The sequence below is a fragment of the Gigantopelta aegis genome, chromosome 10 (genome assembly GCF_016097555.1).
Source record: "Gigantopelta aegis isolate Gae_Host chromosome 10, Gae_host_genome, whole genome shotgun sequence".
NCBI classification, from domain to species: domain Eukaryota; kingdom Metazoa; phylum Mollusca; class Gastropoda; order Neomphalida; family Peltospiridae; genus Gigantopelta; species Gigantopelta aegis.
The window spans coordinates 49,591,635-49,663,723 of NC_054708.1; the positions used below are offsets into that span (position 1 = coordinate 49,591,635).

The 72,089-nt window shown below is 35.6% G+C and overlaps 3 protein-coding genes across 3 annotated transcripts; 1 reads left to right on the forward strand and 2 right to left on the reverse strand.

The window, feature by feature from the left end:
• Positions 1 to 2,725: 2,725 nt before the first annotated feature.
• Positions 2,726 to 5,484, reverse strand: LOC121383037 (NF-kappa-B-repressing factor-like). Its single transcript, XM_041512795.1, is given in 2 exon segments — positions 2,726 to 5,042; positions 5,044 to 5,484. Coding segments are annotated over 2 exon segments (2,073 nt in total). The 5' UTR covers positions 5,280 to 5,484; the 3' UTR covers positions 2,726 to 3,205.
• A 4,115-nt stretch (positions 5,485 to 9,599) lies between these two features.
• On the reverse strand, positions 9,600 to 36,103 carry LOC121384316 (ubiquitin carboxyl-terminal hydrolase 20-like). The gene is given in 23 exon segments (XM_041514650.1): positions 9,600 to 12,544; positions 13,058 to 13,160; positions 14,655 to 14,763; positions 15,559 to 15,640; positions 16,133 to 16,238; positions 16,576 to 16,639; positions 17,521 to 17,647; positions 18,655 to 18,720; positions 20,684 to 20,795; positions 21,288 to 21,333; positions 21,820 to 21,924; positions 22,431 to 22,600; positions 23,890 to 23,981; positions 24,261 to 24,783; positions 24,786 to 24,905; positions 25,281 to 25,359; positions 25,710 to 25,823; positions 26,952 to 27,021; positions 27,637 to 27,764; positions 29,260 to 29,360; positions 30,468 to 30,587; positions 32,272 to 32,391; positions 36,009 to 36,103. Coding segments are annotated over 22 exon segments (2,964 nt in total). The 5' UTR covers positions 32,353 to 32,391; positions 36,009 to 36,103; the 3' UTR covers positions 9,600 to 12,098.
• Positions 36,104 to 42,319: 6,216 nt separating this feature from the next.
• LOC121383280 (glutamate--cysteine ligase regulatory subunit-like) lies at positions 42,320 to 62,822 on the forward strand. The gene is made up of 7 exons (XM_041513199.1): positions 42,320 to 42,502; positions 48,417 to 48,482; positions 49,445 to 49,526; positions 50,848 to 50,907; positions 54,448 to 54,644; positions 60,525 to 60,639; positions 62,174 to 62,822. The coding sequence occupies exons 1-7, from the start codon at positions 42,389 to 42,391 to the stop codon at positions 62,350 to 62,352; spliced, it is 813 nt and encodes a 270-aa protein (XP_041369133.1). The 5' UTR covers positions 42,320 to 42,388; the 3' UTR covers positions 62,353 to 62,822.
• The last annotated feature ends 9,267 nt before the right edge of the window (positions 62,823 to 72,089 follow it).

The window sequence follows — 72,089 nt, forward strand, 5'->3', positions numbered from 1 at the left end:
CGTGGACGATTTCGAACAGAATTTGTTGCTTGGTACCGTTGCCACAGTCGGCCAACGACACTCTGACACCAAGTCTCAGAGCAACATTTTTTTGCGTATTGCCATCCTGAAGCCAAGCAATAGCCCTTCCTCGATCTTCGATAGTCAGTTGACGTTGTACCATTGTCGAATTTGGAGTGTGCACCGTACACGAACGCAAGCTCCAATTATACGGAAATTCAGCATTGGGAACATGGAATACACATGCAAAGCGTGCAAATGAAGCGCTTTGTGAAAAAGCAAGTTATGGGCACTTAGCAGACCTTTCGCGTTCGCCCTAATTTACGTGCAAATGTAAGCATGTTTTCGCCATTAGAACTAGTCGACAGTGTCAATGACAGTGGATTTTAATTCATTTATGGGTTGCTTAGACCCACTTTCGTCAAAATGGAACAATACCATGCGTGACATTATGGTCTAGCTAATATAATTGACATTCAGAAAATAATGTCGAAAATATCGTCTGACCCTTAAATTCTTTTGAGTAGTATATATAAATAAACAAATCAATGAGTTGAAGTCGGCCTACTTACACATCAAAGAAAAGATTTGAAGATATTTCAGTTTTATATCTATCTATCTATATTTATAAGACCCACTTTCGTAAATGAGACTACCCAAAGAAACGACTGGAAATGATGTGAATCATGACGACTCAGTCTGATGATAACTTATGCACTAGAACAGCAGGTCCGGGTGCATGAATTTTACAGGTTGGGGGCCTAGACTGGCGAGAGGTTTATGTGTGCGTGTGTGTGGGGGGGGGGGGGGGGGGGGGGGGGGGTCAAGTCATGCTCCCTGGATAAGATATTGAAATGAATTTACATGGGGGAAACCCACCCCTTGCACAAGCCCCTGGACAGGAATGAATAATGGATTGTGATATCGAGTCCCACATATTTAAAAGAAAGAAAATATTTATTTAACAACTCCACACATTTAAACTCCGCTTATCTGGTGTTTAACATATGATTACTGAGAGAGAGAGAGAGAGAGAGAGAGAGAGAGAGAGAGAGAGAGAGAGAGAGATGATGATGACAGACACTACTGCCACAAAAAATTGTGTACTAGTTGGAATGGGAAAAACGAATTCGCCGAGAATGATCAATCCAGTGACCCAATGCACATCAGCCAAGTGGTCTACATTGACTGAAAAGCCTTCACAACTACTCCAGTAAGGTTAGCACAACAAAATGACTAAGCATTTTATTAAACTTTATTTCCACATTGACATCATTGCTACACTGGACTTCAAAATACTGCAATGTATTTTTAATTGAAACACATTTTATTACAAATGGATTAGCAGGTTTTCTGCCAGAAAATAATTTCAAGGTACGTAATAAAAACAAAACAGACCATAAGTGCCACTACTACTACTAGGCGGTTATGGATTTGAACTTTGACTTTACATTTCACTTGTTTTGACAAAATATAAACAACTTCTCTTACTATCATCAATCTAAAAATTATAAAAATATATCCATTAAGTTCTAAGAGTTAATGGGACGTAATTTTACCCTCTGGCAGAAATCCTGATTGAGCACAAGTTATTCAACTTATGACACCACCTTCTGAAATGTACATATGACAATAACATAAAAATATATCTAACTGACATCAATAATTTTAAAGGGACAATGGGACATTTATTTCAAAATCTTAGTACCGGTAATCAGAAGTCAGTTCATATGATTTTTGACTAGGTAGTAATTGTTCAGTCATGCAAATTACATTTACATAACCAGCCAGTTGCAACTGGACTATTAGGTGTTGCCCATAAACTCCAAAAATCATTCTAGAACTTTACAGAATAGATGTATTTTTTTGGAATATTCGAGTGAAGTTCTGGTGATCTGCAAATTTTTATTTTTTTAAATAATGGTTCACCATGTAGGCATGTAACTGAATCATTAAATGGCAGTTTGCTCAAATTTGAATTTGCATAACCAACAGAATGGTTTGTGTGAAATATTGGGCCCTGAACAACTCAACTTTCTTGTAGATACTTAAAAGTATTAAATTTCAATACATTGCTGTTCATTTAAGTTCAATTAATAACTTTTATTTTTATTTGCACCATATGCAAAAAAAACTTTTTTTAAAAATCACACATATAAGAAACATCTCACCTACTATAAACATATTGGTGGTTGCCAACACAACATCCACAGATATTTATCCCAATACATGTTTTTTTGTTTTTTTAAATACAATTCAATTAATTAACTTTTATTCAGAAATTAGTTTTCGCATGCATTGTGATAAACATTCATGGGTGTAACTATAAAGCAAGTTTCACTTGTGAGACTGAAGGCAAAACTTTTAAAGTTTACTTAAGAAGGAAATGTTTTATTTAACGACGCACTAAACACATTTTATTTACAGTTATATGGCGTCGACCATATGGTTACGGGCCACATACAGATATTGATAGAGGAAACCCGCTGTCGCCACTTCATAAGCTACTCTTTCCGATTAGCAGCAAGGGATCTTTTATATGCACCATCCCAGACAGAATAGCACATACCACAGCCTTTGATATACCAATTGTGGTGCACTGGCTGGAGCGAGAAATAGCCCAATGGGCTAAAGTTGACAAAAAACAAGGAATCTATCAAATTACAGAGCTATTCTAGTGATTAGGACAAAAAAGGGACTGCACAGTACATACAAAATGATCATAGTCAAGTCAAAGCTTTATTCTGTATCAAAGTCAAGGAAATAAATGCCCAAATTAGGTACAAAACATGCTGACCTCAAAACCACTAAAATACTAAGCTTTAATTGTACTAAAATAACTTGAAATAGATTTCTGAATATCCACATCTCTTCAGCAAATTAGTAACATTACTAATCTAAAAGAGACGGTGTTCAGAACAGACCAAAAAACCTGTTGTTCCCAAATTAGGGGAAGTATTTTATATAATAATAATTACTTCATTTCACTGTAACAGTTCTAAAGTTTTTAAAATAAATCATTCAGATGTATTGTCATACAAACATTAGTGTATGAAGGTTTTTTAAATGTAAATACAATTTTCTACACTACACAAATATGTAACATACTCAAATTACACGGTGAAAATTGCTAATTGTGATTTGTTAAAAACAGAAAAATTAAAACCATGGTAAATGTACATGTTCAAATCTACACTAGTTAGTTTCAGCAATCAAATGGAAAAGTTCCTGGAGCAAACAAGTCGTATTTTGAGGTGGACCCTCCATGATTCATGATGTGATTGAACAGCTGGTCAGCTGACCTCTTCCGTCTTACTGTCAAATACCGGCTGTCACCTTTGCCATGGCTACGAGATATCAGCCCAAGTTTCTGACTGTACAGGTGAAGAATAGCACGTTCTTCCTTTGTAAAATCAGATGTAAACACCAAATCATCTTCCCTGTTGGATCGAGCATAGTTCAAGATCAGGCCCTCCAGCTTGGCTTTGACATCGACCGAGATGCCTTTCTGTGCCTGTAGTCCCAAGCCTTCACGGTTTATCACCTGCTCAACAGCTACTGGGTCAGCAATACCTGTTCCATCCTTCCCCACTCCACCTCCAGCCCAACCCATTTTCCTCAGTAATTTGTTACCTACGTTACTCTCAGGAATCTGCTCCGACTGTTTCTCGATATCACCAAGAACTTCCTCTTTGGACAAACTTGCCTGGTCAGTGTCAACACACTGCTTCAAGCAAATTGTCCAACATTCATCTCTCAAAAGCTCCAGTGCCATATCAGACGCTTTGTATTTGGCTGCTTGCTTGGTACAAGCCAGACATTCAATCACGGGCACCTCGTTAATAGCCACACAACATTTCATCCCACCAATATCAGGATAAAAATAGTATGACAACAAAGCTTTGTTGAAGTCTGCACTCTGTCGAAGAATCTGCATGGAAGATGTTATACCTGCATTAACAGGCTGCATGATAAGAAACTGATTCAGAGGTTTCAAAGAATTTTCATGCCGCATCTTAAAATTGCTTTTTGGCAACTGATTCAGATTACTTTCGTAAGACACTTCGTTATCTGGTATTTCTTCTTTAGTAAATGGGACATCAGAGCTCTCCAGCTTTGAAGAAATTACACTAAGGTATTTCATCAACAGTTTTTTGCTGGCTGCCTTGAAAGCATTGTGTTTAGCTGCTTTCTTGTTTGGACCTTTCTCTCTTGCTACTTCCACAGAGTCAACTTGCAGCACACATTCAAAACAGCTTCCATTTTCAACAAAATCAATGTTAAATTGTATACCCATGTGAATCTTTGACACTGCCTCATACAGAATTTCAATGTCATTTTTTATTGGATTTTGCAACAGTTTCACAGTTTTGCCAAGACTAGCAAAATGTTCATCTAGTTCTTCCCCCTGTCTACTTTGATCTAACACCTGCAAATCTTGTAAAGCTGTTTTAAAATTCTCAGATGCATATTTCATTTTTTTGGGTCGTTTCCGGTTTGGCTCAATCTCTATACTTTCGTGACTGGTGTCAGAAATATCAGTACTTTTATATTCTACATCCGATTTAACAAAACCGTAAGATGCATTATTATTTTGGAAAGAATTATACGCTGAACTAGTACTGGTCATAGTACTAGACATTGGCAATTCACCATCAACAGGTAATGAACCAATATCCTGGGTATCCGAGGCCTTGACAAAGTTCATTGTATAGGCTTTTCTCTTCCTGTTATCTTTTTGTTCCTCAACAATTTCAGGCAACTCCTTGCGTAGTTCAGCAAGTTGCCTCATAACGCGTTCTGGATATGTACATCCATCCTGTTCTACATTCACAAAACACTTGGACAAACAAATTAGTCGATCTTCTTGAAATTTGCTCCAATGAGCTTGTAAAAAAAGTTTTCTCAATTTCCAACTGGATGGATTCTCATCCACCTCATGGAACTTCTCAACATTAAAACTGCACATTTTGTTTTCATCCATATTTGTAACACAGTTAATTATTACTGTTTTTACTAACAATTTTGGATGTTCTGTTTTTAGTTATTTACATAGTTTCGCCCAGTTCTTTGCTCAGTTCATGCAACTGGGTCATAACTGGGTCTGGGTAACGGCACCCATCAATCTTAACATTAATGTAACATTTAGATAAACAAACAAGTCTATTCTCGGGAAATTTGTCATAATGCATGATCAAAAAGTTTTTTCTTAATTTCCAGCTGGTTGGATTTTCATCGCCCTCTTTGTACTGTTCAACGACTTTGGTTTTGTCTTCCATGCTTTGTAGCTTTCAACTTCAAGACAAAAAGAAAAGGACAATTCAAAAAGTCCGAAAACGTCAACAATCCCGTGAATGAATTTTAAACTAAATTACGGATCTTATATATAGGTTAAATTTTTCTCTAATCTGTAACTCTTGCAAGCGTTAAATTTGGTGTAATCTATAGTAGGGATTCAATAACGTTTTCCCAACGACTCTTCCGAAAACCACCATTAATTTTGTGCAATATTTTCCTACCATGATTCAAGCGCACCAACCTTCCGTGGTTGGTCTGCCGCTAAAACCCGAATGTTCTACGTGTGCGGTTTGTTGAATATCCAACTTAAAAATAACATGTATGCTCTGTATATAAAATGGAATATGCAAGTTTCAAATATTTGTAGAGAACATACCCTGCCACGAAACATTAACTTACTAGTTATGTTCTTTCAATAAACAGATAATATTGTACAATAAAAGTACAATCTTACTTGCTGAGAAATTATTAAGTTAATGACTGAACCATCCAAATAAAAGTCAAAGTATGTTCAAGAAGTTTGTTTTGTGTAACGACACCACTAGAGCACATTGAAGTTTGTTTAACGACACCACTAGAGCATATTGATGTATTAATTATTGATTACTGGATGTCAAACATTTGGTAATTCTGTCATTTAGATTCACAGAAAACCCGTTACATTTTTCCATTAGAAGTAAGGGATCTTTTATAAGCATCATCCCACAGTCTTTGATATACCAGTCATGGTGCACCGGCTGGAAGGAGAAATAGCCCAATGGGCCACCGACGGGAATCAATCCTAGACCGACCATGCATCGGGCAAGCGTTTTATCACTGTGCTACGTTCCGCCCCACACCATCTATAAATGCAGGCAGTGTCAAATGAACTAAGTTTGAACATCTTTTTACATTTTACAGACCTCGCCGTGAAAACAAAACGAAACGTATATCATTGGAAGCCACTTACAATATTACCACATTGAGCAATGTTATTGTAGAACTTTTATTTTAATACACATGCTGAGGGGAACTAAACATTACTCTCATTGGAACTAATTTTAGGGTGTAATGAGGAGCCTGCGCAATAGACCCCTTTAAATGGCGAGGTCTGTTGTTACCAAGTATTAAACGTTTGCCATCACTGTAGATGTATACAAGTATTTTACAAGATTAGACCAGCCTCAGTGGTGTAGTGGTTAATCCATGACACATGCTGGTACATGTATATACCGAGTTCGCATCCCAGTACTGGCTGCCATCCAGAATGAGTTTTAATGGTTCATTGAGGATTAATACCATTACACAGACATCTCTCACTCATACAACCATCATCATGGGTAAACAGGACAGACAGCAGAGGTGTTCGAATCGTAATTGGATATAACCATGAAAAACAATTCCCCTCCCCAACCCCGAAAAAAAATAAAAATAAAAATAATAATAACCTAAACAAAAAACCCCACAAAACAACACACACACACATCTTAAATGTGTAGCAAGTTTTGTCATAAGAATTTTAATGAAAAAATATTTCACCATTGGTTTTGCCAGTTTTTTTATCGTTAAAATAATTTACTCAACACCATCTTCAGGATAGGGTGTGTGAAAACATCTCTGTACATTTTTAAACTATGGCTATTTGGTGTCTTACAGTTGCATGTATTTCGACGCTTGGTCAACAGATAGTAAATCCACTATCACCGCTCAATGCTACTCTTACTGATAAAACAGAAAGACATCTCTTATATGCACTTTCCCATAGACGTGACATTACATACACAACCCTTAATGTACGTGTACTGTGGTGGGACACCAGCTGGGACAGAAAAAACCCCATTATTCCACAGAGGACAATCGATTCTAGGACCCATTACACCTCTGTTGTGTACTCTAAGATTGAGGGGGTGGGGTAGGTGAAGGCAGAACCAATTCCCTCCCACCTTATACACCAGTTAGTATTACTTCAGATATAACATCACCTCTGAAAGAAACAAATATCATGTTCTCAACTTGTTAACTACTTTACACTTGTTAAAGTTCTAACAGCAGAAATACTTTAAAAGACAAACAACAACTTATTTTTAATAAGAGATGTCAGTAGCATTTATTGAAGCAAAGCTCTAAGAAATACCAAAAACACAAAAATGATCATACTTGTACATTGTACTGTCATAACAAATGTCACATATTGTTTATAATATAACAATAACAAAAACAGAATAGCTCCACAAATAAATAAGACGTTAAACATGTTTATAATGAAAATACATGTACATGTACATACATTTTTCATATAATTTTATCCGTCACAATATAACTTTCATATATTCCGTAAAATTTACATGACCTTTCACAAAATCACTCATTGTTTGGGTAGAACATATTTAAGTTAAAATCAATCCCTTAAATTGTTATTGTTGTGCTGATACACAATTCAGTAATATTTTTATTCAAATTAAAGTTTCACCAGGAAAACACTAATCTAAAAATAAAGAACATGAGGAAAAAAAGAATATTCATTAGTATCGAGTCATATTAAAAGTGCATTACTTAAGTTGTTTTTACTACATTATTTGAGGAAAACATGATGTTTCATATTATATGTAATATCATACCGGTTTTCTATGGGTGGCTTTAGTTGATACATGACTGTCAACAAACTGAATGAAAGAAGTGTTTTATTTAACGACGCACTCAACACATTTTATTTACGGTTATATGACGTCAGACATATGGTTAAGGACCACACAGATTTTGAGAGGAAACATGCTGTCGCCACTACATGGGCTACTCTTCCGATTGGCAGCAAGGGATCTTTTATTTGCGCTTCCCACAGGCAGGATAGCACAAACCATGGCCTTTGTTGAACCAGTTATGGATCACTGGTCGGTGCTAGTGGTTTACACATACCCATTGAGCCTTGCGGAGCACTCACTCAGGGTTTGGAGTCGGTATCTGGATTAAAAATCCCATGCCTCGACTGGGATCCGAACCCAGTACCTACCAGCCTGTAGACTGATGGCATGCCACGAAGCCACCGAGGCCGGTCAAACTGAATGAAGTCCCCAAGTAAAACTGAGCTTATTCCTCCATTACTGAAGTAATTTAGCTTATTCAATATGAAAATGAATGAAACTAGAATTTACAAAGGACCCCAAAATTTGATGTGTCTCTTGCAATTATGATGATAACTAGATGCCTTTCATAACAGATAATGTGTAATACAATATGCATATACACTATGAAGTGTTTTATACTGATCAATCGGCATACCATTATTATTTAGCACCATTTTCAAAGCTGAAAATGCAGACTTCAACAACGGACAACACTGGTGCTAGAGACATACCAGAGGCTCAACCACCCTACAACTATCCACAGTGCTAATGAAAACATTGTTTTTGAGGTTGTCGGAATTTAATAATAAAAAAAACTGCGACACATTTGCTCTCATCTCACACACATTTTAGCTACGAACATGCACTATAAATCAAATACTAGCAGAATGACAAATGAAATACAATTGAATATATATATAATTATTCATTATTATAATCATCATCAATAAATTAACAATTATACCATTTAAATTATTTACTTTAAAAATTACAAATATTTGCAAATATTAATTTTTGACTTTCAATACATTTGGACTATACAGTAATGTTTTAAATACAATATGAAACTACACAACAAAAGAAGTGTGAGACAGCAGAATTAACAAGTCTGGAAACCTGTGAATGTACAATACAAAGGGATTTCATTTTTTAACAATATATTTACAAATACTTTTAAGAAACCATACATTTAAATGAAATACATATATCGATAAATTCTTAAAAGTATTTCATTACAATTTGTACACCATTATATATTTTCCAAATGACGGATCTTGCATTTCACCTAACATTAATTGAATGAATGAATTAATTAAAACGACATAAGATACTAATCTCTTTCGCAGTATTTTAGAAATAAGAAATAGTAAAAGTATTTTTTTAAATCTCATTTGCAGAAAACCCAACAAAAAGATGACATCATACATGTTGAAAAGCATGATGATAATCAAAGTTTGTCATTTAAAATTAATACTTGGAATTTGGTTTGAATCTAATTTATCTACGATAGTGAGTTTTATACATCTTTATAACATTAGTTTTAAAATTATTGGTTTCAAAAAAAGAAAAGAAGAAGTGTTTTATTTAACGACGCACTCAACACATTTTATTTACGGTTATATGGCGTCAGACATATGGTTAAGAACCACACAGATTTTGAGAGGAAACCCGCTGTCGCCACTACATGGGCTACTCTTCCGATTAGCAGCAAGGCAGGATAGCACAAACCATGGCCTTTGTTGAATTGTTTAACCAGTTATGGATCACTGGTCGGTGCAAGTGGTTTACACCTACCCATTGAGCCTTGCGGTTTTAATTTAAAAGATTGCGAGAGGCGTTACATAGTTACTGGTGTAATAAATCAGTATCCGTACAGACACAGGAGTTTTTTGAAGTTTTGCAATTACATACTACATGCACCGCCACTTTATGATCTCCAGTAGTACTCAGAACACATCCATTGATTGGTTATGATGAAAGAATTACAATACATACAAACGTCAGCAAATTGCTCAAAAAAAAAAAAAGTAATAATAATAATTAAAAAAAAATTCAAATAAGGAAAAAACTAAATGTTCAGGAGCCAATGTCCCTACAAAATGACAAAACACAATGGTTTGCTAAAGGTTATGCATTAACAATATGAAAAACATGATTTGTTAAACTTACTGAGCAATTTGCAATTTACATAGTAAAACAAAAAATATGTTTTAAATAAAATTTTAAAAGATAATTAACAAAAAGAATAGTAATATAAATAAAGGATAAAAGAATATAAAAACAATCAAAAGGATTAGAATTATAACCGAGAAAATAATCACATAAATCATACTGGGCCTAATGAAACAACGGTGAAAAAGCATGAATAAAAGTAACAGTCATTAGCATCAACATTAGTAACCAAGTATTAATTTGTCACAAAGACCCTATCCTGAGTTTGCAGCTATTCAAATTAACTTGCTTCAATGCTCAATAATTCAAAGATAATTTTTCAGTTTTGTATGTATAGTGAAACCTGTCTAAACTGGATCAAACGAGGGACCGAATATTTATTCAATTTAGACAGAATCCAGTGTTTATAGGGTCCGCATTTTAGAATTAGAAAATTTGGGACAATGAAACTTGGCTGGTTTTGACAGAATTCTGGTTTGTTCAGGGTTTGGTTTATACAGGTTTCACTGTACTTGTGTTTATATTATGTTATACAAAGAAAAATCCCCCCATTAACTGTGATCCACAATTGTTCTAGTCTTCTCATTTACTGTTACTGAACCACATGAACATGTGCATATTTCGCACTCATATTGATGAATGGATTTGAATTAAATTAATTAATTACAAACAAATGGCTAGAACCGTCTTACATAACATTAACGAGTCAAATGTTCAGATATGTCTTGGGTAAAATTCATGAGTCAAATGTCAACATATAATTACAATAATTTAAATAAGATTTTTGTCTTCTATTTTTTTCATCTAATAGCAAAACAAACAATGGAATGCTGAATTTTTTATATTATTTAAATTGATTCTAAATACAGAAAAATGATGTAAAGACATTATGTTACAATTTTTGTAGTAACAACTTTAAAGGGTAATATGTGAACACTGAAATCGCAACGACTTTTGGAGAAACTACCAGCTGTATCCCTGATGCACAGTAAACAAATATTACAGAAATAACAGATGTTTAAATTATGTTTATAATTATTTGTTGATGACAGATGTTAAAATTTGTAATACATCTCAACCCCTCTCTAAAGCAGTGTTCTCATTATGCGATTTGTCGCACTGATTTGTCATAGCCACTTGAATTGTGTGTGTGGGAAGACATTACGTCATAACATTTGATGACGTCAAACAAAGCTCGTCAGTTTAAAAATATTTTACAGGAAATGTAAGTGCCTACAAATTTCCACTGAGATAAAGAAAAACATGATTACATTATGTACCAAAACAATTATTGACCATATCTGGACAATAAATGGAGCCATGAAATCCGGACATTTTTACATATTTATAAGCAAATGAAAAAACACGGAAGTGATAAAACTAAATGGCTTGTACTTTAATGAGATTTGATTGACCGAGAGCTTACTATTTGTCGTGAGAAACATGTTCTAATCAGTACGATTCCGACACGACTTGTTGTATACAACTAATGTCGTTCCGATTTGGGTGTTCTCTCAGTACGATTCCAACACAACTTGTTGTATACAACTAATGTCGTTCCGATTTGGGTGTTCTCTCAGTACAATTCCGTCGCATGCGACAAGTCGGTACAACTAATCCCACAATGAGAACGCCCCGAAAACAACTTTCTCATCAGACTTAAAGATGATTCCTGAGACTGACCCCAAGGGATACAAAATCCATGGAATTCCACATAAAATTCTCATCACTGGATATAATCTGAAATTTGAAAGAGCTGTAATTTTCAATACCTGAAATCATTGGTTTAAAAAAAAAATCATGCCAGAATTTTAGAAAGATAATTTATATAAGTTTTTATGTAGTTCACAGTGCAAAGAGTAACACCATCTTTTAACAAATGTTGAAATTTGCTGTTATCCATCCAACAGCTTGTGAAAAAGTTGCCCAACAAACGATAACTGAAATGAATAGTCAGATTACAGCAAATCAACGCATATTTAAAAAAGAAGAAGAATCTTGACACTTTACAAAACACTTCTTAACAGCCTACTGCTGTTTTTCTTTTTCCACGACAGAACTTGAGCTACCAGCAACACTTTGACAGGCAGATGTGTCACAGGTTGAACTGCTATCCATAGCTTTTTCATTGGTCATTTTTTCAGAAACATCGGAAGCACTACTTCCAATTCCTGACTCCGACAAAGATGCTTTTTCAGCAGCACTGTCCGGTTTCTCAGTGCTGGGACTGCTGTTTGGTCGTTCGGCTGATGTTGTCGTGGAGACGGCTCCAGCCATTACGGCAGCACTCGGAGTCTTGCCTGCCACATGAGCGAGACTCTGACGGAGAATAAGCTCGGGGCCACCTCCGTAGATGTTGTGCAGAAACTGCCACATCTCTTTTGACAGCTGGCCATAGTCTGACGACTGTTTCACTTGCGGCTGTCCGCCCTTGATAACGGCAATGTTGCTGTTATCTATCTCACCAGGTGGATCTGCAAGTGACAAATGTAAAGTATTAAATACAGTGATTAACTGAAAATAATTCTATAAATTCTATATCATGGATGTTAAAATAAGAGAATGTTTTAATTCTTCACCCTTACCAATCAACATAAAGTAAAAAGTCATATATAACCTGCTTATTTAATCTACAGCCCCCCATTAAAAAAAAAAAAACACAGACTAGATGTTGTTTTACAAAGTTCTAGTTATTTACTAACCAAGTGGATTTTTTTTTTAACCAAATAGTATATCAAAATCTTATGTAGGATGAGAAAAAAGCTAATTATGTATGACTGTATATTATTTTAGTATACCATTTCAAAATGATTAAATTTACATAAGAATGACACTTATAAATATGCTCCTTTTGGTTAACTACACCATGAATAAAGGAAGATGATTTTTTTACACTAAATGCCAATGTCATATGATGACATATAATAAGTGGACATTATAAAAGCAAAACATTCTTCAGTATATTGCGACTGAATGGCAAGTCTTACTGTCGTATTTAAGGCGCACAAAACCTTCCCACTGTTTGAACCAGGACATGCTGATAGCGTAGATTACAGGAGCATGTTCTTCAGCTTGGAACTCATCGTTTAGCTGTCAACAGAAACAGTGAAAATCATTAGTCCCTCATGAATAAAATAAATGTCTTGTTTAATGACACCTCAGTGCATGAAAAACTCTGGCAAATTCAACTCATATATGCTTGTTTTAACACTTTGTCAAGAGACACAGAAAAGAGGCAAAACCTCCCGTCACCACCGACTATCCAAAGGACCAATCGGACCTCAGACAAGTTTTCTACCATGGGGCTGTATCCACCTCTAGCCATAAATGAATGAATCCGAGTAGATAATCATCATAAGGGAACCAAATATGGCATCTAATAAACATTCAAATGTCACAGTTAATTTTGTGTTGCAATGGATAGAGAACCAGTCAACAACCAGTTATTAAAATGGTGAAACAGAACTCTGCAAACAAGCAAGGTATACTAATCAATGTTTGTTGGGAAGATTATGATTCAAAATTTATCATTTGCTACAGCTGAGGCATTAAATGTCTTGCCTGCAATAATCTTTTTTCGGTGCACAGTGAACATTCATGCAACTATAAACCAAGTTTCATTGACCAAGGACGTACAGTTTGTGAACAACTGATCTAAATGCAAAACTTTAATGCTGTTGTAAAGGCGAGACAATAATTAGGGCTAGCTCTGGCACTTGCCAAATTCACCAATTGTAAATTTAAAAAACAACTGGCAAATTTCATTTTAATTTGGCGAAATAATTTTATGTAATAACTGATATTTTGACACAAAATAGCTGGGGTTTTGCAAGTTTTGAATTTTAACAGATCATTTGGGGAAATTTTCTGCTGACCCAGAGCTAGCCCTGATAATGCAGGGTCTCCTTAAAGACACGGACTTGCCTGAAGTATGTTATTATCTAATAATCAATAAATAAAGTGGAACTCAATGCATTAAAATGGACATTATTAAGTCAGGATATGTCATCAACATTCCCCATTCTTACAAACTGTGTCAGATATGAATAAGATATTGGTCAAAAACATAGTCAATGTTTTGAAAAATAGTGGTTCCTATGAGCTTTTTATCAAAGGACAGAAATCAGTTTTGGGAAGTGCTAAAATCTGAAATTTTGAAAAAACATTTGAGAGGATTTTGTTCCCAGGCATTTGGAAAATAATAAAACCATTGACCACAACTGGTATATTAAAGGATGTCAAATTGCCAAATTTTTTAACATTCTAAGGCCAATGATTAATAAATTAATATGCTCTAGTGGTGTTGTTAACAAAAGAAACTCTCTTTTTTCAACTTTAAAGAAAGGAAGAAGGAAATAATGTTGGACAATGTTTCTTTTGTTTGACATACAGTCTTAGAGAGAAAATCTGCTACATTTTTTCATTAGTAGCAAGGGATTTTTTATATGAATCATTCCACAGACAGGATAGCACATACCACGGCCTTTGATATACCAATCGTGGTGCACTGGCTAGAATGAGGCCCACCAACAGAGATCGATCCTAGATCAATGGTGGAACTATAAAATTGTGTTTTGTACAAACCTTTATAAAAGTCTCTATCTCAGTTTTCTGTCTGTGTCGCAGCTGGTTCAGCTGAGATTGGCAAACATCGCAGGCGTACAAGTGGTTACATGCTGGGCCTCCCCCATACCTACATTGTAAATAACAAGAGACTAAAGTAAAACTTACTTTAGACCAACCATCACACGTAAACAGAGTTGCATTACAAAACTTAAAATCAAGAAACAAAGTAAACAAAAAAAAACATACAAACAAAATTGTTATCAAATCAATGGTGAAATAAGCCAGGCAATGTCTCTGGGTACAACAGGCCCTGGAATTTTACGGAAACAATTGTTTCCCGAACTGTGTCGGTAAACCGAAAAACAAAAAAAAACAATTATTATTACATTGAGTACGACTATTCAACGAAAATAATATATATATATATATTTTTATAACAGTTTCGATGGGTTCCCATGATGACAAGGAAAGGAACCGTAAAAAGTGTTTGCCAGTGTTGAGAATCAGAATTTTATCATTTTTCATTATATATATAATTGGTTGGCAACTGACAACTTTCGACTACACAATTGGTTAGCATCATATGAATTTTAGACACACTTCAATTATAACAATCATACACCTACTGTCGTGATCACCCTACAAAATGGCCAATTTTACCTTTAATAATTATTTAATATCTTTTTTAGATACACATGAAAACAAACACAAAGCACAGGATATTTACATCAATTCATTAATCTAAACTAGAGGAAGTATCACATTTAATATTTTCCCACACAATCAGTTATGGATTTTAATCTATCATCAAATCGGTAGGGCTAAACGGATCAAAGATATTTAACATGTTTATACTGAACATCTGAACAAATGTTTTTTACAGAAATCTGTCAGACCAAAATATTACACCATTAAGATTTACCTGTTGTAAAGATAATCCCAAACAGGCTGTCTCAGACACTGAACAAGATCATTAATGTGATTAACCTTATTTGGAGGAACTCCTGGAAAAAAAATTAAAATAATAAAAAATCTTACAGAAAAATCACCAGCTCATTCTATATTTACACTTCAGATTTCAGAAAATCCATCTATATTTAATATGTCCAATGGTTAAATAATAAGCTTCTTACAAATCACAATCACACAAAAGAAAAAGGGGTGGGGGGGGGGTAAAAATCCGTTTAGTTTTGAAACATCATAGAAAATAGCAAGGTCAAGGTCAAGGTCAAGTTTTAACATTCACATTCAGAGCAAGCTGTTACAGTGCACGCCTGTCCTGGGTGTAGGTTTTGACCACTGCCAACTCCTGCGTCTACACCCAGCTTATTTTTTAACTATACTTTTCAGGTGCCAATAAAGCTCTATATGTTAACAATGTAGCTGACATTCATTAGATTGTGGTTCATGCAAAACAAGGCGACCGAACAAACAAGCTATATTAAGCAATACAATTATTTAATACATTTCTGTAATAAAAATATCCGATTGTTTACCTCCATGTGGGCAAAGAAAATCATGGTTTGTGATTGGTCCCGGTTCTGAGAATGTGTTGAACTTATTAATCCATTCCTTGGACACAAAAAACTGCATTAAACTTGGCTGAAAGAAAACAATATACATTTATTCTTGTTTTCTATAAAAAAAAAAACCCCGTACATATGATGCTTTTATTTACACTGTTAAGGTAAATGTTATTAAATGTCACTAGGGTCCAAAAAAGAAAAAGGAAAAAAAAAAAGATGGCACACAGAAGTACCTAAAAGGTTGGACTTACGTCATCAACTAGTGAAAGAACATAAATATTACAAAGTTAGTCAACGTACTATTGAATTTCTAAGGAATTTAAGTATAAAGTTAATAATGTACATATTTTATCAACAGGAACATATTAGTTATTGTGTTAATATTCCTTGTAGCAAAGTTATTTCATATTTACCTCTTTCTCATCCATTAATTCCATGGCTTGCTGTCTTATACAATGCATTTTTTCATTCCCCTTTCTGTAACAGTAATAAGACAAATTAGTGGGAAGACAAAAACAATATATAAACAACGATATATAGAGGATATTTCATGTTTTTTGTCAAATATGATTTATATCTCATCAAGTGAAGTTTGCAATCATATTTAAAATGCCAGCAGCGAAATAGTGCCGGCTTTCTTACAGTGAAGATAATACTTTCTACAGTAACTTTAACACATTTTAGAGTGAAATAGTGCAATTTTCACTCTAAAATGTGTTATCGTCACCAAGTGACTGATAACACTTTTAATTCACTGATATTTTAAGATATTTCACTAACTGTTATATAATAAAAGGGTCTCTTAATCCAAGAATAATTGTACAAAAAATAATGTAATAATGTGTTTAGTTATGAGTTATTTGTTTTGCTGTTGTTGTTGGGGGGTTTTGGGGGGTGGAAGGGGATTGGTACATTTTCTTCTATATAGAACAGGTGGCTGTTAAATACAGCTATTTTGTTTTTACTACATTAAATTTGTAATAGTATAATCAGCAATAGTATATCACATCTCAAGATAGGTGGTTGTGTAACTATATCAATATCAGATCCTGACTTATTCACTTTGATTGGTAAGCTTAGGGTTTGGGTTCAAATAAGAATAAACATTTTGTATTACTTTGTATGTAACATACATTGGAACATATTCTCTGGAAAACTTGACGTCCATAAACAGGTTTGACTGATGTGCAATAATAAATTAAGTCCTACCTGTAAAACACATAAACCTCACAGTCGATTACTTGCTGGGTGTTTTTGTTTATAACTATTCGGGATGATAGATAGAATGGTCACATCTCAAGACAGGTTGTTGCTTGAACAGGTTTGACCGTATGTGCAATAACAAACAAAAATCTTACCTGTAGAATAACACATACGCCTCACAGTTGATTACTTGCTGGACATCAACCTCAGTGACGTACTGATCATCAAACTCATACCACTGTTCGTTGAAGTAGTTCAGGCAATAGGCAGTGTAGTGTCCTCCTAAAAATTAAACCCAATACATCACACTTTATTCTTATTTTTTTCATTTCATTTCAACTTATGTTCGTGATTATATCCACTTAAGGTTCAAGCACACTGTCCTGGACACACACCTCAGCTATCTGTTCTAGGACAGTGGATTAGTTGTTAGTTGGCTAGTGGTTAGTGAAAGAGAAGAGGGTGTAGTGGTTATTCATATTTAATTAATATACTGTGGGGGTTCACCATAATGTGGACCTTAAATTAAGGTTATACTAATTATTTCAAAATAAATTTATTACAATGATTTTTATAAACACTTTAGTATAAAAATTTTTTATTATTAGTTCACAATTATATGAAGACAAAGAGTACCAGTGAGGTACATGATACGCCCATCAGGAGTTTGATGGAAAACCATATGATGTTCAGATTATAGACACATTATTTTATTTATTTGTATCACAGAGACCTAGTAATTGTATGTGACACACCACCATCCCAAGTTGTTCCTATATGCGAGGTTTGATGGTCCTGTATGCAAGATATGGTCCGGACAAGGATTTACTATTACGTGCAGTAGACCGTGAAAGGTAGGTCACAGTGACCTAGTAATAGTATGTGACACACCACCATCCCAAGTTGTCCTGTATGCATCTGTATGCAAGATATGGTCCAGATAAAGATTTATTGCTATGTGCAGTAAACTGAAAAATAGGTCACTGTGACCTAGTAATAGTACGTGACACACCACCATCCCAGGTTGTTCCTACATAAGAGGTTTGATGATCCTGTATTCATCTGTATGTACGATATGGTCCGGACAAGAAAAAGTTAACAGACGTACATATGGATGGACAATGCCATACAATAATATGACCCATGACAGACGGGTGTAAAAAAAATGGCTGCCACACACCTCACCCTGTTGATGTGTATTACTTTCATGCTTTCCCCCACAAAATGTGTGTTTTCCTCTATCTGTCGGATTAAAATTAATTAATTAGCAAGTAATAATCACGGCTTACCACCAGCTGTTCCATGGTGACATATCACTGCCACAAGATTATAGATCATTACCTCAGACTTGCAGTCTAAAAAGAAGATCATCATTAGTTACAATGCAATATTGTTTTATTCCTGAAAACTATTCTTCATCAATGACAAAACATTTTGATACTGTTCTGACAAATTATTCATTTTAAATGTATTATTATGACCCATATTTCACTGTGAAAATAAATGTTTTGCTATTTTTATTAAATATATTTGTTTCTTTTTTCTTTTTTTTTGTTCTTGATTGTTGTATATATACTCTTCAAAAGAAGAAACGCAAAACCACATTGTCGTAACATTTGGAGAATTGATTTAATTATTGAATGGTGAGTCCGATAATTACCAAATGTTGCAGGATTGTTCACAATTCACTCTAGTCCATTGTGAGTAAGTGATAGGACACACCACCAAGGTCAAGGTCATCTGGGGTCAATACCGGGTGTGGCCTCCGCGTGTGTTGACAACTGCCTGGCACCGCCTGCCCATTGAAGCAACCTGAGTATGGATGACGTCCCGGGGGATGGTGGCCCACTCGGCCTGCAAGGCTGCTGCCAGCTCGGGCAGGGTCTGGGGCTGTGGTTGTCGCTGTCGGAGGCGTCGGTCCAACTCATCCCATAGATGCTCAATTGGGTTCAAATCTGGTGATATCGATGGCCAAGGAAGGACATTAATGTTGTTGTTCTGTAGGAAAGCCGTTGTGAGACGTGCTGTGTGAGGCCTGGCGTTGTCATGTTGGAACACTGCGTTGGCGTTGGCCATAACTGGAACGATGTGTGGCCGGAGGATCTGGTCAATGTAGCCCTGTGCATTCAGGTTGCCCTGCACGTGGACCAGGTCAGTTCTGCCAGTGTGTGAGATGGCTGCCCACACCATGACACTACCCCCGCCGAATCTGTCCACTTCCTGCACGCAGTTTGCCGCATAACGTTCACCACGACGCCTATACACGCGACATCTTCCATCATGACGTCGGAGCAGAAATCGGGACTCGTCACTGAACCACACCTGTCTCCATCGCAGTTGAGGCCATTGTCGATGAATCTGGCACCACTGCAGTCGGAGTCGACGGTGTTGTGGTGTTAAGATGACACCTCGAACTGGACGTCTGGCACGAATTCCTACCTCACGTAGGCGGTTCCGTACGGTCTGGTCGGATATCCTGCGCAAACCTGGTATTGCTGCGGCTGTGGAGGTGGCAGTAGTCAATCGTTCCCGAAGGTGGCGTACCCGGATGTAGTGGTCCTGCCCGGGGGTAGTGACCCGTGGTCGACCGGATCTAGGGAGGTCACGTGTTGATCCATGTTGCTGGTAACGGTCCCACAGTCTGGAGATGGTGCTTGGGGACACATGGAATGCCCTGGCAACGGCCGTTCTGGATTCGCCTGCGTCTAGTCGGCCGATGGCATTGTTTCTCTGCGGTTCACTGAGACGTGGCATGTCCTGGATTGTCAACTGTCGGCCAGATACAGAGGCCAGGCAAGCGAACACCCTGCACTTTTATACTGTCGGTGTTCATGTTGCACGTGCAGACAACGCACGTGCAGTGGTGACATGGTTTGCACGTGGCTGCGTTTTTGCGAATATTCACATTTTGGAACTTTATTGTACAGTAGCTGCGTTTTATCGAATGTAACCGTGGGAATGTATTTGGGACATGCAATGACCTTATATTCACAAAGCATGAACCGGTAGGAAACATAAAATCAGAGTTATAACCCATTTGTACCCTTTTGCGTTTCTTTTTTTGAAGAGTATATATGTTATCTATAATAACAAAAATGTTAAAATATATACCATGTGCTGCTAAAAAAATAATGGGATTTTCAAGACAACTTTTCACCAAATATTCACCAAATGTATATCAAAGAATAATCATATATAATGTAACAGTTTACAGCACAATGCATTAATAATATTGTGTAAGTTAAAACATGATGACTTATTCAGTATTATTTTGTAAGCACATGTATAAATGAAAACAAATCCAGTCAGGATGCAAACCTTTATGTAGATATGATTTCATATCAAGTCCTTCTAATGGGAATGCCACGTAAGTCCCAATCTTTGAAGAATAGAACTCATGACGAAAGCGTTTCAGATGAATACAGAGGATCTAATAAATAAAAACAATATATCTATAAATATAGCTCCAATTGTTAATGGCATTTTTATCAACAATAGGGTGGGACATAGCACAGTGGTAAAACGTTCACTTGGTGTGCAGTCGGTCTAGGATCGATCCCCGTCCGTGGACCCATTGGGCTATTTCTAGCTCAAGCCAGTGCTCCACGACTGGTTCATCAAAGGCCATGGTATGTGTTATCCTGTCTATGGGATGGTGCATATAAAAGATCCCTTGCTGCTAATCAAAAAGAGTAGTCCATGAAGTGGCAACAGCAGGTTTCCTCTCTCAATATCTGTGTGGTCCTTAACCATATGTCTGACACAATATTTAATCAACACCAAATTTTAAGCATTTATAGTTTGGTGGATATTTTTTTTTTAGCATTATGGATATCTTAAGAGGCAAACATTTTACTCATACACAAAGAATGATTAATAAAATAGGGCTGAGTAACTATTGTCAATTAAAAATACGACTCACCTCAGGTAACTCCAGAACTTTTGAGTATTTCAACCCATTTCTTAATCTGAAAATCAAAAGTCAAATTATGTAACCTCCATGAAAATTATGTCTATGTATACAGCAGTAAAATAAATATGTGCAGAACTTATCCTTTTTTTAAAACTTATTTTTACACCACTTGAAAAAATTAACACTAGCCTGTAATTAATACATAAGATGTTTATTCTAAAATTAGAGAAAAAAATAAAGGAAAATAAAATTTGGGATATACCACTTAGGTTAACAGTTGTAAGCAGGGTCAAAATGACTGTTAATGATGCAAATGGGTCAATAAATTCTTCAGCAAAAACAAGAAGAAAACAAAAGCAACCATATATAGTCTGAATAAATACACTTAATTCTCAAATGAACTTTTTGCAAATATTTTCACTAGTTTTAATACATTATTAACTCACAAGTTTTAACCGTAATACCATTGCCCATTCTTTCACGTATTTGTGGTGGTAGCTGGGAAGGCTTAGGTGACATAATTATATTGTTGAAGACTTACTTTTTACATTTTTCACAGCTGTACATGTTATCTCCTTTTAACTCATCAGCAGAGAAGAAAGCCGACAGACAGTCCTGCAGTGTTATCGTTGGACCCATAAACCAGCTGAAGATATTTAACAAATTATATACATAATGTATATAATTATAAATATGCAAATTAAAACTTTTAGAGATAATCATAGTGATACAAAAGTAAAATATCATTACCTTTAATAAGCATTTTGAGAGTACTGCTAAAGCACAGATGTTTATATTGCCTAAGTTAAAGAGCCATAACATGGATAAATTCCATAGCCCTTGAATAAATTCCCAAGAACATTAAACTGGATCTGGCAATAACTCTGTCAAAAATGGGTAAATCCCAATGAAAATCGATCTGTAACTGTACGTGATAAAGCTATACACAAAATTTCAGCTCAATATCTTTTTTAAAATCTGGAAAACTATATGTAGGACAGACGGACGGAAAGAGATAAAACCTTTTGTAATAAACAAAGGCAGTAATTGAAAAATACTGGAACAGATTATAAACATTTGGACTTTTATTTCAATCAACACCTCCGACCAAGTCTGTGTAGTTTGTTAAAGTCAAATATCTATATCACTCACCTTCTCATCCAGGAAAACATCCATCCCAACCAGCCCTGGTGAGCCTCCCCACATGACCCCCCTTTAGTGGCCCCTGGTGTCGAGTGTTGGTTCGAGTGCAGCACATGCAGGTATTCCTTGCTGGGAATCGGCAGGCTTAGATCCTGGAACGTCTCCTTCGTAGTTGAAACCTGCAGTAAATATATTTAACCTGGCATCAACATTACTGTTATTTCCCACCCATTGCAACAGTCAATCAAACGACAATAATTTACATTGTGTCAGTGTGTCATGTCACTTAACTCAGGGTTCATAGCCTAAAAGACCAAACAAATTCAAAGACTTTCACCTGCCATTTTCAAAGACTTTTACACAGTGGTCAAAGACAATAGAATGCGATAAAAATACCAAATCAGTTTGTTTACATTGCTGTCCATGGCAAATTTTTTAAAAGGTTTTGGTTGTGCATTGTGACAGATTAAACCTTTTAACTGGAAAATATCAAGTGCATGCAGCTGGTAAAAGATATCATCATTGCTTTGGCTATGATTTGTGAGAATTTAAAGACTTTTATTACAATTCAAAGACTTTCAAAGACCTAAAAAAAAAAAAAATTCAATTCAAAGTCTTTCAATGAATTTAAAGACTGCTACGAACCATTCATTCCACACAATTATTAGAAAACTGGGACACTGAGTACTGAATCATGGTTTATACAGACCTTATTAAGTTGTGAAATTCAAGGTCTTTCAATGAATTTAAAGACTGCTACGAACCATTCATTTCACACAATTATTAGAAAACTGGGACATTGAGTACTGAATCATGGTTTATACAGACCTAATTAAGTTGTGAAATTCAAGGTCTTTTCAAGGTTAAAAATCATTTTGAGGGCAATGAAAACATTCACATTCAAATCGGAGAAAATTACCCATACCAGAAAATTACCTGATACATATTAACTATTCAGAAAAAACCCCACTACATTACTCCAATACCATCAGAGGGTCTTTCATAAGCACTTTTCCATACACGATGGAATATACCACGGCTTTAGTACTGGGGAAAAATAAGTTGGTTTTTTTGGTATCAAAATGATCAAAATGTATTTACTAGTGATCAGGATGGGGGAAAAATTATGACATTTGTTATATTGACCACAATTTCAGGATCAATCTTGGCAAATACCAAGACAGCTCAACTGACAATAAGTGTGGATCATACCCACGTAGCTGTCAAGCAGTCTCATACTAAAAAGAAAAAAACTGCAGAAACATCTTTTTATTACTTTATTTAATCACCACTATTTCTGCATGTTTTGCTGTAATCCATAAAAACCCCACCCAAAAACAAACAAACAAACTAAACTAACACAAGTGACTTCATGGAAGTATCATACTCTGTCATAAATTTAATCTTTGGTAGATAGGGATAAAAATCTTCTTTTTTTCCTTCTAGTAAAAAAAATATATATACTAACCCGTTCACAAGTAAGACACATCACAGAGCTAAGAATTTTCCCATCAAATATGTCAGATATTACACTTCGATACTGAGCATTTGGTATAGTTCCTGCAAATATAAAAATAATGTTGGGAGAGCTGCTGGTTTTGTTATGTTAATGGATTTCAACAGTTATAGCTGTTGGATACTTACACTGTGATAAATACATCATGGTAAACAAAATAACACAAACTTTCATATATCTCATTAAGGACTTCACTAATATTTTATGTTTGCTATCATTTCCTGATTATAAAAGTATAACAAATACTCACCAACCTAGTACCAAAATGATGGATCATATTAAACCAAACCAACAATATTTAAATGTATGTTAAAAGCATTAACCTTTGGCACCGTGAGTCATTCTTGAAGTTGATTTATTTATCACAGTTTGTTTAGGTGAAGAGCTTCTACACTCTGTAACTGCTGGACTTGATAGAGAAATATTTCCTGACGACACTTTTGATTTTTGGTTTGATGCACCAATATCGGTAAGAGCATCTGAAAATTCACCAGTTTCAGCCTTTGCCACATGATCTCCCGAAGGTCCACACTTCATACTGATTCCACTATCCACACTCTGCTTACAAAGCAGGTTAGCAGTCTCTTTCATGTCTTTCGTGTTAGGCACAGAGTTCGTTACGTTGTCATAACACCCGGATCTTGACAGATTCGATCGGTTCTCATTTAATGACTGTGGGTTGAGTCTCATTTGTTCACTGATGTCTTTGTCCTCATCACCAGACAAATTGTGAGCGGAACTTTTTTCACTACTGAGCCCTGAGTCGCATGTTTCGTAATCAAAGTCTGATTGGCTACTGCTGCTGCAGGAGTCTATAGATGGCTGCCTATCATGACCACAGGATTCGATGCGAGTCATGATCGACGAGTTGATTTTTCATCACCATTGTCATCTTTAATTTCAGCAACAGGCTGCTTCAGTTCCTCATGAAGTTGGTCCATAAAACAGCGGAGAAATTCTTGCGTATCCTACAGTAACAATAAAAATTGATAAAGATGCAATGTACTCTTTTTACCATATTTTGAAATGTATTAGAAAACAAACTCAGTCTAATGGTGAACAAAACAAACAAACATGGTTACAGTATATAAGTTAATACATTAAAAAAATAGAATTCTTTAAGTCGATTCTTTTGCCAAGATAAAAGATAAATTTAGGTAATCCACAGTCAACAGCTTATTGTTAAGAATTAAAAGATGACGTTGTCAGTAACAAAAATACTTATGTAATCAACATGTATTATACAGTGAGTCTACTACATAAATATAACTGAATATAGTAAATATTAGTTTCTTCTTTAACTGGTAAGAAAACCCCGCTATGTATTAAAACAAGATACACACCTGTTGAGTGTAACCCTTGAACATGGAATGTACACACTTCATACCACTGACGACTCCACTTGGTACCACATAGCTTGGTCTGGAAGAAATTGAGATTGATATGTACTATGACTTACTTTAAAACAGTTTTTCCCATTTTTAGAAATTAAAGGTTTTAAAACACATTCTTTTATTCAACTAAGTGTTTTAACACACCTATATACAGCTAAGGAAAATCACTGGGATGTATGTCAACCTAAGAGTGGATGCAGAGCTCCATGGGGAAGCAATTACATTAAGTAACCACTCACCTCTGTGTTGAAATATGTTCTCAAGTCAGAGTGCTTGAATAGTAAGTGGTTCAAAGCTCTAAACTCCCATGCTGGAACATATGGCTACAAGTGATTTTTTTTTTACACTGGTAACGTAAAACTGAAAACAAAATATCACCTTTTCTTGTGCCAGAGTTCTGAAACCAGTCGGTGGTAACTTCTAGACAGCATCGGATTCTTGTCAGGCCTTACATACCCAGAACAATCAAGGAAAAATCTTGTTAGAGGGGGGCTGGAATAGAAGAAGAAAAAAGAGAGTCAAATTCCACTGAACAATGCCACTTTCTTAAATGTTTCAAGCATAGTGAAGTCTAAGGGCTCAATCACATTGGGTTAAGTGCAATACAGTCATTTACAAAATGCAAGCAGCTGGCCAGAGCAAAATAATCAACCACATGTATCTTGTATATTAAACCAATATTATTTAACAAAAATAATCAAGTGCAACTATAATATTTCATCTGTAATATGTATAAAACAATGCCATTTACTGCAAAACTGGTTTAATATATTTACTATACAATTACAAATCAATTTATAAAAATACTGGTTTGCATTCTTTAAAAAAAATATATTTTACAAATAATATATCACTATATAAATAGCAAAAAAAAACCATGACAAATAAACAACTTTTACAAATGTTTCAAACACAGCTGGACTTTTAATATATTTAATATAAAAATGCACTGCAATGAGTGTTTTTGTAACTGCAGCCGGAATGCAGCTGGTGTGAATGCTCTGAATACGTTATTCGTATCAGACGCAAGAGCCAGATTGCATTCAGAGTCACTGAATGTGTCCTAACCTTTAAATGTTTCCAATCCTAGGTATCTTTCTCATACTATTAATTTTGCAGAGGATTTTTGATCAAGAGGTCTACAGGGTGTTCCGTAGAAAAGGTTAACCAGACAAATCAATGCTAATAGTTCTCTAGGTGATCATGAAACAACAGTCATTACTTTATAGACAGCAGCATAACGTAACATGGTAACATTAAAATTATGTGTGTGAAAGTTTGTTTTGTTTAACGACACCACTAGAGCACATTAATTTATTAATCAACGGCTAATGGATGTCAAACATTTGCTAATTTTGACATATAGTCTTAGTGAGAAAACCAGCTACATTTTCCATTAGTAGCAAGGATCTTTTATATGCACCCATCCCACAGGATAAAACATACCACAGCCTTTGATATAGCAGTCGTGGTGCACTGACTGGAATGAGAAATAGCCAAATGGGCCACCTAGGGGGATCGATCACAGACGGACTGTGCATCAGGTGTGCACTTCACCACTGGGCGGGCTACATGCAGCCCCCTAACTATGTGTGAACAAACAAACTGCTAGAAGCTCACCAGTTAGAGAGTGACTGTAAAGCAGCATTCATGTAACACGTGTTTCCCAGGTTCTGTAGACCGGTCAAACCTGCAACACACAGGAAAAAAACCACATAGCTAAATTCACAGCACTACAAACACACGGATCATTTCAAAGGATACAGAGTCAAGTTTACACTTTAAAAATCAAAGCTGTAAAAACTTAGCTGGTGCTGATTATTATCTGGTAAAACATTTTACCATAAACAATTTAAACATGTATTCTAATCATGCTTTTCAGCAGACTCAAATTATACTAATAGATCTAATGTAATTTTTACTGCCATAATATGTTTTAATTTGCTATAGAATTTTATAATGATGTGAATAATCCACACCTAAAAGCCATGTATTTGTCATGCTGGAATGTTGTTAAACATTCATTTGATCACTTATATGCCTTAAAACATATATATATATATATATGGGGTACATTGTTTCCATGTGAATACCATATGAAAGTGATGGTATTATGATAATGTATGAACTTATTAAAATTATCAAATCACAAAATTTCACATGCTAATGATTACTCTGCCAATATTAAGCATTATACAAAGAGACTGGTGAACTATTTCAATATATATTCCAGTTAATACACAAGTTCTTGGTTATAACACATGGTCGATATACTGAACACATAAATGTTTTTGTAAATGGCTACCTCTAGGCCTGGAGTTTTCATCATCCAAATCGGATTCAGAGTCATCTCCTCCTGAAAAGCTGCGGTGAGGGGAACTGTCAGTGGATCCACTGGATTTCAGAGCAGACGCCATTCTGGTTTCCGGTATTCTGCACAGATTCAACAATTTAAAATTCTCATGAACAACTCAATCTAATTAAAATTAACTCAACTATTACATGTGGATCTAACAGCAGCCCGTTGGAGCTCATGTCCAGATGACCATTCATTCGACCAATCAAAACCTTACTTGCTAAATCATGCCAGTGATTTGAAAAGAATTTGAAAACATTCGGGATTATGCCGAGGGCATACGAAATGATTCGGGTGAATTACGAAGTATGCCAGAAACTAACTGTCAACATAAAATTTTATATAAAATTTGTTTCAAGACGAAACAAAAAACCGTGATGGTACAGCAATAAAATCTGCTTATACTAGTATACAATCCAGAGTTTATTACTGCACTTTTACCCCTGTTTTTTTAATGTTGAAATAGACCAACAAGTTCGCCTATTGCATAAATAGTCATGCCTGATATTTTGAGAATTTGTATGCTCCCGAATAACGCTATAAAAGGCGAAGTGTAATTGGTCGATATTTAAATTGTTATTTATAGATGAAATGTCACCTGGACATGAGAGTCCATGCAATGCTGTTAGATCTACTGGTAGACCCAGTATAGCTAATTTTAATCAGACTGATGAACAACTCTGACCCAAATTGCTTATTAAGCATTTGACTTTACATTGGATATAAATTGTTATGACACAGCAGAAAATTAATTACTTTAACATATGCTATTCCTCTAATGATCTTTCATATGCACTTTCCCAAAGACTGGACAGTATATACCATGGCCTTTGATGAATCAGTCATGAAGCACTGGTTGGTAGGGGAGAAGAAGAAACAAATCCATTGACTGTGACTGACCCCGTAACTCACTTTGCATCAGGCAAGTGCTCTACCACTGAGCTACATCTCGCCCAGTCTAGAATGAATGCACTTTGGTTTGCAATTGCACAAAAAGAATCAGTCATCCAATATAGACAAGTCAATTTCAATATGTAGGAGAAAATTTTTCTGTCAGGGTCTTGGTAATCCCCACTCCTCACATTGATGATAGATCCTAGTGTTTTCCCTAGCTTGTTTTAGCATGGTACAGCACCATGCCTCAATAGTCTAGCACCATCTTGCCTTAATCAGCACCATGCTGCCCTGAGATTGAACAAGCCTTTTTCAGTAATTAATTCTAAAATTGCCTTTATAAAATACCAAAGGTATTATTAATTAATAAAATATGTATTTGATATCTTTTGCCATTCATTTATTAACGCAAGCACATAAATTACATTAATGTTTATTTCAATTAATTTTTGTGTATTTTTAATGAAAAACAAGTGCCCTGAAAATGGTGAAAATGCCCCAAAAGTCTTTGGTCTACCATGCCTTGCCTAATTTCTAGGGCAATCACTAGATCCTATTAATAAATCTGCTTCTTATTAACATTAATAATATATATTGATAAGATCATAAATGTTCTCAGAGGCCATCATGTGTAAATAAAAGAAGCAATGTTATTTCTACCACTGGCAGCAGACTTACATGCACTGAGGGTTGTTGCTGTGTGGGTGAACTTCCGTCTCACATATACTGCACCAGATTCTTAGCGTAGTTATGTTGATTGCTAAGCAGTGTTTTGTTTGCTGAAATTAAAAAAAAAAAATCATCAATATAAATGTTATATCGTAATATAATTAATTTCTGTTATATTCATTACATTTAAACCTATCCGATTAATCAAGACAAAGTTTGTTACTTTCTTGATGAATGTAAAAATTATGTTGTCAAGGAACATCACATTTGATGATGTCACTTTATATCGGTACTTTGTATTATGGAATGTTACTGCTCAAGACAAAACAAAAAAAGAATACTTGAAGAAAATATGATCTTGTTTGTGTTTTTATTAATAAGTATGCTTTAAATTAATTAAGATTGTCTGTTATTTCGTTTAGATTCACATAGGGATGAATAAAAAAATTTAAAAGCATGGCAAACTTTGGTGTGAACAGCTTCGCCAATTCAGTTTGTACATAATCCCAAGAGACATGTAATGGTCTATTTATTATATACATCATTCCTATTTTTTGACAGTAACATCAGTATACACCATTTGTAATTTTTTTTACAAAAAAACAACAACCACTACTATTAAAAAAAGAAACAATGAAAAACTTATGATCGAAAACACGTGACACCATGATGTATTTTCGTGTAACGAGGGGAACGTCTTGCATAAAATTTACATGACTCTATAGACTGCGTACTATTATCTCATCTACTTGTTATTTTGTTATATTTCAAATGCAATTCGTGCTTCACCATCAGCCCTCTACATTGCCACTGATTTGGTCACATATGCAACCATTTTTTTTCATTTGGCGACTAAAACATTTCATACTATCTTTATAAAAAATACAAGTCAGCACCATCTGGCTCCTAAGTGGAACAGTTAATGTAGAGACCCAACCATAACAATTTTATAATGTAAAATAAAAACACATCTACAGTTACCAATGGTTATTGTCAACTGCCTTCATACAACATACAGTATTACTTTGTAATACAAACTTGGGGAAACAGCACCCTCCTCCTCTGTGTTAAAATGGAAAATAATGCATTTAGTGTGTGATGTAGCAAAATAATACTGATGATTTATGCTCGGCAGTAAGAAAATTGAAGATGACTGTCTAAACCAAATTATTATATATTGTAGTTGTAGACTAGCTTTAATATGCAGCTTAGCTTACCTGAGTGTGTGTAAAACTGTGATCCTTCACTGCATGGCCACAGCCGATGTGTTTACACGTGCTAACGATACAAAGCCAGAGGTCAGGGGCAGCAACTTCACAAATCTGGCATGTTTGACCCTGATGACATAAATAAAAAACAGGCATAATTAACTACAGGGGAAACTTCTAAGTATGTCAAAGATTTTATTAAATTTAAAATAAAAAATAAGCTACTTTCTTAAATTTTATCTATATGTACATCAGTGTTACAATAATACAAAGCAGTTATTTAACTTTGATGTAAAATAAATAATACAGTTGTTTATGAAAGGATAAGAATACCAATTTTAAAACTTTGTTATAATATGGTGTAGAGTATAACAGACAAGATAGCTGCTGCCACAAAATAGTAGCAAGAAAGAAAGAAAGAAATGTTTTATTTAACGACGCACTCAACACATTTTATTTACGGTTATATGGCATCAGACATATGGTTAAGGACCACACAGATTTTGAGAGGAAACCCGCTGTCGCCACTACATGGGCTACTCTTTCTGATTAGCAGCAAGGGATCTTTTATTTGCGCTTCCCACAAGCAGGATAGCACAAACCATGGCCTTTGTTGAACCAGTTATGGATCACTGGTCGGTGCAAGTGGTTTACACCTACCCACTGAGACTTGCGGAGCACTCACTCAGGGTTTGGAGTCGGTATCTGGATTAAAAATCCCATGCCTCGACTGGGATCTGAACCCAGTACCTACCAGCCTGTAGACCGATGGCCTAACCACAACGCCACCGAGGCCGGTTAGTAGCAAGAGGTCTTTGCAATGCCATTTCCTATAAACCGAGAACACATCACAGCTTTTAATATACCAATCATAGGGCAATGAGACCATACAATACAATTGTTCCTAAAAACCACCGCACTCAACTACTGAGGTACCTACATTTCATATTTATTTATGAAGATCCATACCAAATGTGAAAGTAACTTAAATGGTTCAAACAATAGCAGTAGATACATTTTACTTAAACTTGTACTACATGTACGATCAAGTGAGGAAAAGGAAGCAAATCTATTGATACTATAGACACAAAAATTAAATTAAATGGGTGTGTTTTAATAAAGGTATCAAGAAACTTTGAAAATGTTACTATGGTTATGTTAATTTATCCTGCCAGCACGGTTTCTATTGACAGATTATGATGACTGATTAAAGCAAAGTCATAAGCGTATACTAGCAGATTATGACATTTGACGTCACTCATATGATGTCACACGCATAGCTACATTACAAAATTGCTTATTTGACCTCTAGGTCATCATACAATGTGGCAGAAATAACAGAAATAACTATGTTTTATGGTCTGCAGGATAAAAATAATAACTAGTCTCTATATAATTACAAACTTCCCGCCATTATACAATTAATTCTATTCTGATTGGATGACGTCGCTTTAAAAACTAATGTTATCCTTCGATCAAAAAAAAAAAGTTGTTACGTCAAATGAGACATCATTATGTAAAGCTGGTTAATGGCAAAGATTTTTTAGAAACTGGTTTTTGTGTATTTTTAATGACATAAGTTCTGTTGTTTGTAATTATAAGAATTGTTTGCAATTATTAATTAAAATATAACAATGTATAACAGTTACAAAGTTAGTGTGAAAACCACTTCACTACACTACACAATTTTAGACAATTTGTGATTATTAAACATTGATAAATTAACACAAAATGACAAACAATGCTTACATATATATATCATGTGAACTTTGATAGCAATGTACATTACATGCAAGCAAACTGAGTTACCAACCTTCTGCTTCTCTTTTATTTCTTCCCATGAAATAGTTGTGATCAGTGGAACGTGTGGGCAGTCTGAGGTCTTCCCCGGCATACTGCTCCAACACAGAACTAAACACAGTCAAACAGCCACCTGAAAAAGTGAAATAATCATTTACAGGTTATGTGGTTAATATATCAGGTCACAATATTTCACGAGAACCATTGTTCTGTTCGTGTGTCGGTTACGCAACTTTAAAATCAAATGCACCGCTAATTGGTTATGTGGTGAACAATTAATTTCTAAAATTAAAAGTACCCCATCAGAAGTCAAACTGAAAATCATTTTATTTTACAAGTGTTTTACAGTTAGGTAGGTCTAACTCATCAATTACTGGAACTATATTCATGAAACCGAACAATTGGTTAGCTAAGTAAAACTCACGTGAACCGACTTCCGGTAACCTAAGATTTTGAACATTGTCTCATGTATATAATTAAATGGACAATCTGAATCTTGATGTGGACAGGGTTTCATGCTTATAGATTGACTTGCTCAATTGTAACCGTTAAAGTTAAAGTTTGTTTTGTTTAACACCACCACTAGAGCACATTGATTAAGTAATCATCGGATGTTGGTGGTTACCATATTGTTGTGTGTTAGTAGACTTGTGAAAAGACATACTCCTTATTTTGGCTGCAAAAAAGTGCAAAAAGGTTTATAAATACAAAATATAAGCAGACTCGTCTTTTAATTGAACCGAAGATGATATCGGTCTGACATTCACGGACAGTTCTGGTTTTGCTGAACCGATCAGTTTTAATATTATTTTTAATAAAGATTTCATAATAAAAATGTTTTCATTGCTCAAATAAAATATAACTTTTATCGTGTCTATTAAACATACAAATGGATACAGATATGGGACAAAATAGAGGCTGTTAAAAATACTGTTAAATTATGTTATGGTAACTGTCGTAAATGTTTCGACAATTGCTTTTTCGTACACAACGCAGCTTTCTTTGAAGTCCAATGTGCAGACTGATCGTTGTTTTTTTGTGTGGAAAAAAGTGTGCATTTGGAAATAGCGGAGATAGGTGCTCAAAAATAAAGAGGGGCGCACTAAAATAAAGGAGGGTGGCAAAATGGATTAGTGGGGCGGGCCGCCCCACTTAAATGGAGCAGCGAGAACATTGCTGACGTTACAGACCATAGGTACAAAATTAACAAAGACAAAGGAAATAACTGAAACTGCAGTTAGGTATTCATTGATGCAAACAACTATTGTTTTTCTACAAATTTACATCAAGATTTACTTCTGTGTAATCGTATTGTTTAATGTCCGCAACGATGTCTCTTGACACGTGGGTGTCAGCCGACTCTGAAGCGTAACATATATTCGCGCCAAGAGCTTTCCTCAGTTCAGCCAACGAACGTTCTTCGTAACTATTTGATTGGTGTCTGTCGTGTCCATTTGGTTTAACGTGAAGTGCACAAACCAGTGTAGCAAACGTTTTGTTTTCGCTCGGTCTGGCTGAACTCAGCACTTAGAATAGCCTACATGTCTTTTGGCCCTGAACTGGCATGTGTATTCAAACTGACATGCATTGTCGGTTTGTTTTTATTACCTTGGTTCAAAGACTTTAGAAAATTAAAATAACAAGTTACAGATCTTCCAGACATTGAATCACCGTCACAGTACTGTTATACATGAAAAAATGCATGCCGTTAAAATTAATAACCTTGATTATTAAAATAAGAAAATATCATAAGGCATACGCTGTATTCTGGATAACACTGTTTCTCGTTACTGGTCGCAAGATCACTATTACGCTAACTGAATATTTGGTATTATTATCATGTTTGACGTGTCACATAAATTATGTAACCGTTTGTTCACATCAAAAGATAGAAAATGGCGTAGCCAAAATTTTAGCCACTTGCACATTTTATCAGCCTTTTTTTTTCCTTTTTTTTTTTAATTAGCCAATGGCTAAATTGATTACCGACACCGCGAGCCCTGGATGTTTTCAGTGTGTGTTTTAGGAAGGGGGTGTTAGGATAGAAATTACTGATTGCCAACTTAACTGTACTTTTAAAAAGTGCATCACCTATTGTTTACTATAGCGCTCACTGACTGACAAGAAGAGGAAGAAGGCATCATATAGTCAACAAAAGTTGGAGGAAATTTAATACAAGATAATCCAGTATGTAAAATTTTGAACATATGAACATTATGCAAGTATGTGTTTTCGAGTCAGGTATACCCCATATGATATGGGAGCAGGTCAACTCGTCCCACACTGTTTAGTCAACACATATCATTACCGTTTTATTAATTAAAAAGCCTTGCCTGATCATTCCTTTTAGGGAATAAGGGACAAACTCACAAACACTGTTAAAATAGGCTTGACAGTTCATTCATCACTGTAACAGATTATTGTTTATCCGAGATTAGGATCTCCCCAATATAAAATCATTTTAATAAGTGGCAGTAATAGCAGCGTTTAAATATAATATTAATAAATAAAAAGACACCAAAGTTGTAGACATGCATTCCTTGATATCAGTGTAGGTATTGGGTTTTTGTCAGTACTGAACACTGCACTGACCCACAAGATACCAATACTCATTATACTGTAATTTCAATACAGTTGAATACTGAACCTGAAATGTTAAAGGGACACGCCCTAGTTGTTAACCATTAAGCCGTTGTTTTTCGCATTTAAACCCATTTTCTCACAAATAAAATTTCACTTTACTTACATTTTATTATTTAGAATATACATTTCCATTCACCTGAAATGTTTTTTGGTAATCCTGGTGTTTGTAATACCACAAAATGCATTTTTCGTATTTCTTAAAAACGCACACGCGTCTGAGAAAAAAACGTTGAGCAGACAAGGTCTAATCTATTTTTAGAGGGGATCTTCCCGGTTCAACGTCACAGACGTTGGTATACTACGTAACCGTTATCATTTTGGTTCGGTTTGTTTTCTTGCGCACGGTTCGCGCAATCAACATCTGATTTGTTGTCGTTTGCTTGTCGTTCATTTGTGGGGGTTTTCTTCACAGTTCGTGAACATTTTCATCAACAATAAAGTTCAGACAAGTAAGTATCTCAATACAAAACATTACAAACCCTTAAAACCAATAAGTCTTACGATATCTGGAGAGGACAGAACAGTTGGAACATGCCCAGGAGAGGTGAAAGGAACGCACCCCAAGTCTGTGTGCACTCTGGGAAATTTGTCGTTACATAGGCATTTCTGTGCTTCGAGCGACATCTAGTAATGATCTACCGGTGACATCAGAATACTAACTTTCAAAATTATTTCAAGTTATTGGGTCACAGGGATTCCCATGGTATTTATCGATATAAAAACTGCTTTTTTACTCTATTTTATAAAAACATGATCTAAGTGTGTTACAGATTTGTAGATTAACCAAAATTATAATTAATTTTTGCGGGCTGAAACTAGGGCGTGCGACAACACCGCCCAGCTCTACACATTTATTTATTTAGGTTACACTGACACAGTCAAAGGGAAGTCCAAATGATGATTGTGACAGCTACTATGATCATAATATAACAATTCCTGTTTTGGCAAAACATCTAGGATTCCTTGGACAGTTGGGATTGGAATTCACTGCCGGGATGATAATTCATTATTATCAACTAACCCTGATGAAAACTTCAACAGTTAAATTAGAAAAGCATAATGTCCCGTTTAAAATCTGATTAAATTTTAAATAAATGATTAACTTACAATACAATAAATGATGAGAATTAACGGCTGACTTCAAATTTCTATTTCATTACAATGATTTTGTGAATTTTGTCACGACGAATGGCCGACAGGAAGTGCGCCTTTTTCTTTTCTGTTGTTTCCTCCACTTCCTGAACACCCATGAAAATGTGCAAAGACAAACCCCCATAGTTTGGACAGGTTATTTATTATTAGTGTGTTATTTCTTGAAAGGGTTGAGAAATAGAGGTTGAAGAGGGCAAATTGGGATCAATTTCAGCAACAAATTGCCATGACTAGTGCCGATAATCCCATGTCTTTGTTGGGATGCGGCTGATTCGTCCCCTGGGCAAGGGTAACAGGTCGTTTCGCCCTTATTACTAGTTCACGCGAGTCGTTTTGGGCAAGGTCGATTCGTACCTCCAACCGAGTCGTTTGCCCCATGTTTCGATTCGCCCTAATTTTTATTTTGTTAATAAAGTACATTTATTCATTGATTTGTCCTATATCCATTGATTTTTTACATATCAGACATTGCGATCTATATTGCGTGTTTATATTTACAGATAAAAAAGAATATTATAATTTTGTTTATTTCCAATGTCATTTACTAAAGCCATATACACGAAATACGTACAGGCCTTAGATAATATACAGATAATGTATTCACATTCTTTCTTATTAAATATACTACATACGCAGCTAAGGTTCAAACGCCTAGTAGGGTATGTTGATTTCGCCTAGATTCAGCTGACAGAAAGTAAACAGCTAATAAGGCATTAATATCCAAAGACAGAAGATTACCTAATATTTGGTAATGAATGGTTTTAGGGCGAAACGACAAGAATTCCTGGATGCAGACGCACTCTCTCTCCTGGACAATTCGTCCATCGACGCACTCAACACATTTCATTTCATTTTATTTCATTTACGGTTATATGGCGTCGGACATATGGTTGAGGACCACACATATATTGAGGGAGAAAACCCGATGTCGCCATTTCATGGGCTACTCTTTTCGATTAGCAGCAAGGCATCTTTTATATGCACCACCCCATAGACAGGACAGAACATACCACGGCCTTTGATGTACCAGTTGTGGTGCACTGGCTGGATTTTGTATGCACCATCCCATAGACAGGATAGTACATATCACGGCCTTTGATGTACCAGTCGTGGTGCACTGGCTGGAGCGAGAAATATCAATGGGCCCACTGACGGGGATCGATCCCAAACCGACCGCGTATCAAGCGAGCGCTTTACCACTGGGCTACGCCATATAACCGAAAATAAAATGTGTTGAGTGCGTCGTTAAATAAAACATTTCCTTCCTTTTTTATTGCTTGGGCAAAGGCTCGTAAAGCTATCAGACAGTAAGAAATTATGTCTCCAAGTTGAGTTCTCAAACATCTGTGAAATCTGTCTGGAATAGGATACGTGTAAATCAAGGGGAAAGAATCCAATAATACAGTTCGCCATTTGTCTGTCAATGACACGGATGTGACGTCTCATCGTGACATTGCCAATACATTGCCAGACAATTTCTCTCATAACTCTTCTTCTTTCGGTACAGATGATTTTACACCTATTAGGGCGAGACGTAACCCAGTGGTAAAACGCTTGATGCGCGATCGGTTTGCAATCGATCCCAGTCGGTGGGCTAATTGGACTTTCTCGTTCCAGCCAGTGCACCATGACTGGTATATCAAAAGCCGTGATATGTGCTATACTGTCTATGGAATGGTGCATATAAAAGAACCCTTGCTGCTAATCGAAAAGAGTAGCCCATGAAGTGGCTGCAGCAGGGTTTCTCCCTCAATATCCGTGTGGTCCTTAACCGTATGTCCAACACCATATAACCGTAAATAAAATGTGTTGAGTGCGTCGTTAAATAAAACATTTTCTTCCTTTTACATCTATTAAAAATGAAGCTGAAAAACTACCTATTAACTTTCCATCTAAAAATGCTGAAGTATACAAGCACTTCTTTTTGGAGTAGCAGGATGCTCTTCGTATGGCCCATGATACTTCAGTAGGACCAGATGAAATACACTATCAACTATTAAACACTTACCTGAATCATTTTTTATTGTTCTTTTAAATATCTTTAACATAATCTGGATTTTTGGCGACTTTCCTTCTGAATGGAAAAAACCCCAATTACCATTCCTATTCCTATGCTTGGTAAGGATCCAATAAATCATACCAGTTATCGCCCTATCGCTTTGACAAGTTGCATTTGTAAAACCATGGACAAATTATCGATCGTAGACTTGTCTGGTATCCTAAGTCCCACAACTTGCTTACTAACGTGCAATGTGACTTCAGGCACAATCTTGTTAGATTTGAAACGATTTTTAGGGATGCTTTCATCCATAACCAGCATTTGGTATATGTCTTTTTTTTAACTTGGAAAAATTAGCTCATTATACCACGTGGAAGTCCATGGCATGGACCTAAGAGGCCGTATGCCTGACTTTATGTCAAATTTCTTAAAGAATAGGTCGTTCAAGATACAAGTGAGATCTACGTTATTCGACTCTCACTCCCAGGAGATCTATGGGTGTGCCTCAAGGTCAGTAATTTTATTTTCTGTGAAAATTAACAGCATTACCTAGTGTTTAAAACCCGGTGTTGACAGCTCGTTATATGTCGATAATTTTCATATTTGCTACACGTCGGCCAATATGAGTATCATTGAACGCCAGTTGCAGCTTTGTTCGAATCAACTTCAAAAAATCAATGGGCAACTGACAGTGGATTTCGATTCTCAAAGTCAAAGACTGTACGCATATCTGCCAGAAAATAGGTCTGACTGTCACCATTTAGATGCTCAGTTGTTTCTGGACATTTATAAGTCCGATTCCAGTTGTGGAGGAGACCACATGTTTTTTTTTTTTTTGGGTTTTTTTTTTTTTTTGGGGGGGGGGGGGGGGTATTTTTGACAGGAGGCTATCTCTTGTACCTCATTTAAAATATGTTAAAAATAATGGCTTAAAGTTCCTCGATATTTTAAATGCTATTTGATAAGACTGAATGGGGAGCAGATCGAAAGGTTATGCTCCGTTTGTATATATTTCTAGTACTTGTAGATGCTAGATCCTTTACACAACCAGGGAATTTAGTTATTTTTTGGTGCTTTTAGAATATCTCATATGGAGAGCTAGTTTGGATGCTAGACGTGCAAAGCTTTCTCTGCAGTATGCTACTAAGATTAAATTAATGTCAAAACATCCAGCACTTATGTTTGATAACAAATGTATGAAGTGATTTGATGCGAAGCCGAATGCTATCCGAACATATTTGGTCTTCATTTTAAGCGGTTTGTATCAGTTTCTAAAATTGATTTAACCGACATTTTGGAAATACCTTGGTTACCAAACCACCGAAAATTGTATTCCATCTTGTGCGCCACATTTTGGTGTCAAAGTGTAATCATCTGAAGCTGACGAGAATTTATGATAGATTTGGCAACAGAAATGTTTTGGAATCTTTTAAATTCCACCCTGAATTAACTTTTAAGTTTTTAAAACACTTTGATTTCTATACGTTTTAAAATATACTTACCTTGATATTTATATTATATTTACCTTTTCTGACTCCCAATAGCTGATGAGTATTTTTGTGCTGAGATGTCGACAGTCCAAAATTTTATGTATTGTATTGTGACGTTAATTGTTCCAGAATCCATACTACTCTCACAACATAAAAATAATTCTAGGTAAATAGGCTAACAAAGGTTTCTTGTATTTAAAAAAAATACCATTTGGGGGTCATTCAAATATTACGTAACGCTCGAGGGTGTATATCCAAACGTTATGTAGCGTTATGTACTGAACACTTGTTTTTTAATTACTAACATTATTTGTTGCTTTTTTTTTTTCTTCTTCCATAAACACTCTGTTGTGGTAAAAATTAAAAAAAAATTAACGTAGGTAGTTATAGCTAGACGTATACATTCAATTACAATTATAAATCGATATGAAATATTTTCCCAAATCGCAAAACAGAACGTCAAAATTATATTACACCCATCACATGGGGTGTGGGAGGTGTCTCCAAGCGTTACTTTACGTAGTATTTTGAAGGGTATATGGTCTAACGTTACGGAGGGGTGGGGGGAGAGGATGTATAAGTTTACAAAAATTAGCGTTACTAATATTTGAACGTCACTGCTGGGACGGCCAAAATAAAGCCGTAATTGTACCTGCAATTTCGCCTTTGGTCTCTGTGTACTGCTTATCAATAATTACTAGATCAGTTCAGGTGAAACTGCTAATATTGGCTGTTTTAAAAGCTAAACATTTTGCCTTCAAGAGGCTCGTAGGAACGATATCTGGAGTGTGTGTGTGTGTGTGGGGGGGGGGGGGGTCACAGCCTTCATAGTGTGTATGTATGTATATATATATATATATATATATATATATATATATATATATACTAAAAGGCAAAAGTTACTGTGACAAACAAAAGACAAAGATAATTGATGATAAGTTTTTACTGCCGTGTATGAAACGTTATAACATGGAAAGAAAATGTCCGAAGGTATGGAAACGAGCAATAGTCCATGAAAAGGGCGCACCTGCCATATGCAAATGAGCCACATCACTAGAGGGGGTCCACAGTGAAGTTCACACAGTCAGTAGCACGGATGTCGTAGATGCGTAGACGTCATCGGACTGTCCACGCTTATACACCTCTGTTGCCAGGGGTTATACAGGCTGTGAGGGTTGCTGGCTGGAACCTGTTTCGCAGATGCGTGGTTCGGATCCATGCGTCTTGGCGAGGGGTTGTCACGAGTGGTCGGCCGCCACGGGAATGGTCCCTGACCTCGTTCTTCTGTTGATATCGTTGCCACAAGTGCCATATGGTGTTTCTGTGGACGTTGAATTGACGTGCGACGTCACGTTGCGAGGTCCCATATTCAAGCATCCCTATGACTCGCCTTCTGTCATTTTCACGGAGGCGTGGCATGACGAAATTGCATCAAACAGTTCACTAATAGTGTTTTTCTGACTTCTGGAGGCTGCACAGAGTGGCAGTGATTTGCGACTGAATGTCTGGCCTTTTATGGTGAACACTGGACATGATTTCTCCCGAATATTCCATGTTTCTGGCACAAAGCATGCAATCGCTGCAACAACGCTTGGTTGCATTTCTTTGAGCTGTTTCATGCACATTTTCTCTAGTTTACATCCATAAATCCATTCACAAATTTACTACTCCAAACAATCAATGTTACAATAACTTTTGCCTTTGAGTACACACACATACACACATGTAATTCACATGGAGCAGAGGAGAGGTTCGATTCCGACCTCCCTCCTCTTATGCACACGTGCCCGCATAATATGCGCTAGATTCATTAAAAAGTGATCATCCCTTGCAACTACATGTAATTGGTTTCCCTCTCTCATGACCATTTCCACTCTTTAACCCACGACGGCTCTGACACAGCAATATTAACGGTATGACATAGCAAAAAAAACAACAATGCCAATATTATTTACATTAAACAAACTCCACACAGTGATAAAGAAAAGAAAAACCTCGCCAGAAACTGCTGAGTCATATACATGTATAACGCGATTCTTCTTCATAACATGGGCGCCAAAGCGTATCCTGGGTTGAATGAATGGCTGGTTGGATCGATCGATCAATCATTTCCGATATAGGAATAATATATAGGAACATGAACAATAATATCAAATTGCAAGAAACAAAACAAAAACACATCACACGCATATGTATACCCCTTGGGCCAGGCAAAACCCCCCATTAAAATGGAGGCTGGTACAGACCTACAGCCCGGGTATGTAATTTTTTCTCCTCCACCATAAACAGGGCCGTACCCTCCGGGGGGGGGGGGCAGGGGGCAGCTGCCCCCCCCCCAGAATCTTGTCCTTTTTTTTTTTTTTTTATATATCTCCAGTAATAGCATAGAAATGTTTAATCTTTATAGTATGTTAAAAATTATTTATAAAATTTAGTGCCCCCCCCCCCCCATGGATTTTGGTCAGGGTACGGCCCTGATAAAGATATTTTTGACTATGTACAGATTAAAATTTAAAGGTAATAATTTAAGGATATACTTGTGTGATTTCTCGTTAAATATATTAAATTTTTCCGCCGGAGTTCTGTATTTTGAACTTAAAATCTAGTTTAGAAACATCGGTCAGGGAAATTAAAAAAAAAATATCAGTAAATGTAGTAACTTTTTTTTACCTAGTATACTAGTACTATAGCAGTATAACATTACGCAATAATGGCGTTAACGCCGTATGGAGTATTAAAATGACTCACACGTTCTTTTATAATTGATACGCCTTTGCTACATTATAAACAGACGTATTATTTAAGCAGACGATCTGTCTAGTGCACCTTGGAGAGTAAAAACAAAAATGGTAGACGTTATACCAGTGTTCCCCAAAGCTGGAAGCATTTTTGTGTATACTGGCAACATTGTAAACTGGAACAGACTGAAAAGAAAACCAACCCAAAGCTCAACAGAAGAGGTAAATTGATTCATCTTCTCTTGTCATTGCCAATATACATGTTTATGATGGTTTTTTTTAATTCACTGACAGTCACACTGTTGTGTAGCCCGAGTACTCTGACTGTAAGAGAGCTAGACGGACATTTGGACATAAACACGCTCTCATTACAGTCAGAGACCAACCTATGTCTTTTTTTGGCAATTCCTGACTACCAAACGGTAGGCAACGAGTCCCGCTCTAATACCACAAGAATCCTATGTTTGACGTCAAATACCTTTACATCAATCATTTTCGAGTTAAGTGATAACAAAAAATCCACATATTAATCACTAATACACATACTACAGAAAGAAACCCGACAGCACCCACATTCAGCTACGCTTCGTGACACTCCGTCGCAACAATTACAAAGCTCGGCGATCTATTTCGAGACTGGGCGATTCCGCCTTGTGCAGCAGTTACAGGGGTCGTCTCATAAGAGGAGGCAGTACGTAGCACATACTTTTGCCGTATCCTGTCGATAACACCCCAAATGTATCCTTCAAATTCAAAATGGAATCAATAATGTGTAATTGTTTTGGTTTAATGACGTAATGAAATCCAAATTCATCCAAAACGGCATTAGCCAACTCTTCCATGTTGTAACTTCGCTTCATATGAGACGGCCCCTGTAACGGCTGCACAAGGCGGAATCGCCCAGTGCGCGATCACGTGGTCTACGTCTCGAAATAGATCGCAGAGCTTTGCAATTGTTGCGACGGAGTGTCACGAAGCGTAGCTGAATGTGGGTGCTGTCGGGTTTCTTTCTGTAGTAAGTGTATTAGTGATTAATATGTGGATTTTTTTGTATCACTTAACTCGAAAATGATTGATGTAAAGGTATTTGACGTCAAACATAGGATTGTTGTGGTATTTGAGCGGGACTCGTTGCCTACCGTTTGGTAGTCAGGAATTGCCAAAAAAAGACATAGGTTGGTCTCTGACTGTAATGAGAGCGTGTTTATGTCCAAATGTCAGTCTAGCTCTCTTACAGTCAGAGTACTTGGGCTAATAGTCTTAGAGAGGAAACCCGTCAAATTTTCCATTTGTAGAAATTATCCTTGTTTAATCGAAAACTGTACGACTAAGAGGAAATGACTGGTGCGCATGCTCAGTCATGTCAGGCTATCAATTTAATGACATTAAAGGGACATTCCCAAGTTTGCTGCATTGTAAGATGTTTCCGATTAATAAAATAGTTCTACGATTAAACTTACATCTTAAATATAGTATCTTGTTTAGAATATCAGTGTCTGTATATTCAATGTGTTTCTGGTCGTCTTAATATTTGTAAGAAGTCAAAACTGGATTTTGTCTTCAATAATTTCGTACGTACGAAAAAGTATTTTGTATGAAATAAAATGAAATTTAACCTAGTACAAATACTAGAACGACCAAAAACATGTTTAATATACAGCCACTAATATTTTATGAAGAAAAATATATTTGATATATAACTACAGTCGTTAAAAAGTCTTTGTTAGTTGATAACATCTTAAAAATTGCAGCAAACTCAGGAATGTACCTTTAATGTTTACCTTGTCAGGCATCGAAATAAGTCCAGAATGGTCGTTCAGGTCACTGAGAAAAAAATTTAAACTTTAAAAATGTCAACATTAACGGTAGTTTCATTTCCGAATATAAACCACGCAATAAATTCCGGACTTTCACCGTTAATTTTCTCATATGAATTGCATCAATGTTCACCTGAACTTGTGCAATTGCAAGCAATTTCGGCAATCCACATTTAAGCAGTGCCCACTAGATAAATTTACTTCTGGATTTCGTTTCTTGTACCGATGTTCCTGCGCACCGATACAGTTTCAGAATTATTATTATCTTTCATTGTTTTTTGATAAAATAAGAGAAAATAGAAACTAGAACACTTTTATTTTCGTCAATTTATTTATTAATTTGTTCAGTTATTAAATATGATTCACATACTTGTAAAGAATTACATGTAATACATTAAGAACAGTAGTAAGATACAGAATGAATCATAAATATACTCTTCAAAAAAAGAAACGCAAAAGGGTACAAATGGGTTATAACTCCGATTTTATGTTTCCTACCGGTTCATGCTTTGTGAATATAAGGTCATTACATGTACCAAACACATTCCCACGGTTACATTCGATAAAACGCAGCTACTGTACAATAAAGTTCCAAAATGTGAATATTCGCAAAAACGCAGCCACGTGCAAACCATGTCACCACTGCACGTGCGTTGTCTGCACGTGCAACATGAACACCGACAGTATAAAAGTGCAGGGTGTTAGCTTGCCTGGCCTCTGTATCTGGCCGACAGTTGACAATCCAGGACATGCCACGTCTCAGTGAACCGCAGAGAAACAATGCCATCATCCGACTAGACGCAGGCGAATCCAGAACGGCCGTTGCCAGGGCATTCCATGTGTCCCCAAGCACCATCTCCAGACTGTGGGACCGTTACCAGCAACATGGATCAACACGTGACCTCCCTAGATCCGGTCGACCACGGGTCACTACCCCCGGGCAGGACCGCTACATCCGGGTACGCCACCTTCGGGAACGATTGACTACTGCCACCTCCACAGCCACAGCAATACCAGGTTTGCGCAGGATATCCGACCAGACCGTACGGAACCGCCTACGTGAGGTAGGAATTCGTGCCAGACGTCCAGTTCGAGGTGTCATCTTAACACCACAACACCGTCGACTCCGACTGCAGTGGTGCCAGATTCATCGACAATGGCCTCAACTGCGATGGAGACAGGTGTGGTTCAGTGACGAGTCCCGATTTCTGCTCCGACGTCATGATGGAAGATGTCGCGTGTATAGGCGTCGTGGTGAACGTTATGCGGCAAACTGCGTGCAGGAAGTGGACAGATTCGGCGGGGGTAGTGTCATGGTGTGGGCAGCCATCTCACACACTGGCAGAACTGACCTGGTCCACGTGCAGGGCAACCTGAATGCACAGGGCTACATTGACCAGATCCTCCGGCCACACATCGTTCCAGTTATGGCCAACGCCAACGCAGTGTTCCAACATGACAACGCCAGGCCTCACACAGCACGTCTCACAACGGCTTTCCTACAGAACAACAACATTAATGTCCTTCCTTGGCCATCGACATCACCGGATTTGAACCCAATTGAGCATCTATGGGACGAGTTGGACTGACGCCTCCGACAGCGACAACCACAGCCCCAGACCCTGCCCGAGCTGGCAGCAGCCTTGCAGGCCGAGTGGGCCACCATCCCCCGGGACGTCATCCGTACTCTGGTTGCTTCAATGGGCAGGCGGTGCCAGGCAGTTGTCAACACACGCGGAGGCCACACCCGGTATTGACTCCAGATGACCTTGACCTTGGTGGTGTGTCCTATCACTTACTCACAATGGACTAGAGAGAATTGTGAACAATCCTGCAACATTTGGTAATTATCGGACTCACCATTCAATAATTAAATCAATTCTCCAAATGTTACGACAATGTCGTTTTGCGTTTCTTCTTTTGAAGAGTATATATGTATACTACAATAATCATCTGGCACACATGTACAGTAAGGGTGTTAAAAGTAGTAGTAACAGGAATTCAATTCTAACTTAGATATAGTTGTGGTAACCGTTACCAAGCTATATTTTGTGTAGCCCGAGTACTCTGACTGTAAGAGAGCTTGACGGACATTTGGACATAAATACGCTCTCATTACAGTCAGAGACCAAGCTATGTATTTTTTTGGCAATTGCTAACAACCAAAAAGTTGTTAAAGATTTCCGCTCTAATACCACAAAAATCCTATGTCAGACGTCAAATAAATTTACATCGACCATTTTCAAGTTACTTGATAAAAAAAAAAATCAGATATTAATCACTAATACATACACTACAGAAAGAAACCCGACAGCACTCACATTCAGCTAAGCTTTGGCAAACTCTGGACAGCAGAATTCTAAGTTTGTCGACCTATATCGTGACGTTGTGTCACATGATCGCCCACTCAGCCATTCCGTCTTCCAGGGGCCGTCTCAAAATGACAAGTGCCTGACAATCACAAAAAAAAGTTTGTTTTGTGTAATGACACCACTAGAGCACATTGATTCATTAATCATCGGCTATTGGATGTCAAATATTTGGTAATTTTATCATAGTGTTAGAGAGGAAACCTGCTACATTTTATCATTAGTAGCAGACATTACAAAATACCCTGAAGTAAAATAATATGGTTTTCGATTTCATACGATTTTCGACAATTGTGCATATATACCAGGGCCTTGGATATACCAGTTGTATACCAGAAATAGCCCAGTAGGCCCACTGACGGGGATCGATCCTAGAATGACTGCACATCAGGTGAGCTTATTACCACTGGGCTACGTCCTGCCCCTTTACTTAAAAGTGTTAACTTCAATAACCGAAATGCTTTGGCACATCCGTTGTAGGCATAGCATTTCAATTATTGAAATTAGTCTCAATGTCAGTCATAGCTCAGTAATTTGCATATTTTTAATAAATTGTTTTTCTGTTACATTGTTGTTATTGGGGTTTTTGTACCTACTCCGTTATGTTTAAGTCCTTGTGAGTGTTTTGTACAATAAATTGAATTGAATAGCTCCACTGTCCTCATACCATATCCTTTTTATATCTGAGGATAGGGTTAGAGCTCTTCAGATACATCTGCCATTAGTCCAAGTTATCTGCCGTTCGAGAGCTAGATGAACATTTGAATAGTTATGATTGATCTCTCAGCCAGAGATAACTATATAGCGAAAACACGGAATGATTGCCAGGTAGGCAACGATTCCTGCTCTAATACAACAATAGCCCTATGTTTGACATTAAATACCATTACATTGATAATTTTTGTCAAGTTTGCTGATAATAAATATTTGACATATTAATCACTACATGAAGAAACCTGTTATGGTGTTAGTACCCATGTATTTAACCGGAACAGTATTAAAAAGAAACTAAAGGAGAGAAAGGAAAGGGGCAGTGGAATAACAAAGCGAACACTCCAAGCCTTTAAAACAAATTGGGGAAAAAAACGTATGGTTTGTATAATATTTAATATGTACCTGTACATGTAGTCAGATTGGTAGCAGGAAGAGTATGGAGTATTGTAAACTAGCAGGACTAAAAATTGCGAGAACAATAAGTTTCGTTCATGCATCACTCGGGCAAATTTTGTTTTGCATAACCCATTGTTTGTTTGCATATTAAATTTGGAACATCATTAACATGGCCAATAAGGGTTATGCAAAAACAAAATGGTTTGCTTGAATTATTTTTGCATAAACCTTAAATGAGTTATGACAATTTTCAATTATCAAAAGCCCAAACCTTTTGACTACAGGTGTCTGATTTCTTGTAGCATTTGTACTAGTTACTTGCTAACAATAGTATACATATAACATTAATATTATGAAATAACGTGACAGTTTTTTAAAGCTAAGTACCACACGTTGTAACCCTATTTTCAATTGTTTTTAATAGGATAAGGTTTGAGGATTCTCACAATTACGCTTAATTATAACCAAAATGGTATATATTTTTGGTCATATTTGAAATTAGTTGTCACTAACTGCATAAATAAATAAAGATCATGACAACTTCAACTATTTTTTTAAGTTGCTGTTGGTTTTGTGTTCGAGTTTCCTTTAATGTGTTTAAATTATTTATTATTTATTTATTATTTTTAATATAGGGCTAATATTAATATTTAAAAAAAACATCTACTGTAATTGGTATTTGTTTAGTTTTTTCACCTTGTAACCCATGAAAGCAAAAGTTGTTTTGCTTTGAAAGCCGTCTCATTTTAGGATACAATAGTTCATTCATTATTCTCAATATTTTTGACATTTTTGTGTTTGAATGTGTACTTTTATTTTTATACTCTGTTTCTATTTCAGCTAAAGGAATGTATTACCGAAACATTGAGTAAATATTTGTCTGTATCAGACGCAAAGGAGCTGCAGGTAAGAAATCATTACCTGGTAATATAACTCAACAAAATAATATTAAACATATTAAAGATAGAATAAAATGGGAATGACATTATTATTTCCATACCATTAAAGAAACTGCATAATGTCAAACTTGTTATAGCAGTCACCTGTTCTGCAGTTACCTGCCGTAAGCGGTCACTTTTTTTCATCCCAAATGACTTTTAATGTATATAATTGCATTCAAAATAAGCAGTCACCTGACTAGCATTGCCAACGGCAACCTAAATTGGATCCCAACTACTAAAATACCTTATTAAGAGGCAACAGTTTACTGGCAAATGTTTACTGTTCTATGAAAGGGTTATTTAAAAACTACAGCGACAAGGTGCAGCAAATGAGTAATCTTTACACTTTCACAGATTCTAGAAGGCCTACCCATTCAGTCCGACATCTCCACTGTGTATTAATTAGGAAATTGTGATTATGGACATTCCACTGGAATGCATCTAGTTGCTATTGGGCAAAACTTGACATTTGTAGATTCAAAGCAAAAACAAATGTTAAACTGTTTGTGTTTTAAACTGTTGAATATAAATGTAATTTTAGTATACAGCAGACTTAGTTTGTATTTTAAACTATTGAATACAAATGTGATTGTAGTATACAGCAGACTTGGTTTGTGCTTTAAACTACTGAATACAAATGTGATTGTAGTATACAGCAGACTTAGTTTGTGTTTTAAACTACTGAATATGAATGTTATTTCAATACACTACATACATAGCTTGTGTTATAAACTAGTTACTACTGAATGTGAATGTGATTTCAGTACACAACAGACTTAGTTCAACTATAGACTGAATATGAATGTGATTTCAGTATAAAACAAGCTTAGATTGTGTTATAAATTAGTTACTACTGCATATGAACATGTTTTTAGTATTCAACACTTAGTTTGTGTTTTAAACTTTTGAATATGAATGTGATTTCAGTACACAACAGACTTAGTGTGTGTGAACTCTGGCTTCAAGGAAAGCCTTCCTGCCGATGAAAGAGGAGACTTGAAAGTGACAGGTTTGCATGTTTTTGTTTCATTTGAATGTGTTAATCACATGGAGTGGGAATTAGGGAGAGACACCTTAATTATTATTTTATCCCTGTTATGTGAATGTGCTTTTAGTGCACAACATACTATTTTTATGGTTCTAAACTGTTGAATATGTCATTTAAAAAGTTTAATAAAAATCTCCCTCATACTCTATCCTTGGTCTGTCCTATACAAATAAATATAAATATTAAAACGTTGAGTTGGTTTACAGCTTACATTATCTTTATTTGAAGGACGACTAAACCTTTTTTCTTTTCTTTTGTATTTTAAAAGATTGCCTGATTCATACCGTATATCTTCGCCTGTAAGTCGATCTCGGCTATAAGTCGAGTCCCTAATTTCAAGCCCTGAAAACTTATTTTTTTATTAACCCGTTTATAAGTCGACCCATGAAAGACAACTTATAAATATTGAAGTTTTTCTTATTTTCAGCACATGAGAAGAATAATGTACAATATTTGAACAAAAGAAAATTATTTTACAAACTTCGGTTTTCACGTTTTGTACATCGCAAACAAGTAACAGCATCAAAACGAAATGTTCCCTTAGTAGATAGTGAAAGCTGTTTGGCTGTTACCGTATGGCACTGTACAGCATGGTTTTGTGCACAGACAACAACTTTATTTATAAACACTGACAACAGATCACTACAATAAAACTGAAAGTATCAGTTAATCGCATGTTTTGCCGCCATATTAATACATGTAAGGAGGATAACTCTGGAAAGTACACTGGTTTTTATGTATGTCCCTATTGCTCTAGTGAACTGCAGATATATCGGTCTAAGCTGTTTTAAGGGTCAGCTCAGTAATATTCATGAACTTTTCAATGATGAAGTTAATCACCGACAAAACATTGTTTGAACAACCATTAATGCCAGTGACCAGATTTCAAAATAAACTCGGGCAACAGGTAGTTAGTAATAATTGTTTACATTTTCGCTATTAGTGATGACTGTTATTTTAACTAAGTGGACTGTTCTATTGGCATGTGAGTGAGATCGCATGCCTTTTTGCATAACCAAAACCATTTTAATGCCAAAAAAAAAAGGTTACAAAAAAATAAATGTGTCAAATTAACATATTTGAGTATAAATACAGGGCATACTTCAACAATAAAACTGGTAAAATAATCCCCAAAACAGTAATATTTTTGGGTAAAAATTTTTTACCCTCTTATAAGTCGACCCCCCAAGTTATAAAATAATTTTTGGGTGAAAAAAATTCGACTTATAGGTGAAGATATACGGTAACTAATAAAATACATCTTTTTGGGTTTATTTTTCAGCCAAATTACTTTTCTGTGTTGACCAGCCAGTTGAAGTAATTACAGAAGCTGTGGAAAAAGGTAAAGATTGTAGATGAACCAGTATCATATGAAAAATCTAAAATACGATTAAATTGTGTTTGTGAACAGATTTTAAACACTTTTATTGGGGGGGGGGGGGGGGGGGGGGGGTGGAAACTGCAGAATTTTTTTAACTTTTTGCTTTCAAAAGTTAATACTGGCTGTCAAAGTGCTCAATTTCCGTATACATGAAAGGTACTTCCATTGCCATTCTGTATTCATTTATTAAAAAAAGCAAATACTGTAAATCATGAAATTAATGTGAGCAAGTAATTAATGCGAAAAATGCGGCAAACACATCGACGCAATAATAACTTGACGCATTTTGTTTAGTCTCATTCCCAATTCAAAAAATGTGCAGGATTTTACTATAATACTTCTAAATAAAATAAAACTTTTATAATATAAAGATGAAACAAAATACAAAAACAATTTTTGTTAAACGTCTTTTTGTGAATACTTCAAGAATCTTTGTTTTGTTTCGATGTTGCCATTCTATTTTCACTTTCCTGGAATATCATAGCAGTTATATAATACAGTGATGTTCCAAATGTTTTGTTTTTGAAAAGCTCATTTTGCGATGTGAGTATTTTTCAAATTTTCTTACACTTGTGGATTACTGTATACATTTAAACTGTTTTGAACATTTGTAAAATTATAATCAACAAATTTTATTACTAAATATATTCCTTTAAAAATGAAACAGTAAAAAATTATATAACCATAACCAACAATCCGTGCGTATTTCTTCAAACCATTTGGCTCAACTCTATACATGGCATTTAATTTAGGCTGGTCGCAAGTTGTCACTGTTGCAATATATCGCATTTGTTAACGTCTATTCCTGTGCTGTGCATCAAGTGTATAAAATCAGTCTAAAACATTTGTTAGAATAATACGTCTGCGTTCGCGTGAAATATTGTACCATGTAATAGCGATCTGTTTACCTTTTCTTCCTACTGGTGGATTAATTAGAAGCAATCACCACACAAAAGTGCGAGGCATACCTTTCAAGCCGCACACCCTAGTTCCATCCAGTGAAAATAAATTATAATTTGGTTAATCTACAAACCTGTAACACACTTAGATCACGTTTTTATCAAATGGAGTGAAAAAGCAGGTTTTATATCGATAAATACCATGGGAATCCCCATGTCCCAATTGCTTGAAATAATTTTGAAAGTTAGTATTCTGATGTCACCGGTAGATGTCGCTCGAAGCACAACAATGCCTACGTCACGACAAATTTCACAGACTTGGGGTGCGTTCGTTTCACTTCTCCTGGACATGTTCCAACTGTTCTGTCCTGGTTGTATCCCCTCTCCAGATATCGTAAGACTTAGCAAAATTATTGGTTTTAAGGGTTTGTAACGTTTTGTACTTGTCTGAACTTTATTGTTACTGAAAATGTTCATGAACTGTGAAGAAAAATCGCACAAATGAACAACAACAAATCGGATGTTGATTGCGCGAACCGTGCACGAGAAAACAAACCGAACCAAAATGATAACGGTCACGTGATATACCAACGTCTGTGACATTGAAATGGAAATATCCCCTCTAAAAATAGATTGGACCTCGCTTGCTTAACGTTTTTTTTTCGACAACACGTCTTGTGAAAAAATGCAAAAAATGCATTTCGTGGTATTACAAACATCAGGATTACCAAAAAGCACTTCAGGTGAATGGAAATGTGTATTCTAAATAATAAAATGTAAGTAAAGTGCAATTTTATTTGTGAAAAATGGGGTTTAATAGCGAAAAACAACGCCGTAAAGGTTAACAAATAAACGTAACTAGGGTGTGTCCCTTTAACAATAAGGTGTAGTTATACTAATTACACTACTTTAAGTAATTAGGGCTTCGTGGTCGACCCACCATGCGATTAGCTTCAGGTTATGTAGTAGCTGTGAAAACAACTACCAGAGTTCGACAAATCCGCTAGCCCGATGCCCGTGGCTAGTGGTTTTTAAGTTCGGGCTAGTGAGAAACGCAAAACCACTAGCCCTGAGGGCTAGTGGTTTCCACCCCCCTCCTTATCGCTCGATCGTGGGTGTTTTTTTTTCTTTTTCTCTCGGTTGAAATTTTGTTTAATAAATTTGATTGTGACGTTTGTCATTGAATAATATCAACAGCGCAATCAGTATATAATAATAGTCCACTTGAACTAGGTCTGCAAACTGCAGTAACATGCTATCTCTACATTGCCAGTTACAGCATGCATTGTTTACTTTTCCCTTTCAAGTTTCTGGCACAGAAAATAAATCTAATGACATGCGTGTTTTGATTGGTTGGACACGTCACATGGTAGTTAATCTCGCACATATGTTTTAGGCTAAGAACTTGGAAATCACCAATCGCGACGACAGTTTAATCTCAATCAAGTAAACCCCAGTCATGCTTTGAATTTCAGTGTTTGTTTTATTTACCTATTGTTTTCTAATATAAAACTTCGCTGACAACAAATTACTTTAATGGTAACCGCACATGCAATGACTCTGCTTTGCCTATTAACATGTAGTGGTCTGGATAAGATAATGCATCACAGCTGCCGATACAAGATGATACCTTTTTGGTTCATCAATTAACAACGGATTAGATGTCGCCGTTATATTCTTTTGATATCGGTCTAACACGGGATAATGCCCTGTATTTGAGCAATTGACATCACCGTTCCTGGCGACATAAATAGTAGGGCCCTAAATGTAGGGCCCTACCGAATACACTGAAACATCTATTACCGTGTGTCACACTGTCGTACCCTCATTTAAATTTAATTATTTTGATAGTGGTTTTAGATAGCAACCATGAGTTTGCTCAATTATTTTGTCCCCGGGGGGAGAGCAAAAGCGAAAACGTAACAATGACGATGGATCACACTTGACAAAAAACCAAACGTACAACACGACAAAAAACTGAAAGTTACAACATGATTTAAGTGTTTGTTTTATTTTACTGTTATACTCGTAAATGTGTAATGTTACAACACTTCAGTTATAATTGATCAGGAATTTGGGCTAGTGTGTTATCTTGGTGGGCTAGTGGTTTTCACAAACCCACTAGCCCTGTGGCTAGTGACTTTTCAAAATATTTGTCATACTCTGCAACTACTGACTTCTTTTAACATGAAAGATGACGCCCAAACAATATAATAACAACACAACTGTGGTTTTTATGTGATGTGGACTTTTGCCCGACGCATTAATAAAAATACACATTTTTGTTCACTCATGTACGGACGCAATAATATCATGACGTATTAATTACATGATTTACAGTACTTGTACCGGCACATATTTTTATGGCTTGGCCAATTAGATGTTCTTAAGGTACAGAGTGTTCATTAGCAGGCTACAGGCAGCTTTTTGTCACCTGTTTGAAATGCTTACAATTATACACATAGTTATGTTCAGTAGATATAGCCGCCTACTTTTTGAACACCCTAGTAATGATAAAAGTAACAAAGCTACTGATAGCATTTTTTTAGTGGAATAATATACTGTTAACATAGTTTAACATTTGCCATCATTTTTGTTGCAGTTTTAACAGACTTGGATATTTCCTTTATTGAAACATTACTTTTGGCTTTTCCTGAAATGCAAGAAAAGATAGATGTCGATCAGATCAGACCATACTGGGAAGTGCTCGAAGATTTGGTGGCTCAGGAAAGAGTTCTCTCCATTGGAACATGTGACCTGGACAAGGGTAGCTTAGAAGAGTTATATGAGTGGGCTAAGGTGTGATTTTTGTGTGTGTCCTGTCTGTCTGTCGGAATTGATTACTTTGGTTTCAAACACTTTGTTTTCTTTTAAATGTAAAAAAGAAATAACTCTGATCTACACTTATGTTTCATGGTTGTTTGTGTTTTATGCCTAAATGATTGAAATATAATTTGTTGTATATAAGTCAGACCTGTCAACCTTTAGTCAAGAGAAAGCAGGAGGTGTGTGTTGAAAAACCAGGAGATTTTGTCAAAAAGCAGGAGATTTTTGTAATGCACACAAGTTAACCCAAAATCGCATGTTTTTTTTATATGAACACTACAATATGTCATATATACTTGTTAACCTTAGATCTTGGCATTACAAAAACAAAACAAAAATTAATTAATTAAAAAACAAAAAATATATATATTATATTATTTTATTTTTTAAGTTTAAATATTATTATGATTTAATACATATTTAAAAAAAAACCCCTCTTTTATCTAAAGCTGTTAAGAACACTAACAAGAAATTAAAAAAAATTAAGTAGTACATTTACGGTATTACACTTACACTTGTAATGAAATTTACTTTTCGGGTCCCAATCTGGGGACCATGGGTTCGGCTACCCCTTTCGGTTGTAGACTTTTGTTGGTACTAAAAGTTAATAATTCTCTAGAAGGCTGAAATTACTATAAACCAGACCAACTTGGCTAGCACAGAAAACCCAAACTAACAAATAAACAGATTACACATTTATTCGAGGGAGTACAAACAAATAACAAATATGTATGGTAGTCCTCCAAGATCCATATATGAATTGACTACCACTAAATAAATAAATGTACACCCACGTATCCATACAAATAAATATTTATATTTAGGGACATGTATGAATGTGTCATGGATAATCCCGACAAAGAATATTCGCGGAATTAAATTTACATCTGCAGGACAGCACACACCAAATAATTAGGCTCTACACCTTACACGATTACCCATCCATGCCGGTGTACACGAACTCCGTTAAATCATATATATTGGACAGCCCCCTTCAAAGCAATTTTTAACCAAAACACCCTATTAAAGTAGTCGTTAATCCATATAATTAGGACTCGCTTATTCGGAATGGGGTTACAAACCATCGACAATGACGAAGACCGCTTATTAAAATCAACGAGATCCTAATATAATCAGGTTTAATTTATTCAGACGGGTCGTCTGTTCTCTAACTCAGCCAAAACGATTAAGCGGACAGTTCGTGCACGGTAAAAACATGGAATTACATATGAGACAATTACACCTTACACGTAACACAGGTCATTGCCTGACTCGCTTTACGTAGTTAATTTATAATTTTAATAACCGAAACTTATAAGATATACATTGGTTAAACGTATGTATAAATGGGCAGACAGCTAGGAATGGAAGCAAACATGTTTACATATATATGAAACAAAAAACAACACAGCACACAAAAACTAACCTCACAGAAAAACAACCCGAGCGCAAGTGGGGATGAATAACGTGCGTCGAAAAATAATCTAACTTGACCAACCTGATTGGTTGATTCAGTCAGGCCACACTCTTGCACGGACTTCTGCCGACAACATTTAAAACGGTTGCACGACACTTATTGTATTATCCCTCGTAGCAATGAGAAAATTACGTTCCTGATATTCATAAGTGAGTAAAGTTAGATCATGCTGTTAATGTAATTAGTAAGAGATATAATCAGAATCTTAACTGAATATAATAACCAAGGAAAATATGAAAAGATAGACTGAAAACCAGGAACGCTACACACTGTTACAGGTTATGTTACATCATCATTTGTGGTTTGTGTACCTGAGTACCTAAGACAAATATATATAAATCTTATAAATTAATATTCAGTTTTTACTATAATGAGGAACAGTGGCGTGTTACTTATTTAAAATCATTATAACAATGTAATAAACATTGTATTTCCAATAATCATAAGTAAAACCTCATTACCGACATCACGTGAAATATACCGGAATTATATCCATTTCCGTGAGTAACTTTATGTCAAACACAACAATTATTAATTGTACAAAAATAATATCTTGAAGTGTACTCTTGTTACCAACATTTTACTGCACAAACATAGAAAATTACCCAAGACAAGTATTGTTTATATAGCTAATTGGTCTTTTCGTCGTCTTGCTATGATGTGTGATTTTAACATCGTGTGTATCACTGTCAACTCTGGGCCAGAATCTGGCACTTCAGTAGGCGTGCAACGATACGATCAAAACCGTATTGCGATATATTGCGATACGACAAACCGTATTGCAGTATGTATTGCGATATATATCTGATATTTATGGATTTGTTTAATGAAGGCAGAAGCGAAACAAATCCAATTGTGTAAATTTAACATAATGAAATAAATAATAAATGAAAGGAATAAAATGTATGAAGTTTAATTACCATATATATATATATATATATATATATAACATACGAGTATTATGCACTGTTTCCAGAAAGTTAATAACAGATAACACCGTTGGGACGTTTGACAGCTTGAGAGAACACTAGGGAACATTTTTGTACTCTACTAGGTCCTACCTTTAATTACCGGTACCGGCCTCGGTGGCGTCGTGGCAGGCCATCGGTCTACAGGCTGGTAGGTACTGGATTCGGATCCCAGTCGAGGCATGGAATTTTTAATCCAGATACCGACTCCAAACCCTGAGTGAGTGCTCCGCAAGGCTCAATGGGTAGGTATAAACCACTTGCACCGACCAGTGATCCATAACTGGTTCAACAAAGGCCATGGTTTGTGCTATCCTGTCTGTGGGAAGTGCAAATAAAAGATCCCTTGCTGCCAATCGGAAGAGTAGCCCATGTAGTGGCGACAGCGGGTTTCCTCTCAAAATCTGTGTGGTCCTTAACCATATGTCTGACGCCATATAACCGTAAATAAAATGTGTTGAGTGCATCGTTAAATAAAACATTTCTTTCTTTCTTTCTTAATTACCGGTAGGTTTCCCCCACGTTTCGTCCAGACAAAAATCGTGAAACAAAACCAAAACCAACATTACAATGACAAATATTCCACATACTAGACGGTCACCTACATGTGTATATCGAGGGGCGGGACGTAGCCCAGTGGTAAAGTGTTCGCTTGATGCGCGGCCGGTCTAGGATCGATCCTCGTTGGTGGGCCCATTGGTCTATTTCTCGTTCCAGCCAGTGCTCAACAACTGGTGTAACAAAGGCCGTGGTATGTACTACCCTGCATGTGGGATGGTGCATATAAAATATCCCTTGCTGCTAATCGAAAAGAGTAGCCCATGAAGTGGCGACAGCGGGTTTCCTTTCTCATCATCTGTGTGATCCGTAACCATGTCTGACGCCATATAACCGTAAATACAATGTGTTGAGTGCGTCGTTAAATAAAACATTTCCTTCCTTCCTATATTTCATCGGCCTCGGTGGCGTCGTGGTTAGGCCACGATTGGAAGCCAGTTTCGAAAATGATATATTATTATGATAAGACTTCGGAATTTGTTGACTTAGATTTTAAGATAGCACATAACATTATATTCACATATTCCAAATTATTCAACATACGGTAAAGTAGCATCTAGCCAATATCCTGTTTGTTTTAAACAAGAAGAAGATGTGTGTCATTTAGTGTTGTATTGTGATGAACTTATGATTTAATTTATATTTTTCATGAAATATGTAGTTATATGTTTAAGGATAATCTTTTGTCTTTAGAATTGTTTAAAAAAAATATTGCTTTTTGGGTGTTACTTCAAAATACAAAATTGCTCAATTGAATTCATCAATGCTTTGCTCTCAATATATAGAATATCAGTTTTCAAGAGACGTTTAATAGCGGAATCAAGGGATATAAATATTAATATTGTTAAGTTTTTTAAGCATTATATGCATCAGAACTTCTTAATACTTTTAAATCAATATCGCTTTAAAAATAGATATTCTGCATTTATTAATAAATATATTAAAAATAATATTTTTCTTGATCTAAATAATGATGAATTAGTTTTTAAATACCCACTTGAAAACTGATATTTATATTTAGTATTTTTCTTTAAAATGTCATAGTATCTTATAACATCAATATCCCTCAACGTTCTTTTAATGTTTGCGTGTGTTTGTGTGTGTTTGTGTGAATGTGTGTGAGTTCGTAATAAATATGTGAGTGCTTCTATGCAAAAGTATATGTGTGAATCTTTTTATTATTTTTATTTGTACATTTTATTGAGTTTCACAAATAAAACGAAAAAAAAAAAAGGCCATCGGTCTACAGGCTGGTAAGTAATGGGTTCGGATCCCAGTCGATCCCTGAGTGAGTGCTCCGCAAGGCTCAATGGGTGTAAACCTCTTGCACCGACCAGTGATCCATAGCTGGTTCAACAAAGTTCATGGTTTGTGCTATCCTGCCTGTGGGAAGCGCAAATAAAAGATTCCTTGCTGCCTGTCGTAAAAGAGTAGCCTATGTGGTGACAGCGGGTTTCCTCTAAAAACAGTGTCAGAATGACCATATGTTTGACGTCCAATAGCCGATGATAAGATAAAAAAAATCAATGTGTTCTAGTGGCGTCGTTAAATAAAACAAACTTTACTTTACTTTTCCTTCCTATATGGACTTCGATATGATCTCCCAGGCTAAAAAGCATGTACTTTTTCGCTGCTGCCAGTTCGTGTCATCGCTAAGTTAAAGTCACCGCGTAAACAGACGAGTGGTATGCATGGTTATTTCCACACTTTCTGTTTGTTTGTCAAATAAGATACAAGAAAACAATAACGTGTAAAAATCGTGATACACAAAACTGTATCGCGGTTCGTATCGAGCTGATGAAACATCGCGATATACCGGTATACCGGTTTATCGTTGCAGCACTACATTTCAGATTCGTCATAGTTGCATGTTTGACAATTCAGAGGCGTTATTAGGACTAAATTGGATAGTTTCATATATGGCAACACTGAATGTCAATACACAGCCTGTGGAATCAGTGGCAACACGCTTCGTAGCCATTATGATGACAACAAACATAATAACCCGTCAGTTTATAAACTCCATGTGCTTTTTTAACAATATATCTCACTTCGGCAAACGTTAAACAGTCGGGATGATTCGGCTTGTTACATGTTCGGGAATCAAAATTAGCTGTTTTCCCGAATGAAAAAAATGGTGGAGTTACTTCCCATATGTTATTTTAGCAAAAGTAGATAGATTGTTTTTTTAAGCTTACAAAAATGTCATTTAACAGGAGTTTTTGTCTCCTGCGCAGATTTGCAGGAGGTTTGGTCAAATACCAAGAGACTCCCGTGGAATCCGAGAGGGTTGACAGGTCTGATATAAGTTATTATACTGAACATTTAAACAGTTTTCAAGGAAGATGAGAGTATGTTTTCAACATTTTGTTTTCTCCACTTGTCTGTCGTCTTATTGATATTCTGTGTTTTATAGAGTCAGAATAAGACGAGAATAATGATATTGCTATGTTCGAGTACTCAAATGCTCGTGGAGACCCTGGATGACAATGCGGTCTTCGCCAGGAAAGGCAAATGATCACTCATGCTCCCTTTCACACTTCGTCGGAAAGTTTTACAAGAGTGATAAAATTGATTGCCTTGCAATAGAATTTTAAATAAAATATATTTGAAACTTCATGTGATTACTCACCTAGCACCATTTCAGGAGAGTTACCTTCAGCTCACCTTGATTTTGCTCATTGCGAAGACCGACACTGACGCAGGGCTCGAATTTAATGACGACAAAGACGGCAATTGCCGTCGTTGAGATATAAATTGCTGCAGGTAGAGACCATTCTTAAGTTCAAGCCCTGCTGACATTGTTGTTGAAGCGCTACATATGAATGAAGCTGTTGCTTCTTGTTACAGGTGAAGCCGTGCACGAACCAGGTGAATTTGGCATCATGCTGTGTCATGCCACAGGACCTCACAGAGTTTGCCAAGGCCAACGATATTCAGCTGCTTACCCATAGTGACCCTCCTGGTTAGTGGGTTTTTATTTACTTCAAGATTAAGGCACAAATTGTATCGGGCAAGTTTAGTCTGTGGGAAGTGGAGTTTTTAACAAGGGTCAGGTCATGCTCTCTTGAAAAATATATTTAAAAAAAATAAAATTTGCATGGAGCAGGCTTTGTTCCAACCCCCGAAACCCCTACTCTGCATATGCACCTAAGATTCGACCGTATGTGTTTTGGATCACATTTCCTTCTTAGTGTATTCATACATTTTACATCAAATGTGTTTGTGTAAAAACTTAAAAAAGCGTGTCTTGTTTTGTTTTTATATCTGAACATAGTTTCAGCACATAGTTAAAATATTTGTCTGAAATATAGTACTCTAGGAATTATTTCAGAACATAATCACTTTGTTTTAATGGATTTTAGTTTTAAATTGTTTATTTTATTAATTGATATCTTAGATTTTATAAAAATATATAAATTGTTTTAAAAAATAACAAAATATTTCATATGTTAGAGAATGAATTTTGTGTTGTGCATATTTTAAAGTCTGGGTGGATGTGAAATGAGGAATTAATTAAGCTCAGGCTAAGCATTAATTACATTAAAAAAAACCCAGCATAACAGAAACTATAACTTGGAAAAAAACTAGCCAGATTAGCAAAAATATGAAACTCAATAATAACATAAATTTGGTTATTACCCGCCTGCAACTAAGTACCTGTATGATATCTTATTTAACCTTTAGACTACTGGATTAATTTTTAACAAAAACCACGTTGAGTGGGTACAAGTTTATAATTTTTACTCACATATATTCACTTAAATGTTTTATAAAAACATGAAATAAAGTTCATATATTAATCGGTAAGTATTATTTTCGTGTTTTTTTTTTTGTAATTTTTATTATTTTAGATCGGCTAATGGTGATTAAAATTAGGCAAAAAATCGAAAAAGTTGCGTTTACTTACGGGCATTTGTGGCCAGCTGTCCAGTATTTATGTCCATTATTCCCGATAACAGTGGTTTTCTGACCAGAATATTTTTTTTAAACCCGAACTAAGATTCATATTGCAATATTTGGTAATTTTCGTTCTTGGTAAAACGATCAAATTTATTATCAAATTAGCTGTCACAATCAGCTATCGATCCCTGAAAATGACCGCGACGTGTGGCCATTGTTGTCAAGTGAAAATACTTGCCGAAAACCACTTCAAACTCAAAATTTCAAGGTATTTTCAATTGAAAAAATCAAAACAAAAGCCACCATTTTGAAAAAAATTCTTTTTCTTTAATTATATTTCCGTTTCCGGTGAGTGTCGTGCAAAACGGCGGGAAATATGAATTGGGGAATGCACTGTATACAGTGTACAGTATATCGACTGACGTGATGTCGGGCGAGATATTTCGCCTGCAGTAGTCAGAAGGTTAAATATTATCCTAAAAGGTAAAAAATATTTGGAGATCAGAATTTCAGTAATGCTGCATAATTTCAATAATGAGGGAATGTCAGGCTGGTTTTTATTAGTATAATTATTAATGTTTTGGTATTTATTTCAGAATTCATGCCTGCAGACGTTCTCCAGGAAGCAATAAAATCATGTACAACAGAAAAAGACAGTTTTGGCTGGATTCCACAGTGGGCATTGAGATACTCCGTCATTGTCAAGTGTCGGGGAATCATCAGAAACAAGGGATACATTTTTAAAGCAGAAAGAAACATCAAAAAGAGATATTGAAACCAGACTTTTTTTTCCCTTTCTTTTTCTTTTTGTAAAAAAACTATTTATTGTTCATTTTGTTCTGTAAAGTAGCATTGCAGACTTGTTAGGTTATTACTTTATAACTGTATATTTCAGGCCTGGGGGAAAGTAAAAAGTCAAATCAAGATTACCTATAATGGTGTGATCTGAATCTTTCTCCAATGTGATTATTATTTAAAAAAAAAAAAAAAAAACCCTACTTTTACAGTTATCAATCAATATTTTGGTGTTTTATTTCTCAGAATTGTTAAAAAAATTACTGTAAGACAAGCAGTGATAATTGCCCAACATATTTCATTTTGGGTGGGGTTTTTCTGATATTTAACTATGTATCCGGTTTATTTAAATAGAAATAGTGTTTGGTTTAATTAAAATGGTTGGAATTAAATATAAATTGATTGTGTTAATACACAAAAAAGACTTGCATATTAAATTTTTTAGATATGTTTTCTTAGTCTAGATTGATTTAGTATTCTGTCCAAGAGGATTCATCTGTATAGTTATTATTTTATTGTGTTTACAAAACAGTTTATCTTATCACACTTAGCATTTCTAGATGACAGGGAAGTCTATGATTTATCAGGATTGTTAAAATCCCTGTCTCACAATCTGCCAAATGGATCATCTCAGTATTGAAACATATGTTTTGTCACAGTGCTTGATTGTAGTTGATACCATTAATACATGCCCATCTTTTTGACTGAGGACATGTTAAGAACATTTCAGCATAAAAAATGCTTTAGTAAATATGGATGTAAAAAAATGTGTAGTCCACATTTTAAATTTAAAACAGCTTTGTAAATATGTAATATTATCTTAGTACAGTGAAACCTCTCAAGACCGGACCCTCTGTAAACCGGAATTCCCTCAAAACCAGACGTTTTACAGAGTCTCTTCCTAAACACCAGGTCATAACTTAACCTCTCTAAACCAGATCCCTAAAAATCCTGGACATTTGTCTTGGTCCCAAGGGTGTCCGGTTTAGAGGGGTTTCACTGTACATTGTTTTTCTTTTCCTTTCAAAAAATATTTTATTGTTAAATATTTTTATAAATAAGGGCAGTAATACAAAATTTTCCAAAAACAACTACTGTAATAATCAACTGATGTGATTATTATAAAAATCAATATTTACTCTTCAAATAAAACATGATTCAATAATGCATTTTCATGTAGTATTCCCATTTGATTGGTTGCCTTTATGTCAGTCACACTTTGACCATTTCATAGAATGTCATCCATTTGTGTCTGAATAATTTACAATTTAACACATTCCATAATAAGTGACAAAATCATTGTTAATTGATATTGTTGGTGATTGTTTAGAATATAAGATGTTCATCATGGTCTCTGAATGAGACTTTAAAAACAAAAATGGCTGCACATGCTGTACTCTTAACAGATGCGTGTGCAGGAATATTAGCATGGAGGGTCTTAACTGGCGAGCAAAGTTTATAGAAGGGGGAGGATCGAGTCATGTTCCCCAGAAAATAGATTGGAGAAAAAAATGTGCTTTAGTCAATCACTGAAACCCACTATCTGCACACACACCTGCTTAATATAAATCCAACATCCCATTACCTTTGGTGAATCCATAGGTATACATGGCTGCAATCTAATTAAAATTAGCTTCACTATTACATGTGGATCTAACAGCAGCCAGTTGGAGCTCATATCCACCAATCAAAACCTTACTTGCAGAATCATGCCAGTGATTTGAAAATAATTTGAAAATATTCCGAATTATCCTGAGGGTATATGTTTCATGTGAATTACGAATGCCTTATTTAGATCAGTAGAACTAATTTTAATCAGATTGCCAACAACACTGCGTGGTCTCCAATGTCCAGGTAACATTTCATCTGTAAATAGTAATTTAAATATTGACCAATCACACTTCGCCTTTTATAACATTATTTGGGAGCATACAAATTCAAAAAATATTGGGCGAGTCTATTTTAGTGGCCGCAGTACAGCAAACCATACCAATACGTACAGGATGGGTTATCAGTCTTTAATTTTACATTTAAAATTATTTATTTATTTATAAAAAACCCCAACTAAATCAGTCTTCAGTTTTACATTTAAAATTATTTATTTTATAAAATAAAACATGTTTTACGGCATTCGTAATTCACACGAAACATGTTGTATACCCTCAGGATAATTCGGAATATTTTCAAATCACTGGCATGATTCTGCAAGTAAGGTTTTGATTGGTGGAAATGAGCTACAACTGGCTGCTGTTAGATCCACATGTAATAGTGGAGCTAATTTTAATTAGATTGACATGGCTGCTGAAAAACGTAACATTTGAGCAAATATGTGAACCATTTTGTTAATACAACTGGGGAACTGATAGCCAAACTTCATACGTTGAATTTGTTCTAACATATTTTTCAGTCCTCGCCCATTTCAATAAAAGAGCCCATCTTGAAACTTGTGTTAAGCAGCCATCTGCGTTAAGAAACTATCTGAAAACACATCACATCGTTTATAACTTTATAAATGGACAATAGAGAATATATTATTTATTATTTTCATGTTGTAGGTGCTATATCATTGTTACAAGTGTCATGTTTCGCTATTTTTACATTTTTTTATTATAAATAACTAAAATTAATGAATCCCACACATAAATAAAAAAAATCTTTGTGTAAATATCTTGAGAATGTAATGTGTTTGCACACCAAATTCATGAGTCACGTTTATATTCCTATCTTATCAAATCCATGGAATTGGCATGTTGACTGTGCGTGGCTAGATGAGAGTTGCACAGACAGAAAACTTGTTGGCAACATCCACCTGGCATAATGTTATGGAGTGTTCAGCTCATCAGTTCTGTCAGTCGTCAGTCATTCTCCAGTAATTTCGGGGTATGTTTTGCTAGTACATTTGTACATAAGTAACATGTATATCAAATTATTTTGTTGTAATTTTTTGTGGGCATATTTTTCAAGGTATAATGTTTACATTTCAAAGCAGAAATAATTTTGGTGGGAAGCCAACTTTGAGATAGCACCTTTAATATTAGAAAATAAAACATGCAGTAGTATTTAATGTTGTTTCTTCATTTTTGTGTTTATGTTTATTCTGTTTAATCACACGACATAGTAGTCGTTTGGCCATGTTTAGTGTTTCCAGTCAGTGCTACACAACAGGTACTTGTTATATTTGGACAAAGAAGCGCACACAATAATGAATGTGGTATGTGTAGGAATGGATTATAATTATGTGAAATTTGTGCAATGGGACGGATTAAGTTTGTTTTGAACCAGCTGATGACTAGTTGTCTCTATTAGAATGGGAACTGTTTTGTAGCATGAGTTCTTTGGCGACACATTTTTATTCATAGAGAAACAGTAGATGTTTGTAATGTCAATGTCATGGGAAGTAAACGTTCTTAGCTTCTTGAAAGATTGAACTAGACTTTATTATGAAGTTTAGAATCTAAACAAATTAAGTCATTTATCTTCAATAGGTCAGTTATCTAGAACAGTGAAAGGTAAATTTGTATGTCCTAGTAATAGCAGACTGTACATCTAGAACCATGAAAAGTAGGACATCGTGACTTAGTAACAGTACACAAAACTGTTATCCCAAGTTGTACTTGCAGGGTGTATACTACCAAATCAAATCCCATAGACGACAATAGTAACATATGTGGCTAAAACTCCTACCTGCAACGTATCAACCGACATAAACGCCACGGATATAAATACTACCACCCCTCACACTTAAAGTGAATCGGGAAAAAATGGGGGTCAAGCTGCTCGTTTCTGAGATAACAGGTAGTGTCTATGACTACCCTAGTTTCGCACAAAATTCGAGTACTTTTTTTTACAGGTACCCCATACATGTTTCAAGCACAAGGCTACTTGACACATTGGTACTAGATGAAATAAAATTGCACATTTTTTTTACCCAGATGAAACTATTATTTTTTACAACCAACACACTCACATTTATAACCAATTACAGGACTTGTGGTGTTCACTTCTCTATTAAAAGTTGGGTGCACCTCGAACTTTGACCCAGCCGGAAGTTATTTGGTTTAGTACTACCTGCAAGATTTGTTCATTAAATATTTTGAAACTTTAACGACCACTCGTATATAGAATTCTCAAAGTTGTATTTTAATATTTAGTGTCGAATGTTATGATCTAAATGTATTAACTTTTATTATATGAGAGAGAGAGAGAGAGAGAGAGAGAGAGAGAGAGAGAGAGAGAGAGAGAGAGAGAGAGAGAGAGAGAGAGAGAGAGAGAGAGAGAGAGAGAGAGATGGCAATACATTTAAATGATTTCAGGGCAGTTCCACTGTGATGGACGTACACATTGGACGACTAAAATACTAAATAGTAAAAAAGTAAATATAAATTTAAAAAAGTTAATAATGGCTTCATTTACCGTAATCATTAGTTGGAGTTTTATATTAGGCCCCATAAAAATATATTTGTCTTGACAGAAATTGTGGAATGGTGCAAAGACGTGTGATGGACATACGTGCAGAATTACTGAAAAGCCAATGTCATGAACATAGTATCAAAAGTTTGTGAATCGTTAGTACTCACGTAATTAATTACTATTTCTACATACAGTTTGAACATCAGGGAAAAGCATCACTGCATATTCAGATTTTAATGAAGTAACTGGACCTAACTGATACATGTAAAATATTGTGACGGACGTACATAAAATGTGACGCACGGACGTGTCCGATTTGAATGAATTAATTTTAACATAAGATCAATACAGTATTACTGGTCTACCCAAAACCTCATAATTAGTCTTTAATGGTAAAATACAATAATAATTCACGGAAAAAAAAAAAAGAAGAATAATGAAGATATAAGTTTTCCAAAACAAACACATTTAGAGCACATTGATTAATAAATAACTATCGGTAATTAGATGTCAAACATTTTGAAAACTCAGATACAATCTTCGGAGGATATTTGTTACATTTTCCCATGCACTTTCATGACAGCACTTAACATAACCTTTAATATACATTATGAGGGGCTGGTTGGAATGGAAAAATAGGGATCCTCGGAGTGGGGTGTTTCCAGTTCTATGACTTTAGAACATCAACCGAGCGCTCTACCAGATCCATGTTTTCATGCTATTATTTGCACACCTATTCCTTTTTTCTTTTCTTTTTTAATCTCTGCGTTTAAGAAAAACAGGCTTTCTATGGCTATCAGAACTGCCAGTGCTAGAGGCCTAGGGCCGTAGTGCGACCAGTGTGGGGACCGGCCTCGGTGGCGTCGTGGCAGGCCATCGGTCTACAGGCTGGTAGGTACTGGGTTCGGATCCCAGTCGAGGCATGGGATTTTTAATCGAGATACCGACTCCAAACCCTGAGTGAGTGCTCCGCAAGGCTCAGTGGGTAGGTGTAAACCACTTGCACCGACCAGTGATCCATAACTGGTTCAACAAAGGCCATGGTTTGTGCTATCCTGCCTGTGGGAAGCGCAAATAAAAGATCCCTTGCTGGCTGTCGTAAAAAGAGTAGCCTATGTGGCGACAGTGGGTTTCCTCTAAAAACAGTGTCAGAATGACCATATGTTTGACGTCCAATAGCCGATGATAAGATAAAAAATCAATGTGCTCTAGCGGCGTCGTTAAATAAAACAAACTTTACCAGGGTGGGACCAGAGTGAGATGTTTGATTAGAAAACCTAACGGAAATATGGATCTGGTTTCCAAAGTATTTGACTGCCTACCGTTATCATTAGTAACCATTAGATATATTTATAACATCCTCACCATCATCTTCAGTTTAATATATTGTAGACTATTTTGGAGACAGTCTGAATTTTGAAAATAACTTTGTACGTTCTAGACATTGTCATGCGATGCGACAATGCCTTCTCGGTGTTTATTACAAATTCATTCATTGGGATTGTTTAGAACGTTTTTAACTCTATAATGTATGTTAACAGAAATCTCACATTATAATTCCCTGCTCCCTAGGCCTATCTCAAGATTTTATTTAGTAAACTAGACAGAAACACTGTTTATTATAGCCTTACAGTAAAGGTCATAACATCATTAGAGAGCGTGTACAAATATATGTCCCCATCAACACAATAAAGATCTGTATCCACTTCCTAAATGGTTCAATGCTGAGATGGGTTCAGGTAAAAGGCTTTTTAGTGTATTTAAACACGTTTACTAAATTTTGTTTGGACATATTCACAATAATGTTTAGTGTAACGGACGGACGTACCAAAATGATGTACGTCTGTCACACACTTTGTGAACATCTGTGTATGATTACTTCGAAAAGTATGTATGCATATTGCTTTTATGAGAGTTTTTATTTATAATATGATACTATAAACCTGTGCGGTTTCTCCTTTGTTGTTAAAACAAAACTTTTAATAACATTTTGTAACGGACGTACAATGCTAATGAGGTCATGTAAGGAAGGCCTGTACAACCCCCCCAACATTATCAGTGTGAGAAGTGTTATTTATAATAGTTTATGCATGCTTGCTTATTTTAATTTTTTAAAAACATAACAATAATAATATTGCTTTAACTTTAAAAAATGAAATTTTACTGTTTGGTCCCTGTTTTGTGATTTTCATCATCCTTCTGAGTACCCCATTTTTCAGTCCAAAAATTTAACAATGGAATATATATTTTTAAAACGTTTTATAGATTATTAAACTTCAATGTTATAGCATTTAAACGGTGCCAATTATTGCAGTTTAAACCGATATTCATAAATTGAGTAGGAGGTTGACCTTTTGATGGAATTGCCCTTCAGCCAAGTGAAAACGGCTTAATACTTTAAAAAGTCGGTATTCTGTAAATCCAAACATTAAAGGCAAAGCACTTATTCAGACTGTGCAGAAGATCTATAGTAACTATACACAGGAATACAGAATCCCATATTTGTATTCATATTTGTATTACTACCAAACAGTTATATAGGGATCCAAACGAATCACTACACATTTTTACATGGATTACAACTAATATTGCGAGTAGAATGATGGAGATACATGGTGAACAGGTTTGAGGCCAGCTAATCATGTCTGAACGTATCCAATATCTCCCCCCAAAACAAATATTTATATTCACTACCTCTAGTGGGTGGGGTGGGGTGGGGCACAAGCCATATGTTTGCCTTTATTTATGAACAACATTGGCCAAGAAAACGTACAGTTTGGTCCCCGGCGCCCACGTGTCCTACGGATCTGTTTGGGTGTTTCATTAAAATTAGGATACCATATTGCCTTCAAAATGCCATGGATCACACGTGATATGTTTACATCCGCCTTTGTTGGGCACTCCTAAGTTCCCCGGGAATATTTATCAAAGAATAGGTGTAATATGAAAGAAAAAGGTCTTTAGAGTTTAAATATATATATATATATATTTTTTTTTTTTTCAGGAATGCTTTTTGAAGGGAAAGGTGACTCCCCCCAAAATATAAATAAATAATAATTATAAAATAAAAAAAGGAGTACTGTTTCTAGGCCTACACACGTAAAGATTTTGATAATTGTGAATAACCCCATGACGTGTTGAACTAAAATTAAATAAGAATCGTGACAAATGCTGGATAAATATCTATACTCCGATTCAGTCTCCTCATCACCACCCCAATCAGTCAGTCAGTGTCTCTCTGTCTCTGTCTCTCGGTCTCTCTCTCTCTCTCTCTCTCTCTCTCTCTCTCTCTCTCTCTCTCTCTCTCTCTCTTTTCTCTCTCTCTCAACCAAAAATTCTGATGTGGGTTTATTTTACCTTTACTTCACTTCGTAAAATTAAAAAAATAAAAATAATAATATCACAGATACAGATACTATGTGATATGTGCATTTGCCTTTTTTAAAACCCGCTCTTGGTCGGTGATGTATGTCAGATTCGAAACGGATGCATGGGGCAATATTCGTAGTATCCTTGCGCCACTGTAATAACCTGACAATGGGCGTTGTTAAACTGCGCAGTTTGTTTTGTACGTGAAGGCTAAGTATATTATCATTTTCATTGTTCGAACGTGTATAATGTAATTATATTATTACTACATATTATGTAGTATGAATAATATATTTATCTTAGAAAACAAATGCTATAATTAAAATTATCACCATGTAATTATTACGTGGCAAAACTGAGTTGCAATGAATCTTTCTGAGATGTTGAGATTTACGATTTGATTTTGTACTTTCCTTCTTTTTTTTTTTCACCTGTTGGCATTGCTACTCTTATTACTAATATCTGAATGATTAGTTTATACAAATTTGACACAACAGTAATTTGCTTATTTTTACTTGTTTAAGTAGTTACTGCGCCATTTTATGTTAGTAGGTCTCTAAAATGGCGCATGTCGTGGACTTTGTAAAGGTCGTATTTCTGTCTGTACAATTTTAATTTCACGTGCGTGTCTGATCTTGTATTTTCAATGCATTTTGTTCACTCCTAGGCGACATAGATGCATTAATTCTGTTAACATAGCTATATATATATATGAATAGAAAGTGTTGCTGGCACATCTCCTCTAAAGTAGTAAGGCTTAAGATGATATATTTTAAAAAGAAAATGTCACAAGCCTTCTTTAAAAGTCATATATCCCTCTTGAATTAAAGATATATATATATATGGTACAGTTGAAATAATATAGTTTGTCAACATTGACAGCAGCGACAAATATACAGAGCACAAGAAAATATTTAAATGATAATAAATAAGTACATATTGTTTGTGGGTTTTTAAAATTATTATTTGTGCTTATTTGTTACTAAACGTATAATACTGTAAATGAAAAATATTGTTTGTTTGGGGTTTTTAATTTTATTTAATTTGTGATTATTTGTCTTTAATTTAGTTCTACAATACTACAAATGAACAACAAATAAAATCAACTGAATCTCGTTAGTAGTTTTTTTTCGGCAAAATCTAATTGATAACTATAGATGTAAGAATACATGTTTATTTGCCATTAAAATATTGTTTTTTAAAAACTATTTTTGGTTTGAAGCGATATTTACAACTAGACCGTATTAATTTATTCAGTGCTTCAATGGAAGACCAATATAATTGTCATACATGCTTCATTTAAATTACACATTTCTATCTCTACATGTTTTCTGACCTAATTATATTGTTATTAAATATATTAATTGTTAAAATGAAATCGATATACAAAAAAACACAAACACACACCCCCCCCCAAAAAACCACAAAAAAACCCAACAACCCATCATCATTTAATTTTTGTTATATGAAGTCCTAGAATGAGGAAGGAAGGAAATGTTTTATTTAACGACGCACTCGACACATTTTATTTACGGTTATATGGCGTCGGACAGTTAATAGTTAAGGACCACACAGATATTGAGAGAGAAAAGGCGTAGCGCTCATTACGCACAGTACACATAGTACGCATATGCGTAATGCAAAAAAAAATCCGGGAATAGGTCGAGGCTGTTTGTAATTGTTCTGTAAAATATCCTCTTAAAATTGACTCAAAATAGATAGAACAAAATGCCTCAGAAAAGGCTCAGAATGCATCTACAGGCGTCCTGCGTTTCAAAATTTTCACGGGGGGAAGCCCCCCCCCCCCCCCCGAATCCCCTCACTCGTAATGTTAAAATATTTCTGGCTACGCCCCTGGAGAGGAAACCTCGCAGTCGCAACTTCATGGGCTACTCTTTTCAATTAGCAGCAAGGGATCTTTTATATGCACTGGCTGGA

Coding starts and splice junctions, on each gene's coding strand:
- LOC121383280 (XM_041513199.1), top strand. CDS start 42,389: ATGGTAGACGTTATACCAGTGTTCCCCAAAGCTGGAAGCATTTTTGTG. Junction 48,483..49,444: donor CAGACGCAAAGGAGCTGCAG/GTAAGAAATCAT, acceptor ATGTGATTTCAG/TACACAACAGACTTAGTGTG. Junction 60,640..62,173: donor TACCCATAGTGACCCTCCTG/GTTAGTGGGTTT, acceptor TATTTATTTCAG/AATTCATGCCTGCAGACGTT.